The 72,089-nt window shown below is 37.1% G+C and overlaps 2 protein-coding genes across 2 annotated transcripts; both read left to right on the top strand.

Annotated features, from left to right (window-relative positions):
• The first annotated feature begins 16,960 nt into the window (after positions 1–16,960).
• On the top strand, positions 16,961–18,151 carry LOC109012226 (protein FAR1-RELATED SEQUENCE 5-like). Its single transcript, XM_035685790.1, has one exon. It carries the CDS (start codon positions 16,961–16,963, stop codon positions 18,149–18,151), a length of 1,191 nt encoding a protein of 396 aa, XP_035541683.1.
• Positions 18,152–28,428: 10,277 nt separating this feature from the next.
• LOC109012220 (E3 ubiquitin-protein ligase RING1-like) lies at positions 28,429–42,116 on the top strand. Its single transcript, XM_018993753.2, has 2 exons — positions 28,429–29,732; positions 41,763–42,116. Exon 1 carries the CDS (start codon positions 28,557–28,559, stop codon positions 29,700–29,702), a length of 1,146 nt encoding a protein of 381 aa, XP_018849298.1. The 5' UTR covers positions 28,429–28,556; the 3' UTR covers positions 29,703–29,732; positions 41,763–42,116.
• Positions 42,117–72,089: the final 29,973 nt, after the last annotated feature.

Here is a 72,089-nt window from a genome sequence, read left to right as displayed (position 1 = left end):
GGTGATTTTTATGTTAAGTTGGGCTTAGTTTTTAAATTAAATAAAGATATTAGCCTAGAAACTCTATTTTTACAGAATACATGTTATAATTATTAAATTAAGATTTGATTATAGTAATGGTGTGACACCCCCAGATTCCGCTTGGGATCGGACGGACATCTGAAGCGTCGAGACATGCAACACAAGGTTACTTGCCCCCGTTCATGACATATAAAATGCAATGTTCTTAACATGCATCTAGCATTATGCAATATTCGCAGCGGATAATAAATTTCTTTCTTTCTTTAGCAATACTATGCACCAAATTGAAATATCTCAAATACTTAAAATATACTTCATACTTAATGACATGTTAAATAACTAAGATCACAACAATAGTTCATATGGTTGTGATCAAAAGAGTGCTGGAGATTGAACTCCACAAATACAAGTAGTAATTTGAGGTAACTACTGTACTACCATCTACGTCACACCGTCACTTAGTCGACCGTTTCCAGTTGGTCGATTCCCGGTTCTCCTTCAGATCCTATAACAAAATCTACCATTCGGGGGAATGGTAATTGGGACTACCATAGTGAGATTTGATTACAAATCTCAACAAGTTAATAGAAAACTTCCACACAGATTAATGATGCATGCATGGCAGTAAAAGCATGAATGCATAATCAAATCATAAGTAATCATAGCATAACTTGACATACAACATAACATAACTGGCATAACTTAAACTGAAACTGAAGCTTAGCATGTACGTGACTTGAAACATAACATGGACTTGAAACATAGCATGAATGTGAACTTAAAATATAACATGGACTTGAAACATAACATGAACGTGAACATGCATAATTTGAATATGAACTTGAGCATGACATAACATAAATGTGAACTTGGAACATAACGTGAACGTGAACATAACATAACATGAACTTGAAACATATTCTTGTCTCATGGGATTACCATGATTGCGTGAACGTAAACTTGAACATAACATAACGTGAACTTGAAACATGGCTTGAACGTGAAATACATGAACTTGAAATCTTATTCAATAGACTTAATCATTAAAGTGACCATATGGGTGCTACACAGGTCCCCTTGAGCCGTGTGTCCCTGCCGATTACCGCATCACATCACAGGTTTCTATACCAGCTGTGAGTGCGTTAATAAGTACTCCACAGTTGTTGTGGCCCCACGTATTCTACGTGTCACAATTGCTGTGTCTCACGTAGTGTATGCTCCACAGTTATTGTGGCCCCATACTTCATGCTCCACAGTTGTTGTGGCCCCATGACTTATTTGTTTGTGCCATACTTGCTGTGGACACACGTAACATAATGTGTGGCACCATCGGTGTTAGTGCCTGGCGCGCTCCGATGACCAGCTAATTAGGCCCCATTCGCAACCTGTTGACTGTACTTCGTCAACCCAGGGAATTTCACACCTATTTAGACACTCCAGCGTGAACAAAGGAGTTCCACTAGGATATTACCCCATCCTAGCGCTTAGGGTCGTGATTGACATGAATAACTTAACTGGCATACATGACATTTCGTAACGTGACGTAACATGAAAAGACAAAAGTCCTGACGTAGCATAACGTGACATGAACGTAAGATGACAGACATGACATACTTCAAGACATAAATGTAACAAAGTACATTTCATAACATGGCATACATGTAACATGCAACATTTCGTAACATGGCATACCATATAACATACAACATTTCTTAACATGGTGTAACATGTGACAGTGAATATTACGTGACATGAAATACATGTAACAGATGGCATACTTAACTTAACATGACATACTTGCAATGTATAGGAATACGTGACAGAATATCTTGTGTAACAGATGAATAATTCATGACAGAATAAATTCTGTGTAACAGATAAATATGTAATGACTTGGCATGGCACATATGATAACATATACATACAATTTAGTTCCCTTACTTATGACTCATACACATTAAACTGATAGTAAGTTAAAAGCTAACTTACCTCGATCGTCGCATTCTACTAGAATAAAGTGCGAAACACGAGGAACTGTAAGAGGATATTCTAAAAGTTAGAAATTAATTACTAACAATTAGAAATGTGAAAAGAGACAACTTAGAGTAAAATTACCATTTTACCCTCTACATGTGGGCAAATGACCATTTTACCCCTAACTTAAGGATTTGATATCCTAATTCCAAAAATTACCAAAATTTACATTCCTCATGTAAATTTTGTCCCAAACTCAAACATCAACTCAGAAAAATTTAAAACCAATCACAACTATGAAAAACTCACTATGGCCGAAACTTACATAGACCATTTCTCTTGATTTTGGTTGCAATTTCTTCCATATTCAAAACCCATGATTAAACCAAAATTTTGTAACAAGGTCTTCCTATCCTAAGTTTAAAAATACACTTAAAATATCTATTAAGAAAAGCTAATCATCAACACCAAACTTTTTGTAAAAAGATCCAAACTTTTTAACAAAAAGTAAACCCTTAAATCACAAGTTTTGACCTTAATAAAAACATCTCCAAGAATTCCAAAACAGCAAATCTTACTTCTAACATATTCATAACATCATCCTAAGATCAACCATGCTTTAAATCATCAAACAAAACTCACCAAAAATCACAAAACAACACTTGGAGTTTTTGGTTTTAAACTTAGTCCAAAACAGAAACTGTTTTTCCCAACTAACTTTGATCAATCTCTTGATCCATGGCTTAAAGACATGTGATCTTCAAACTAACACATCACATGGTTTAAAAATGTGTCCTAAAGAAGATCCAACCATCAAACTTAAAATCACATGGCTAAAATTTAATAAAACATGGATCTAACTCAAAAACATCAAATTTTAGGCCTAACCGAAATCCTCTTGCATAGAAAATCATATATTTAAAACTAATACTAAATATCTTCGAAATAACATCCTAACATGTATATAAGAGGCTTAGGATCATCATATAAAAATATCAAAGCCTTTGGAATAAGATCAAACCACGAAATATTCCAACTTTCACAAAACAGAAACTGTTTTTCCACTTCCAGTTTTCAAGTTTCTAACTCTAAGAAAATCTAACATCAAAAGCTTTATTCATGCAACAAAACCTCAATGAACATTCATAAACACATGTTAACAACACTCCATAAAATTTTCGGACCAAGATATGTCCATTAGCTTGGTCAAAACTTCCAAAACATAACATACTCTCCAGTTTCACGCCCGGAATGACCTTTCCATGGTTAAAAATACTTTTGACTAATCAAATCAGGATGGAATGAGACTAATAAGATATCCACAGAAATTAGACTAAAATACGAACAACTTTTATGAAGGAGTCATTGTGAGATAATACTTACAAATGATCGAAAATGGCCACGCAACAAGACCCATAAATCTGTCCGAGAGAGCTCTTTTGGGTTTCTCTCTAAGAACGGGAGAAAGAAGTGATAAAATGAAATGAAAAGTGCCTTGCACGACTATAGACTCCTGGAGGGGGAAGTTGTGGGCTGGAATGACCCTTGATTGGAGGTGGCTATGTGACATAAAGTGGAGAATAGTGAGGGGCAAAGACTGCCTGCAGCAGTTGTGAAAGATGGAGGTTGATGGAGTGGATTTCTCCTTCACATCAAGGCACTATTGGGTGCAGCCAATGGCAGTGGGTGGTCTGCCATGTGGAGGAGGAAACTTCTCCAAGAAGCTTTGCCAAGGTGGCCAATTTCGTGGGCCTTGGTGGGCCCCAACAAGTGGGCTTCAATTTGGGGTTTAAAGGGGGTTTGGTTAGGGTTTGAGATGCTATCAAGCCCAAAATCAATTTTTCTTGGCCCAATCACATTTCGAAGGTTTAAAAGGTTGGATAATGATGTCATAACAAGGATTTGATTAATTAATAGCATGTGGAAGTGATTTAATCAAGTGATTAAACATAATGCTAGAAATCGGGTTAAAAAGGGTTTGGAGACCAACTTTAGGGTTTGGGGAAACCGTTTAGGATTTCGGTTTCAACCAAGCTTTTGGGGTTTCAATTGGATTCCAGCCATTTAGGATTTTGCTAGGGTTGAAATCCTCTTTGGTCTGGCACAATTTAGTTGATCAGATGAAACAAAGCTTTGCTTAGGTGATATGATCTCACACCTTGACTTCCTTCACAAATCCATCTAATGGTTCCTCTTTGTATCAAATCTCTAATATTATTCACTATGTGTGGCTAAGATATTTCCAAGTGTCCAAATAAAACTCCTCCAACCTAATTTGGACATTTCACACTGTGATTTTAAAAACACTGTACTGGATGCGCTTATCGAGGTTACTATTCACTCCAAAAAAATACATAATAAAATTAGTACTGAAAAATTCTAAATATTTATATTAACCTATAGTGAAAATCGTTTACCGAAATTCAACCCCGAAGTGCCTCTAAAAATAATTTCATAATTTCTAACAGACGTTTCGTCCAGAACTATGAAAAATAGTTATTGCACCATAAAATCCTAAATAATCCACTGAGTCTAATGGCGCAGATCATAACGCATTCTGACACTTCTAACTACCTCAAATAATTAAACTCACAAATCTAGCACCATAGTGAGTTATAACACTGATTATGACGATAGACTAAAACCTGAGCGATTGGTCGATTCGTAAAAACTTATGGGTTTTTCAAAAGATTCCTAAAATCAATAGAAATTCTACCAATGAATTTCTAGCGGGCTGTTACAAATGGCCTACAAGAATTTTAATATTAAGTATTATGAAGTCTATTTTATGACTCAAACATTTTCACTGTTATTTTATAGAATAGATAAAATATATCTCATACTAAATTATATTTGAAGGACTAGATAGGAAATTATTATTTTACTAATTATATGATATTAGTAATTATTAAATTCAATATATAGCTAAAGATCTTATTAGATTAAAGTTTATGATATGTGTTCAATGGGGTAGAATGCTACGACATGTTTTCTAGAAGTTTAGTAACGTCTAGTACCTCGTATAGGTCATGAGTTACGAAATAAGATTGTGGAAGCAACGCCAAGAGATAAGTAGTATGATGATACCTTTATGTGTGCTGTAAATATTCTGATTTTGCATGAAAATGTGATGTTTACTGACGCTATGCTAGGAGCCAAGTCAAGGTTAGGCCCATTTTCACGAATCTTGATGAATTACAATGATATGCTTATGATGCTATTCTGGTATGGATTGTTAGATGGATGAGATATTATGAAAATCACATGTATGCTATGTAATATTCATGTAATATTTAGATAATATATGCCATGTAATATTCATGTAATGTTTAGATCATATTATGCCATGCCTATGTTATGCTATGTGGTGTAAAACTCATATTAATATGTCATGTATAATGTTATACCATGTACAAGAGTATATTATGCCATATAAATTCATTAAGTCAAACATGTTCTCATGCATTATGAAAGTTAGTAAGAAAGGACATGAATGATGAGAAAACTTTAAATTGGTCTTATGTTATGGGTGGATGTGTAAGCTACGGACTCAAGTGTGGTCCACCACAAGAAAGATATAATGTTTTAAGGTGACACAGACCCAAGCGTGCTTCACCACATGTTATGTTATGCGGTGCCACAGCCTCAAGCATGGTTCACCAGATATTAAGTGATAATACGGATCCAAGTATGTTTCACTACATGTTATGATACATTATGGGGTGCCACATACTCAAGTGTGATTCACCATATGATATGTGATAACACAAATCCAAGCTTGTTTCACTACATGTTATGATACGTTATGGGGTGCCACAACTCAACCGTGGTTCACCATATGATCTGTGATAACACGGACATAAGCGTGTTTCACCACATGTTATGATACGTTACTCGGTGCCACGGACTCAAGTGTGGTTCACTAGATGTTAAGTGATAACACGGACCCAAGCGTAATTCACTACATGTTATGAAATGTTATATACGGTCAATGAGAACTAGATCGATGTACACATGTAATGATTGCCACTAATTAAGTGAAAGACAAGATGCCAAGTCATGTATGATTGTTAGGAAATGCATAGAGTCAGTCATTCATGCATCCATGTTACATGTATTGCCATGATTATGTATAATTTTGCTTATGTTACTAATGAATGATATATATGTTATGTGAATGTGTGATGATATATGTAATTTTTTAAAATTAAGCCTAATGTTAAACTAAATTAAGTTTACAATATGTTGTGCTATTACTGAGTCTTCGACTCATTTGTTTGTTTCTCTATTTTTATGTTTTTATGTCCCAGATGATGATTTCGTAGATACAGAGTAGGAGTGCCAGGAGTAGAATAAATTTCCAGAGACTTAGTGAATGATTTAGCATTTAAGCAGTGTTGGTTTCACATAGAACTAGCTTATGTCAGTTCTTTTATTTTTTAGCTTTTATGTTATGAAAAATTGTTATGCTAGACAAGTTGTATGATCCAATAGATGAGGTATTTTATGAGATGGAATCTCTTTACCAGACATTATGTTATGAATGTACATAACATTTCAGACCTATGGGGAAGGGATGTTATAGGTCTGAAATGTTATAAAACCCCTTTCTTGTATTTGGAAGATTTTTAACAAGTACACTTTTGAGAGTTACATTATATTGGTACCATGCACTAATTGCTCAAATTTTTACTTAGGATCAAACTTTTTCCACTACGATTATTGCATAATGCTAGTGACATATTAGGTGCATTGCATATTATCTATCATGAACCTGGGTATGTAGCCTTGAGTTACATGTACTGACATTTCAATCTCTGTCCAATCCCAAGCAGGGTCTGAGGGCGTCACACATTCATATTAAAAACAAATAATAAGGAAATACCAGTGATGACACCAGCTTCTTCAGTCTCTAATGCATCAATATCGATATCACTTGGGGTTATAGCATACGTGCGCACTGGGACGCATGGCCGTGGCCTGTTATCACCAGCTCCACTACCTTGTGCGACGTTGGGACAATCTCTGATCATGTGTCCGAGTTTCCCGCATAAAAAACAGATTCCATATCCATAGCGACACTCTCCAGGGTGTTGTTGTCCACACTTTGGGCACTACGAGTGGAAATATGGTGGCTGCCTTCCTGTTGCTATTCTCTTGTCTTTAGCCAGGCTGGGAAATGATCTCCTCTTCTCGACACTACCCCTTGCAGTAAACGACATGGTCCTCTTTCGTTTGTAATTGATTTGGATCGCATACCTCTTTATTCAGCTTCTGCTATCACAGCTAAGTTTACCAACTCTTGGTAAGTTTCTATTCGGTGACAAGCCACTTGGCTTCGAAACATAGGTTGAAGTCCCCATTGAAACTTATGCACCTGCATCCTTTATGTAGAGATCAAATGAGGTGAGAACCTCTCCAAAGCCATGAACTTGGCGGCGTACTGCTCCACGGTTAAAATGCCCTAAGTTAAAGATGCAAACTCTTACGCATTTTGTTGTTTGACAGAATTTAGGAAGAATCTATTATCAAACTCTTCTTTGAATCTCTCCCATGTTAAAGCAGTGAGGGTTCCTAGTTCCCTTATCATAAGCTCCATTCGGGTATTCCACCAAATTCCAGTTTCTCATTGGAATAAAGATCCAGCATATAGAACCTTTTGGTCCTCAGTGCATCCGCATATCTCGTATGTCCTTATGAGATATATAATCCATTTTTCTACCCTCAGAGGTCTTTCATTACTGGAAAAATTCAAGTTACGGTGGATCAAAAATTTCTCATAAGAAAAACTCTTAACTTCAAGTCTAGGTGCGTGCATTTGCTACTGTTGCTGATGTCTAAGCACGTCAATCAGTAGACGTATTACTTTAGTAAATCCTTGTTCTTTACCCATTGCGAGATTTTGATTCTCTTGATTGGTATCTCCACCAGGGTTCCAAGGTATCCTACCGTGAGTCATGTATCACTTCTTGAAACACACGGCCACACATATCAAAATCACGTATTAGCTCTTATACTTCAAGAAATTCAAGCCTAAAAAAGACTAAAATTCCAATCCTAACATTTGGTGCAATTACTAAGGACATGTGGATTTAAAAAAAAGAAAATCTAAAGACGTATTGCTCTGATACCACCTTGTGAAGCCCCCAAATTGTGCTTGAGGTTGGACGAACATCTAAAACGTCGAGACATACAACACAAGATTACCTGCTCCCATTAATGATAATTAAAGATGCAATGCACCTAACATGCATATAATAATATGCAATATTCGTATCGGAGAATTTATTTTTAAGCAATACTATGCATCAAACTAAAAGTATCCCAAATAACTATGAAACGTATTACATAAACATGAAAGTGATAAATATCCACGATTACAGCATAAGTCCAAAATGTCTGTAATCTCAAAGGTACGGGAGACAGAACTCTATAAGTACATGCATAAAATAAAAGTATTGGGATAGTCCGTCGAGTAACTCACGTAACTCGACTAAGGATACCAAAATACTATCTATAAATCTGATCATGGTGGCTACGAGCTCCATGTTGTGTCTGCATCACCTAATTGGTTGTCTCCAGTCGGTCAGAGTCTGTTGCATTTTCTAATCCTGGCACATCGTCTACCATTCGAGAGGAATAGTAGTTGAGACTACCACAAATAGGTATAACATGCAATTGAAATGTGGTTGGCACCATCGGCACTAGTGCCTGCTATGCTCCGGTGACCAGTTAATTATGCCTCATTCGTAACTTGTTGATCTTTACCTTGTCAACCCAGGGGATTCCACACTAATTTAGACACTCCAGCATGAATAAATGAGTTCTACTAGGATATTACTTCATCCTAGCACTTAAAGTCGTGATAAACGTAAACAATCTTGACTTGGAAAATTGTTCTCAAGATACAAAAACTGTACTTGAGACAAAATGTGACATGAAACAAAGGAAAGATGACCTGACGTACTGTAACATGACATGTACGTGAGCTACATGACATGACTTAACATAAAACATACAAACATTTTGGGATAGGGCATAACATGTAACCAAACAAATGTTTCGTGACATGGCATAACTTATAACATATAAACATTACGTGACATGGCATAACATATAACAGATAAACATTACATGACAGAATATATTGTGTAACAAATAAATATTGCGTGATAGAATATATTTTGTGATAGATAAATATTTTGTGACAGAATATAGTATGTAACAGGTATACATGTAGAGATGTGGCATAGCATGACATATGATAACATAAGTAAATAACCACTAATTCCCTTACCAATATACATACATAATAATCTGATAGTAAGTTAGAAGATAACTTACAGTGACTGTCGCTAATAGTTTAGAAACTATAAGTAGGGATTTTTAAACATTAGGAATTTCATCACCAATAGTTTAGAAACAAAATACTATCTTTGAATAAAATTACTATTTTACCCCTAACTTAACAATTTTATATCTTAACTTCAAAACTCACCAAAATTTACATTCATTATATAAATTTTTTCCTAAATCCAAATATCTAATTAGAAAAAAATTAAAACACAACACAACCATAACAAACTCATCAAGGCCGAAGCACATGCCATTTTTCTTATTTTTGTTACAATTCTATCAAACATCATTTCTCATGCTTAAACCAAAACATTGCAACATAGAAAATCATACCTATGGACAAATAGCACACTAACAAAAAAAAAATCCACTTCACAAAATCACAATCTTTTTTAATAAGAAAATGTCAAGCTTTTTAACTAAAAACACAACCCTTGGTTCTCAAGATTTTATCTTTTTCCAAAACATCTCAAAAAAGCCCAAAAGTTCAAAACTTTCTTCCAATATGTTCATAACACACTCTTAAAAACTAACATGCTTTGAATCATCAAGTAAAAATCACAAAAGTTACAAAAATCAACTTCTAAACTTTCAACTTCAACACCTTCTCACAAACCGATTTCCTCAAGGTTTGGTTTTGATCAAACCACTTAATCTATAACATTTCATGAAAATAATCATAAACCAACAATATCATATGGTTTAAAATCGTGTCTTAGAGTAAATCCAAGCATTAAACTCAAGAACACATGCCCAAAATTAAACCAAAACATAGATCTATCCAAAAACCTAAAATCTGTGACCTAACTGAACATTATCATGAATAAAAAATCATATCTTCGAAACCAACACCAAAAAACCTTAAAATAACATCCTAACATGTAGATAAAAGTCTTAGGATCATCATATAAAAATATCAAAGCTATTGGATCATGTTTTCTCATCAAGATTCAAGCTTACACAAAACAGAAACTGTTTTACTCTTTCCAATTTGTAACTTTTTTTCATCTAAGTAAAACTTTCATCAAAAGCTTATAACATGCAACTAATCCTTATCAAAATCTCATATAAGCATGTTATATATACTCCATAAAAAAAATAGACCAAGAGCTTGCCAATAACTTGGTCAAAATCATTAAAATATCATACACTCTCTAGTTTTTCGCCCATACTAACCTTTACATGCTTAAACCAACTTTTGATCAGTCAAATGACCACGAAAATCATAATAACACATATCCAAGAAACTAGACTAAAAGTGGAACAACTTTTTGGAGGAGACTTTGTGAGAAAATATTACAACTGTTTCAAAAAGGTCACACTTTGAGCCAGAAGCTCAGCCTAAGAGTCTCTCTAGTTTGTTCTCTATGAAAAGAGTTGGAAAGTGATGAAATGAAGTGGGAAGCGACTTGAACACCTTTTTAAACTTCTGAAGGGTGATGGGAGGCTGTGAATGACACTTGCAATGATGGTTGTGTCAGCCAAAACAATGGGCGAAACCAGCCCATGATTTTCTGCCATGGACTATCAAGTGAGAGGGAGGAGTGAGGTGGCCTTTTGCCTTCACATCATGTACTATTTGGGGTTACTTTGGATAATGTTTGGTCAGCCATGGTAGGGGGAAAATTCCTACATAAGTCTTGCCAAGGTTGCTCAATTTCGTGAGCCTTAGGGCAGGTTTGGGGGGTGATATGAGAATTTTGTGTTTTGTTTTGAAGTTTAAAATATTATATTTTAATATTATTATTGTTTTGGGATTTGAAAAAGTTGAATTGTTTATTATATTTTGTATGGATATTTGAAAAATGTGTAATGATGAAATGAGAATTTTGTGTTTTGTCTTGTGCCCCAAACCTGCCCTTAATCAAATGGGCTCCCATTTAGGGTTTCAATAGGGTTTGGTTGGGGTTTGGGTTGCTATCAAGTCCAAATCTAATTTTTCTTCACCCAATAAAATTTCTAAAATTTAAAACAATAAATAATGATATCATAACATGAATGTTAGTGGTTAATAGCATATAAAAGTAATTTAATCAAGTGATTAAATACTAACTTAAAACCGAGTTCACTTAGGGTTTGAGGAAACTGTTTAGGTTCTCGGTTTCAACCAAATTTTTTGGATTTGAATTGGATTCCAAGTGTTTAGGGTTTCACTATGGTTGAAATCCTTTTTGGTTTTGCATAAATTGAATGGTTGGATGGAATAGTGTTTTGGTTAGGTGGCATGATCACAAAGCTTGATTTCCTTTACTTTTTCCATCTCATGGTTCCTCTTAGCGCCAAGTGTTCACTGTCCAACACTATTCACCAAGTGTGGCTAAGATCTTATCAAGTTTTCAAATAAAACTTTCCTAACCTAATTTGGACATTCCACATTGTATTTTGAAAACACTGCTCGTAGGTGGTACTATCAAGGTTACTATTTACTCCGAAAAAGTGAAAAATAAATTTTTTCACTGTAAAATACTAAATAATCATACTAACATTAGAGTGAAATCGTTTATTAAAATTTGACTTTGAAGTGCCTCGAAAGAATAAAAGCGCATTTTCGAACAAACATTTCGTCCGAAAATTGAAAGTTATTTTATTGGGCCATAAAATCTTAAATATCCGATGAGTCCAATGGCTCAAATCGTATCTCATTCTGACACTTCTAGGTATTTCAAATAAATAAAATTGCACTTCTAGCACCATAGTGAGTCGCAACACTGACTATGCTAACAGACTAAAACCTATGCGATTGAGTCAATTTGTGAAAACTTTTAGATTTTCACGAGTTTTCTAAAGCCTAAAGAAATTCATCCTTTGAATTTCTGGTGAGCTGTTACAATACCCAAAATATTTATCCCACGTTTCTCAATACTATCTTAAAAGGTTACCTACATCATAGTAGTACACTGACTACAGCGATGCTACATTGCTATTCATTTTTTGTCGCTCTCCTGAAGACTTCGGCTCCAAAAAGACTTGAATACTTAAGCCTCGTTTGGTTACACAGATGAGATGAGATGAGATGGGATGGAATGGAATGAGAAATCTATGAATAGTAGTGAGATAATTTCTGAATAGTAGAGAGATAATTTGTGTTAAGATGTTTTATGGGATTTTGAGAAATGAGAGAAAAGCTGAATAAAAGAACTATAAAGTTAAAAGAGAGTTAGAATATAATTTTTTAATATAATTTTTATTTTGAAATTTGAAAAGGTTGAATTATTTTTTGTGTTTTGTTTGGGTGTTTGGGAAAATTGTAATGATTAGATTAAAAAGTTAAAAATTTGAAATTGAAAAATATTTGTGTTTGAATGGTATTTGGATGTTGAGATGATATGAGATTGTTTGAAATGTTTGTGAAACCAAACCAGGCCTTAAATATCTCAAAAGTGAGATTTTTGCTTTTATCTTAAGCCATTTATAGAATGGAACCGTTAGGTGCCCTTTTGATGTCATTCTGACTTTAGGCATGCTTGAACCGGAGCATTTTGGTCTCGATCGTCGTATTGCAAGATGACAGAGACAGGCTGTTAGGTCAAGGCACACACATCCTTACAGCCTACCTAGGGTTTAATCCATTGTCTCTCCTTGAATGGGGGTCTCCCACGTGGTTTTGGACCATATCTCTGGGTTCAAACGGTATGGTCTGCAATATTGTAGCCTTTTTCATGCAGACTTACTCTAGATGTGACCTTTCAAATGGAGTGTGAGCTTCTGTGTACAAAAAGGTTGCCTTTTAAGCATTTTTGTGTTATCTCGGAAAGCTCGTACCTTCACACAGGTCTTGTCCTTCATCATTGCTTGCCTTGGGCTCGTTCCTCGCCTCTATACCATTGGCGCATTTTCCAAAACTACAAGCCTCTCTAGCTCCTCGTTCCTCATCTGGGTACTTGCACCCTAGGCACGAGGTGAAAATCTTTGTTACACTCTGTGTTGTAGTGTGCTTTCCAGGCTTCTCAGATGGCGTTGCTCGTCCTTCTTGTGGACTAGCTACACTCCGCAGAGCACCGCTACCTCGTTTTCCACCAAACCGATGGAAGATCATATTTGCCTTCCACTCAGCAAGGAAATGCTCTCTTCTTCGCCTTCCCTTTGCTCCTAGAAGGTAGTTTGCCCTCTTTCGCTGATGCGGTCCTCACATAATACATCTCTAAGAATACCAGCAACTATTGATGGAGATAGGCCTCTGATACTATCACTCAGGCGGAGTCAATCATTTTTTGTCGGGAACCTCTTATGAGACTACATCTGCATCAAAGTTTATGGTTCAGATAAATGAAACCATAGGTTGGTTAAATAGTTATGACAAGACTACTAATGAGAGACAATGCAATTGAAGATTCAATGCACTATTTCATGTAAAAGATTCGTGAACACATATATTTATTCGTAGTGAGGAATCACTCTCTGTACAAATCTCAAGTATACATATTTATCTCCTTGATGGGAAACCACCCTCTCTCAAAAACATAAAACTCATCATATAGAACTTCATCACATAAAATACTATGTAGGGAATTCACTCCATCGTTCAACTCTGGGACTCACTCTACGTAGCCAACGTGCAAGCTGATTTGTCGGTTTCAAGTCATCTAACACGAAATTACTTAACCCCCTCACACATATTGAAATACACATGAACAACTTGGGGAATATCTCTACCCAGTCAATCGACTCTAAAACACCACACATGATGCGCCTGGGGAATCTCTCTACCCGTCTATAAAATGAGGCTAACACAAAAGCATTCTATCTCGATCATCATAGGGATTCTCTCTATCAGTACGAAATCCATGGAAAATTGTCGTAAGAATAGCACGAGGACTCTTCTACCTGCCCATGCTAATTGAGACACGTTAAGACTCAAGCACCCAAAAACCCACAACACCATCAATCCTATCCATTCAAACTTGGCATCTCAAAAGCACAATGTAAAGATAATCTATAAATATAATGAAGAAGATGCATATTATTTTCATGAAAGAAAAATGAAAGTTATAAAATATGCAAAGGCAAATCTTACAACATATCCACAACATTTACCTCACATTCCCTATTGTGTTAGAAACTAACCTGTCTCAACAATATTTAAAATACTAAGGTGGCATTGACGATGCTCCTCTCGTCGCTCCCTTTGAAGCCACTTGCTTTCTTTGAAGACTCTAACTCTAAAAAAGCTCAAACACTTACAATCTTAAGAGTGCAATTTTTTCCATTGTATAATCCCTTTTATAGGGTGTGGCCGTCAAGTGCTCTTTTGACGTCATTCTGACTCTTGGCATGCTTGAATATGAGTAATTTTATCTTAGCCGTCCATATGCAGGATGGCAGAGATAGACTGATAAGAAAAGGCGCGTACACTCTTGCAGCTTGCCTTTACTCCAATCCATAGTTCTATCCCAAATAAGGGTCTCCCATGTGGCGCTGGACCACATCATTGAGTTCAGACGATATGATTAGATTCATAATATTTTTTCTATAGACTCACTCTAAATATGACCTTTCAGATAGAGTATGGGCATTTGTGTACAACACAATATGTTGCTCGCCCTTTGCTCGAGCTACCAACCTCTTCAGTTGTCGTTCTCGCCTTCATATGGTTCGCACCTTTTCTCGCTTGACCGATTTTGGGTGAAAGTCATTTGTTCCACCCTGTGTTGAGATGTGTCAACCAAACTTTCTACATAGCGTTGCTCACCCTACTTGGACGAGCTACACTTTGCAGACCTCGTTACCTAATCTTCCACCTTGTCAAGGAAAGATTCTCTTCCCCACCTTCTCTTTGTCCTTAGAAAGTAGTCTATTCCCTTGTGCTGTTGCCATCCTCACAAATTTTTTTTTTTTTGCTTCAAAAACTAGTATTTTTCTTTTTCTTAAATCTACAATAATCTCTTAAATCTTAAATCTACAATAATTAATTCAATGTTTACACGAACAATAATGTTTTTTGCAGATTTTTTTTTTTTCCTTCCATATTTTTTTCTATGCACCAATAATTTCCCTTTTCAACGAAAGGTAGATCTTTTTTAACTTATTAACGCATAAGCTTTCTATCACCGTGGTTATAAAAAAAAATTTATAAGATTTAAGACCTTATTTTATAGAACCATGGTGTTAAAAAAATGAGCTCATAATTATTTCTCTCTCTTTTTATTTTATTAGAAAATTATTTCTCTATTTCATCCATTAAAAAGAGTGTGATATGTATATGTTTTTTTAACAAATAAAATTAGAAAACCGATGAGTGATGAGATATATTAGCTCTCCAATGTTATGGCGAGGGATTAGCAACCGGTCACCAATCCACACTATTGGTGGTTCTAATTTCGTACCGCTATAATTATTTCACAAAAAATGCTACAACCATCGTTATTTGACACCGCTTTTGAGTCCCGCTTGACATGTCCATTCCACTATGGCATTCCTTCCCTTTTTTTTATTTGGAACTTGATTCCCGCGTTTGACTTTCACTATCACTTTTACTTTTCACCTCTATACTTGCATTTTCTTTTTTTATTTTTTATCCCAATCCTCTGCACTTTCCACCCATTTCATTTTCCCCAAACTAGTGCCGACTGCACCCAAACCCCGACACACAAGAGACCCATCTCCAACCGGCACGAGAAACCCATTTTCGGAGTTATTTGCTCTTTATTTCGTCTCATTCACGGTAAATTTCTCCATTTCTACATTTCATCTAGATTTTTTTATTTGAATTTTTTCTGAATCTAATTTCTTTGAATAAAAGACTTCACACTGTCACGTATGTGAACCGACCAACATATTTGTGTTTTTCATAGTAAATTAATAATGAAATATGTTACAGAATGGTAAGATAAAGTTGTTGGGATTTTTAAGCTCGACTTACTCTCTGCGATTGAAATTATATAATTCATGTAAGGAACACCTACCCACTCTACAGGCTCCTTTCACGAAAAAGTTTGATGTTCTGTTTCTATGGTTTGTTTCCAAGAAGCTGATGAAATTGAGTTTTGTTCTTGAAGCTTTGAAGCTTAGTAATTTTGTATGTGTAAATTTGCAACAAAATTTAAGGGTAGGTAGTATCTATGTTATGCTGCTAAATGGTTGCATTTTGCCTATTTACTGGAGAAATGGAAGTACATTCAACATGGTGGCATATCAATGCGTGCAGTATCTTTTAGGAATAGAGAAAAAAAAAAAAAAAAGGCAAAATATTGTTTGATGTTAAAAGTTTTATTTGTTTTTTTTTCTTTTTTTTCTTTTCATTCCTTGTTCTTTCATATACAATGCATCTCCCTCATTCTCAAACATGTTGTATCTTTGTAGACAATTTGAACGTTGCAATGGATGCCGACATAGAATATTCAAATAATGAGTGTGATGAGGTAGAAAATGACAAGGAGATTGGAGGTAGTGAAACTATTGAAGAACCTACAGTTGGAATGAAATTTTCATCTGTAGAAGAAGTGCATGCTTACTATAAGAAGTATGGTAAGAAGAAGGGGTTTGGGGTATCCAAAAGGAATTCTAGACAGGATGATATGGGACGGTGAGATGGTTTTGCTTGACATGCGCGCGAGGAGGCACATCAAGGAGTAGGGCTGCCAATGTTATGAAACCAAGACAAACATAGAAGATGGGGTGTATGACTAGAATTAATGCGATATTCAATGATGAAGGTGGATATACCGTATCTAAAGTGATATTAGATCACACACACGCTTGTAGTCCAGGAAAGGCAAGACATATGAGATGCTTTAAAAAGGTTGATGCTCGTGTGGCTAAAAGGCTTGAAATAAATGACGAGGCAGGAATAAGGTTGTCCAAAAATTTCAAGTCTGTGGTTGTTGAGGCGGGAGGTTACGAGAATGTACCATTTGGGGAGAAGGAGTGTCGAAACTACATTGACAAAGCACGACAACTTCGCCTTGGGGTTGGAGGTGGTGTAGCTCTATGTAACTATTTCGAATATATGCTAAAAAAAAATCCAGAATTTTATTATAAGGTTGACATTGACAATGAGATGCAGTTAAATAATGTCTTTTGGGCAGACACTCGGAGTAGAGCTGCGTATGAATCATTCGGGGATGTGATTACATTTGATACAACATATTTGACTAATGCGTATGAAATGCCTTTTGCACCGTTTGTGGGTGTGAACCACCATGGACAATCAATCTTACTCGGGTGCGGATTGATATCCAATGAAGACGCAAATACATTCCAATGGTTGTTTGAGTCATGGTTGCAGTGTATGAATGACCAACTGCCAAATGCAATCATCACAGACCAAGACAAGGCCATGAAAATTGCAATTTCGAGGGTGTTTCCAACTTCTAGGCATCGTTTCTGCTTGTGGCATATAATGAAAAAGCTTCCTGAGAAGTTTGGATCACATTGTCGATATGGGGAAATCAAGAGTACTTTACATAGGTCTGTTTATGACTCTTTTAGTGAGCATGAATTTGAGGAACATTGGTGCAATATGCTCAATACCTATGATTTGCATGAGAATGCATGGTTGGTATCATTGTATAGTGATCGGCATTTTTGGGTGCCAACTTATGTTAGAGACACATTCTGGGCAGGAATGTCAACTACACAGCTGAGTGAAGGAATGAAAGCATTTTTTGACGACTACGTTCACTCTAGAACAACTCTGAAACAATTTGTTGACCAGTATGATTCAGCCCTTAGAAGGAAGGTAGAGAATGAAGCAATTGCTAACTTCAATTCATTTAACACAGACATTCCTTGCATCAATCGCTATCCTCTTGAGAAGCAATTTCAAAAAGCATATACTCTTGCTAAATTCAAAGAAGTATAAGAAGAATTGCGAGAATTTCTATATTTGACTACCACTCCATTAGGATGTGTGGGTGGTAGATATACGTTCATAGTTGTGGATGAGGTTCAAGTTGGTGATGACTTCTTAAAACGTGTAACATTTACTGTTAATGTTGATCAAGATCCCCTTGATGTGAAATGTAGTTGTAAGTTATTTGAGTTTAGGGGTATATTATGCACGCACGTTCTCCGTATCTTAACTCAGATAGGCCAACATACAATACCATCAAAATACATTTTGGATCGGTGGAGGAAGGATGTTAAGCGAAAATATACATTCGTGAAAAGTAGTTATGACACTAGTAGCATCGATGATGTGCGAAGGTACGACAGGATCCAAAATTGCTTCTATGAACTGTGTTCCAATGCTTCAAAGGCCGAGAGCAGCTGTGTTAAATTGATTAGTCAGATAGAACAGTTGAAGACACAGTACCCGAGTAACCCTGATCATGATACTAGCAACACAGTTGATCTAGCTACTTCCATGGAGGGCACGACAGGTAGAGTTCTTAGTCCGTTAGTAGTTCAGAGTAAGGGAAGACCATCGTCTAAGAGAAAAGTGCACCCATTGAGAAGAGTCTTAAGAAATCTAGTACGAAAAGGCGATTGCACCACAACAAAACTGAGGTTCCTATTTATTAATGTTGTATTCTAAATTTACGGTTCAACATATCATAGACGTGTAGAGCTAATACATTATCTTCATTCTAATGCATAGCAGAGCAGTCACACTCCAGATGAATGCATTGTGAGCGGCACACAACATGAGGCTCCTCAAACCCAAGTAAAAGTTTCCTCTTCAAAACTGCTAGATTTTTTGTGTTTTTTTGGACACACTACTTGGTATTATACTTTTGTTGTTTCTTATTTCATTTATTTATAACTTATACTTTTAACACTAGGATCAACAAAGTCAAGTTTGGACACATGCGCCAGATTGTTTTTCAACTCCTTCGACTACTATGGATTATTTTGGCTTTGGATGGACTGCTCATAACTCACAGGTAATGTAAAACTAAATTATTTTGGTAATATTTTTAGTGATTTGATATCCACTTGTAACATTTTTTTAATGCCCCATAGGACAAAACTGATCAAGTATACACTATGGAGGCTCTTCATCAAGACTTTCCAAGTTGGTAGGCGCCAAGCTCCTCATAGGACTACTTTTTTGTTGATTGGTAGGCGGCTTGAGACAATTTTGTAATCTTAGTTGGTCACAATGACATGTTTAGATCATTAACTAAACATCTTTAATGATCTTGAAGTTGTTTAGATCATTAATTAAATATTTGTAATGATCTTATATTTGCTAATTCCAAACATTACTTATAGTATTGGAATTGGAAAGCAGGTAATTACATCTTCTTACTGATTTAAATATAGCATGCCCCCATTTGAATTAGGAAAAGGAAAATGCTACAGCCAAAATACAGCATGCCCCCATTTGAATTAGGAAAACAGATTTTCTAACACTAGTCGTCCAGATTAAAGTGCCACACAAATGCACAAAGTGTTACATAATTGCAGATAAATTCATTCCAGTCGAAGTTCTCCTCAACGTCATGTTCAAAACCATGAAATGGAATGTGCCATATAAACTTAACGTTCCAAGTAGTATCCAAATATTTCATTTAACAAGGACTGCTTCTTTCTCATCAATGAATGTACAACATCTAAAAGTTTCAATAAAGATAGACATGATCGTTGTACATGTGGGCCATCATGTTTAGAGATTGTAGCATTGCTTCTCTCCTCTTTTGTTGAAGTTGAAGACAGATATTCCACCATTATTCACATCTATTGCTTGGAACTTGAACCATTCAAAGCTTTGTTAGGGTGGACTACCAAAGGAAATTATAGTGCATAAATGTGATACCTTTTTAGTCAGATGGTATTTCATGGTCAATCACAAAGTTACAAAAGTCCTAGCAGGCATTTTGACTCTGATAAAATGGCTATTTACTGATGGGGACTTATTCAGATAACAAGTTAAGAAGTGATAAAAGAATGTGTCATTGGTGCAACAGCTCCATTTAAAATGCACAAAAGACATCACGTCAACCCACTATGGGAAAAAAAAAAAAAAAAAACACAACAGCATTGACAAAACAAAACAACCAAGAGCTAACATTGTCACATCTGACTTGGGTAGTTAAATGTACAAGGCGAATTCACCTATGACCATCAGAATAGGCCGATACCAGCAAAATCATTGTTTAGATTGTAATTATAAAGTAAGAGGATTTTGTTGAATGAATATACCAACTTTAGTGGAATATGAGACACAATTCATGAAGTTCTTGTGTCATTGGTCAAACCTTCACCACTTTTGTATGAATATCCAAACAAATTACAGAATAGTCGAGAAACTTGGTGAACAATCACATAAAAGGTAACTGCCTTTTCCGTTTTGAGAAAATTAGCCGCAAGCATAAATCATAGATGCAGAAAAAAACTACCGTGATGCACAAATTAGCATGCAAGGTCGTTGGGAACAATATTACAACCATAAATCAAGAAATCTACCGTGATGCACAAGAGTGGCCCACCGAAATCATAGATGCAGAAAAAATCCAAATCAAGAAATCAAGACAAGTGATAAACAAGAAAGAAATCAAGAAATCTAGACGAAATGCGGAAATGGAGAAATCTACCATGAAGGAGACGAAATGCAGAGCGAACGATGCGGAAAATGGGTCTCTCGTGCCGGTCGGAGATGGGTCTCCTGTGCGTCGGGGTCTAGGTGCAGTCAATCGGGGGCACTAGTTTGGTCTCTTGTGCGTCGAGGTTTGGGTGCAGTCGGCACTGGTTTGGGGAAAATGAAATGGGTGGAAAGTGCAGAGGATTGGGATAAAAAAAAAATGTGGAAGTGCAGAGGTGAAAAGTGAAAGTGCAAAGGTGACAGTGAAAGTCAAACGCGGGAGCAAGTTTCAAATAAAAAAAAGGGAAGGAATGTCATAGTGGAGTGGACACGTCAAGCGGGACTTAAAAGCGGTGTCAAATAACGGTGATTGTAGCATTTTTCGTCGTCGCTCCCTTAGAAGCCACTTGCTTTATTTGAAGACTCTAACTCTAAAAAAGCTCAAACACTTACGATCTTAAGAGTGCGATTTTTTCCATTGTATAATCACTTTTATAGGGTGTGGCTGTCAAGTGTTCTTTTGACGTCATTCTGACTCTTGGCATGCTTGAATATGAGTCATTTTATCTTAGCCGTCCATATGCAGGATGGCAGAGATAGACTAATAAGATAAGGCGCGTACACTCCTGCGGCTTGCCTTTACTCCAATCCATAGTTCTATCTCAAATAAGGGTCTCCCATGTGGCGCTGGACCACATCATTGAGTTCAGACGATATGATTAGATTCATAATCTTTTTTCTATAGACTCACTCTAAATATGACCTTTCAGATAGAGTATGGGTATTTGTGTACAACACAGTCCGTTGCTCGCCCTTTGCCCTAGCTACCAACCTCTTCAGTTGTCGTTCTCGCCTTCATATGGTTCACACCTTTTCTCGCTTGACCGATTTCGGGTGAAAGTCATTTGTTCCACCCTATGTTGAGATGTGTCAATCAAACTTTCTACATAGCGTTGCTCACTCTACTTGGACGAGCTGCACTTTGCGAACCTCGCTACCTAATCTTCCACCTTGTCAAGGAAAGATTCTCTTCCCCACCTTCTCTTTGTCCTTAGAAAGTAATCTATTCCCTTGTGCTGTTGCCATCCTCACAATTCTTTTTTTTTTTTTTTTTGCTTCAAAAACTAGTATTTTTCTTTTTCTTAAATCTACAATAATCTCTTAAATCTTAAATCTACAATAATTAATTCAATGTTTACATGAACAATAATGTTTTTTGCAGATTTTTTTTTTCCTTCCATATTTTTTTCTATGCACCAATAATTTCCCTTTTCAACGAAAGGTAGATCTTTTTTTAACTTATTAACGCATAAGCTTTCTATCACTGTGGTTATAAAAAAAAATTTATAAGATTTAAGACCTTATTTTATAGAACCATGGTGTTAAAAAAATGAGCTCATAATTATTTCTCTCTCTTTTTATTTTATTAGAAAGGGTTAATTACACTTTAACCCCTTCAACTATCACCCAATTCACAATGTGCCCCCGAAACTATTGATTGCATCAAAGTGGACCCTCTTACTTTTATAACGTCCCAATCCCCCCATTCCGTCTACAATGAGAGTTAAATCAAACGGAAAACTCACCCACATGCTTCTCACATGCTATTCCTTCAATGCAAAGACAAAATCGCCCATCACTCCATCGGTTTCCTTTTCCCCAAACTGAATTTCATAAATGAAAATCCCCAAATCCAAAATTTGAAAACTCTAACTCGGAAACCAGTGACCATCCATCGATTGTTGTTCGCATTGGTGTTCGTTCGTCTTCGTACCAATCTTAGTGGCTTCATAAAATATTTCCGTTCATCTTCATTGAGTTGGTATCTGTCTTCTTCACGCAGTGGGTGTCGCAGAGGTGGTCCATCTCAAAATGACTTCATCTTTGTCTTCATCGAATTTGTATATTTTTCGTGTAAAACTGAGTAATTTGGAATGTCAAAGTGTACTGTTTTTTATTATGTCCCCCTCCAATATTGCACATAGGTGGGTCCAATGTTGTATGCTTCCTAATATGACGCTAGTGCATGGCTGAGTGGCATTAGTTGTCCCAGTTTGAGAACACAATAACATGAGTGTGTTGTTGTTGTCTTTATTGTCGAGTTGTGACAGAGGGACCACAGAGGTGGTCTCTTGCATAGGAAAATGACCAAATTTATCTGTTTGGTCCAATAGTTTACTTTTGTTTACTTTATGGTTGGTCTAATAATTGACTATGGTCTATGACTAATTTAATAGACAATATTTTGTAGGATGGCTATGAGGAATTTGTTATTTCAAGTCCATCATGGTGGGATAATTGATAGGCGACAGAATGAGGAATATGTTGGGGGTAAGACTGGTGTGTACCATGAACCATATGATGAGGATCAGCTATCATGGATTGAGATACAGACGATTATGGCCAAGTATGGTTACTATCCAGGTGACCTAGTCTACTATAGACACCCTAGCTTGGAGATGCACAATGGTCTTAAATTGCTTACATCTGACCATGATGTGCTGTCTATGGTGGCTTCGCTTCAGGATTAACAAGTGGCTCATTTGTATCTTGTGTCTCATTCTCGAACTTCAGTGCACCAGTCTTCTTTGCATGATGATCATGTCAAGGAAGATGTGAGTGAGGATGAGGAGGAAGCAGAAGCATGTCGCCTTGGACTTAATGATCCATTTTGGAAAGAAGTGTTGAGTAGTGAGGATGAGTTGTATAACATTGATGTCAACATAGTGGGAACATCGAGGTCAAAGCCTACACAACCAAGGAGTAAATGTGTTGAGTCTCAAGTGACAGTTGATGATAAAGAGCCACAATCTTCCTCAGATGCTGAGGATGAGGAGGATGAAGGGAGGAATCAAGACAGAAGTGGTCCAAGGTGGCCAGAGGAGGATTACATAGGTATAAAATACTCTTCTATTTTCTTGTTTATTATTTTAGTATTCATTTTTCAGAACTTGCTAAACAATGTTTGCTTTCACAATTAGCAGGTAATTGTTCTGATATGACACCAAGTGACGTCTTTCATTCTCCTGTCCATAGTGGTGATGAAGGACATCGTGATTTTAAGTTTCCCGAATTTCAAGTTGTTGACTTGGAGAAGCCAAAATTATCTGTTGGAATGAAGTTTGGATCTACAGCACAGTTTAGAGAGACAATAAGGAGGTTGAACCTAAATATAGGTAAGTCGATAAAATTTGCAAAGAATGATGGGGATATGGTTACTGTTGTCTGCAATACCCCTAAATGTCCTTACCGGGTTTATGGGTCTTGGATTAGAGCGCAACAAACTTTCCAGATAAAGTCTATGAACCCAAAACATGACTGTAGCAGGAGTTATAAGAACTCCATTGTCACATCATCTTTGATTGCAGATAAGATGATGCCACTATTTATAAGCCAACCTAATATGCCTATCAAAGCACTTGCTGATGAGATTAAGAGAAAGTGGGGAGTGGAAGTTCCTAAAATGAAGTTGTATCGTGCTCGAGCGAAGGCTCAGTTTACCATATTTGGCAGCTATAGAGAACAGTATGCCAAGGCATGGGACTATTGTGAGACCCTGAAACAAAGGAACCAAGATAGTTGTTTGTTAGTTAGGGTGGAACGAATAGCTCCTGAGTTACCTCCTATTTTTCAAAGGATGTACGTAGGATTGGCAGCCTGTAGAGAGGGTTTTAAGGCTAGTTGTAGACCATTGAATGGTTTGGACGGTTGTTTCTTAAAATGACCATTTAAAGGGCAGCTCCTATGTGCTGTTGATAGGGATGCAAATGATAACATGTATCCAATTGCAATGGCCATTGTGGAGGCAGAGTTAAAGGATAGTTGGGATGGTTTATTGAGACATTTATATCCGATCTTGGACAGCAACCTGAAGGCGGGTGGACATTTATCAGTGACAGACAAAAGGTAATTTTGTAAATATTTCAATATATTCTATTAACTAAAACCTATTGAATGAGCCACTCATTGAATATTTTTTGTAGGGTTTAAAGCCAGCAATGGAGGAGTTGGTGCCTTACAATGACAGTCGTATTTGTGTCAGGCATTTATATGCCAATTTTCGAGATGCTGGCCACATGGGTGTGGCTTTAAAAGAGAAATTGTGGCAAGCAGCCACAGCATACACGAAGAGGGACTTTGAGAGAGCTATGGAGGAACTGAAAGCCCTCAGTCAGCCTGCATATGACTACCTAAAGGTTATAGACCCATCACAATGGTCTAGAGCATGGTTTAAGACATTTTCAAAATCTGACTTGGTAGTGAATAATCTTAGTGAATATTTCAACGCGTATATTCTACAAGCATGAGATAAGCCAATTGTGACTATGGTAGAGACCATACGGAAGAAACTGATGGGACGATATCAGTTGAAAAGGGAAGCAATTGGTAAATGGGAGAATACAATCACGCCTCGGATAGTTGCGAAGCTTGAACTTATGCATGACCTGTCCATCTATTGTACTCCAACGTATGCAGGATGTGGTCAGTTTGAAGTTAACAATGATGTTAGGCAATATGTGGTTGATTTGAAAAAGAGGACCTGTTCATGTTTGAGATGGGACATCACAGGTATTCCATGCCCGCATGCATACACATGTATTGTGTATTCTGACCAAGATCCCAAGGGATATGTGCATCATTACTATAGTGTGGAGATGTGGAGGGCAGCATACAAGCCTTTAATTTACCCTATGCCAAGTGAGGATCAGTGGCTCACTACCACATACGAGAAGCCCACTGCTCCTGAGGTTAGGAAACAACCCGGGAGGCCAAAGAAACATCAAAGAAGAAATGAGGACGATCGACAAGGAGCAAACAAGTTGAGGAAAACTGGTGTGCATATTACCTGTTCGAGATGTAATCAAGTTGGTCACAACAGAAGAAAATGTCCGTGTGGGAACGCAGGCACACCCTCCTTCACTTCTGCAGCAGAATTTCAAGCTCCTTCATTTCCAGATGAACAAGTTAGTGGCTACTTCTTCCTTATTTACTATACGGTATTCATTTACATATTACTTGAAAATGTTGAGAATGTTAATTTACATTTAAATGTGGTACTAGGTCATTTCACAACCTCCAATGTCAGAGCCTTCACAGCCAACAACCCAATCTATGCAAACTGGGAACGCTCTACCTTCGTCGCCTTCGCAGGCAGCATGACAAACAAGTCCAACAGTGCAGACTCCCTTGTCAAAGACTTCACAGGCAGGCCAAAGTAATCAACTGCAAGTCAATGTGGGTCGTGTAAAGATGTTGGCCAAACGACCACCCAGGAGGCGATCTACAAGACTTGGGGGCCACCACTCACAGACTAGTACACGTAGACCTGTGTTTGTGGACTTAGACGTTGATACAAGCAATCCAGCACAAGGAAGACTGTGTTCTTGGGGCAATCCTGGAAGGGGAGGCATGCAATTCAGAGTTGGTCAACTGCCACCCAACACCCAAGTGCCTCCTGCCAAGGCTAATGCATCAGTGCCACCCAACACCCAAGTGCCTCCTGCCAAGACTAATGCATCAGTGCAAAAAGGGAAGGATGTAGAGTCATCTTCACGTGTGGAGAGGATGAATGAAGATAAAAAGGGGAAACAGAAGCGACCAAATTGGCAATATTGACTTGCTGTTGTAATGATGTAGTTAGGGCTTAATGACATTACTGTTATTGGAAAACTTTTGTTGTAATGGTCTATAGTAGGGTGACATTATTAGGGTGACATTATTTGTTGGCAATATTGATTTCTTGTTCCAATTGAGGGATTTTGATACGTAGGGTGATATTATTATTAATCATTATCAACACAGTAAGTTATTGTCACAAAATTCACTCCATAACCAAATTACATACAACAAGTGATGTTCAATACAACAATCAAATTCAAAACAACAACCACAGTCAATACACATTCAAAAAATTACATTAACCAATCCTACGCTATCATCAAGTAATGACGACCTTCATCAGCATAATGAGACATTTTCATGTAGATAACAACAACAACTAGAACAATTACAATGACACCACACCATATGCAATTATTGTATTTCTTATGCAAATATTTAGATTTTTCCTTCTCCTTATACAAAAAATGTTGGATATGTTTCATGCGCTCCCTCTCCATCACTAACTTAGCCTCCAATTCCGTAGATTTTTCCTTCAACTTATTGTATAACTCTTGGATATGCTCCCTACGCTCCCTCTCCATCACTAAGTTAGCCTCCAATTCGGATTTCTCAATCTTGAACTCACGACTCCGTATCCGGAGTCTATCTCATAGCTGGCCAACAACATCTCCGCATGTGGAGCAAAAATATCATCTACCCAATAAAAAAATGTACAAAACCTGTCTCCACCCCCATGTTGACAACCAGGAGTCCAATATGGGCATCTCCAGAACTTCCTTTTGTAGTTATCATCCGTAGTTGACACTCTTAGACGTGCTCGCAGATTGCAATGGCAAAATAGGCCATCTAGTGGTGCTTTACCACCCCAGCTTGTGCTAGATGAACCAGTAGATATCTTTCATAACCTGCTGAAATATATCAGGATTATGAGTGTAGAAAAGAAACAGTCAAAAGAAAGGTTGATGAGCCAAAAAATTTCTACTCTATAGAATTGAATCAATATTATTCTTTACAGACTACTGTAGCTTTATACAAAAGGAGAAAAAAATCCTAACAAACTAAACTAGAACATTATCTAAGCATGGTATCGAATCAATATTATGGCAAATAAACTGGAACATTGTTGAGTTACAATGTACAATCATTTATAGCATTCTTGAGCTATAATAAACTCGAATCATTTTTTCACCTTACAACGTACAGTCATTAATAGCATTCTTGAGCTACATCAAGGCGGAATATTTATTATCAATATTAACAATCACTGAGGTACCTGCAATGGAGAAAGCAATTTGAATGAGAGCTTTACAAAAAAACTCCTCTGCAATGGAGTCACTGACAGCTCGAAGGGGATGCCGACGTCGTGGTCGGCAACTCACACCGTGATCGGCAACTTTGTTAGGGTTCGTCATCGCCCACCTTCTTTGCAGTCTACCCCAGCTTATTTCTCCATCGCTCCTAATGGCTTCAAGTCAGACGTTCTTCACTTTGAAACAAAACCCTTTTTTGGCATTAATAAAACAAGTCATTTTGGCCATGGATTTGGAGATTTTCGGATATGAAGTTCAGTTTAGGAAAATGGAAGCCGATGGAGTGAGGGGTGATTTTATCTTTGCATTGAAGGATTAGCATGTGAGAAGCACGTGGGTGAGTTTTTCGTTTGATTTAACTCTCATTGTAGATGGAAATAGGGGATTGGGACGTTATAAAAGTAAGAGAGTCCACTTTAATGCAATCAATTGTTTCAGGAGTACATTGTAAATTGGGTGATAGTTGGAGAGGATAAAATGTACTTAACCCTATTAAAAAATTATTTCTCTATTTCATCCATTAAAAAGAGTGTGATATGTATATGTTTTTTTAACAAATAAAATTAAAAAATCGATGAGTGATGAGATATATTAGCTCTCCAATGTTACGGCGAGGGATTAGCGACCGGTCACCAATCCACGCTATTGGTGGTTCTAATTTCGTACCGCTATAATTATTTTACACGACCCCTCTCTTTCGGTGTTTCCCATATCTCTTACATCCTACATCCATACTGCTTCTTCCTACTCCGTTGAAAGAAAAGTCATCTCTCTCTCTCTCTCTCTCTCTGTGTTGAGTGGTTTTCGTAATGTCTTTTTCCGGCGGAAATCCCGGTGCTGGTGGTGGTGGCGCAGCGGGCAGCGCTGCAGCTGTGTCTCAGCTTTACTTCTGCCACCAATGTCACGGTATGGTGACCCTAACCCCATCTCCTGCCTTCGATCTTGCCTGTCCCAATTGCCATGGCGAGTTCCTCGAAGAACTCGAAACCCCTAACCCTAACTCTGAGCCCAACTCCAATCCCTTCTTTACTTCCTCCGATCTCCCCCTTCTCTTCTCCTCGGCCACCTCTGCCTCCTCCACCCCCTCTAATGCCGTCCCCCCCATATTCAACGATCTTTCCTCCCTCTTCGGCGTCCCCCGAACTTCCCCCTTCCAAGACCCCGAAGCCTTCAACCCATTTCTTTTCCTGCAGAACTACCTTCAAAACCTGGGCGGCAACGTTGAGGTCGTTATCAATTCTGGCGGCGACCCGGGGTTCCGTGGCGGTGTCGTTGGGCCCAATTTAAATCTTGGCGACTATTTCTTTGGCCCTGGACTCGAGCAATTGATCCAACAGCTTGCCGAGAACGATCCTAATCGATACGGCACGCCTCCGGCATCAAAATCAGCGGTCCAGGAATTACCGAACATCACGATTTCAGAGGATTTGTTGGCCTCGGATTCGTGGCAGTGCGCGGTGTGCAAGGACACGTTCGAGCTGGGCGAGGAGGCCAAGCAGATGCCGTGCAAGCACATTTACCATTCCGATTGTATTCTTCCCTGGTTGGAACTGCATAATTCTTGTCCTGTTTGTCGGCATGAGCTGCCAACCGATGATCCCGACTACGAGCAGAGGACTCTCAGTAGGTCATTATCCTCGGGGGCTGGGAATCAGAGTCAGACTTGGCCGGCTTCCGCTGTTTCTGGTGGCAGTGGTGGTGCTGGAGATATTGGGACTGCGAATCAGAGTGAGACTGTGGGTGCTGGAGAGAATCCACTGACTCCGGGGACGGTGGAGCGGAGGGTCAGGATCTCGTTGCCATTTCCATGGCCATTTAGGGCATTCGGATCACCTGCTGAGACCAGCAATAGTGGGAGTGGTAATAACAACGCAAGCAATGATGCGGAAGGGAATTCGGGGAACAGGGGGACTCAGAACTTCCAGTCGGAGACCAGACAGGAAGATCTGGATTGAGGACCAAATCGCATTGCTCTTGCTTTTGGTGTAAGCCACAAAACCTATCCCCTTCTTCTTAAACTTCTTTCCGGTTCCGCCTTTTCAACTAATAGCTTTTGCTTGTAAATACGAAGCATCGGTGAGTTGGATGGCACCCCAAGATACCTTGTGTTGCATCGGTTGTCTATTATGCGTAGCATGTGATTCTCTAATGTGAATGGTGGGGTTGAGGGTGTTAGATAAGCTTGAATTGTGAGACTTCTTGTTTTGTAAGTTCGTGTGATATTAGTCTGTTAAGGCAAACTATTTTGTGTAACCGTTTGTTTTTGCCTGATTTTGGTGTATTTGGAAATGATAATTTCAATTGTTCAAGATCAATGTGGTTCTGTTGACAACCTAATTGCAATATTCAGTGAGATAGTTTACATAAATATCATAGCTTACCATTAAGATCACATGTAGAACCAAAATGATAGATAAAACTCGAGCTTCATTGTCTTTTGAATTGCCTTTTTTTTATAAGTAATCGAAGATTTGATTAATAAATGCAAAGAGCGTAGGCCAAGTTCACAAGAAGTATACAAGAGGAACACCTAACCAGATATAGAAAAAGAGATGAGAAAATCATGAAAACACAGTCCATTAAAATATATAGAAGCTTCTCAAAGGAATAGAGTATTGAAAAATAGATTTTTATGCCCCTCTAGCCATCCAACTTCCACTCACGATCCACAAAAACTCACTCATTCCTTTCCCTACGATTAAACTATACTAGACAAGTAGGAACTATCTTCCGTTGCTACAAATTATTTCAATCTGTGGTCTGCCATATAATTCTCTAATTGGCAAAGAGGTCTACTACCCTTCTATATTTAATCCAAGCCAACTCAGCTTTACCAAAAATGTCATTCACATGGTGCAATGTAGTAAAAGGTGGTCTATATATTGAGTCCGCATCAACCTCCCCATGTTTTTTAAAACAATGAGATTTTAGCTGATTATTTCTTCAAAAGGGATGGTAAGTCCGAATATCTTTTTCTGAACCATTCACCAATCTGAACTTAACACCCAACAGGACTACACTTAACACCCAACAGAACTTGACATCTAAGCCTCATGTGGAGCAAAATGGAGCACTTTTAGTAAGGTTTAACGTATCATTGTAGTTTTGGGTTTTCGTTGTGGGTTGGTATAGATGGGGTGTTGCAATGAAGTTTTCATCGATCAGAAGCTTTTCCAGTTCAAAAAGGAAAATGATAGGTGGTGGAAAATTATAGAAAGTAGTCACCGTGGTTGGAAATATATAACTTTAGATAATGAAACTATGGGGTGGCTGGGTTCGATGGTAAGGGAATGTGCAATGTTTAGGGGTGCTCATGAGTTTTTGAGAACCTGTAGAAAAGGAGACACGGTGCTAATGGTGCGGAAGGGACATAATCACAATGGAAGTTTTATTTCTCTTTCAGAGTTTGGTCGTGATAAGAGGAGAGGTTTGATTGTTGTGCCGGAAGGGAGGAAGAGGGAGGGGTGGAAAAATTTCGGTGATGTTTTAATGGAACTCCATGCATCCTCTGCTTCGGGGAAGAGAACCAGGGCGTTTCCTGTAGTCCAAACAGGTAACTGGAGGAGGAACAGAGAAGATGGTGGTGTTGCTCCATTGTCGAAGGTAGGAGGTGAAAGATCGTACAGTGAGGTGCTGAAGGCAGTGCCTCGAGCCGTGTCAGACGTGCCCACCTCAGAGGCTATACAGAGTCATGCGGGAGATGGTAGTGGGATGTTGGAATTGAATGAGGAAAGTATTCTGTGCATGCTGGTTGGACTAGAGGAAAAAGTGGGTGCAGTATTAGAGGAAATCGTGTATTTGAAACGGTGCGTAAAAGGTAAGGCAGAGATGCAGCCTGTTCTGGGTCGGGTTACGAGCCATAATAATGGACCGAGAAACGCGGGTTCGTGGGGCCCAGGTTTGGGCCGGGGTGCGGGTCAAACTAAGGCTTGGCGAGCCTTATCTCGGGTTTCCTCCGAAATACCTGGACAGGGACCGAAACAGATTTCGGGGGAGCCGATTCATAGTCTGCCGGCACCACTACCGGCACAGAAAGTTGCACCGGCCTTCGTCGACCACCTTGGTGTGCCGGTTGAGCTATCCCGATGGGAGGGTTTGGAGGAAGGAGAGATCGAGCTGGAGATTGACGCGGTGAAGACTTCGTGTGAGGTGGATCCGCCGCTGTCTCTTGAAGTGGGACTGGGAAGTGACCAGCTTGAGCCGTGTGTGGAGGAAGGCCAAGATGCCATGCCGGTGCAGGCTATTTTGCCTGGTTTGGGATTGTCGAGTATGGAGGATTCGGAAATGCAGATGGAAGTGTCTCTTGGGCAAAAGTCAGGGGAAGATTGTTTCTTGGGAAATGAGGTTTCTAGAAATGAACCAAGCTATGGGGGGGATCGGAACTGTCGTTGCCTCCTAAGGACAGTGTAGGTGAGGAGGGGGCAGTTACTCCACTTTGTACACTTCCTCCTAGTAACCACGGGAGTTGCTCGTCTAATTGGATTTTTAAGAAGGTAGAAGAGCTTCAAGATATTTTTGGGGTTTCTTTTGGAGGCTTTGAAGAGCAATTTATGGCACTGGTTGTGGCTATTGAAGCTAGCCGATCGAAATCCGCCACAAAACAGGATAGGGAACTCAAACGTTTAATGTGTTCCATCAATTATGACGTTAAGGAAGGAAGTAGTGGAAGGGATAGGACGAAAGGGAGGGGCAAGTTAAGTTTTTTATGAAGCCCAAGATTTTATCCTGGAACATACGGGGACTTAATGATAGTAATAAACGTCTTCGTATCAAAACTTTATTGAGGATGTGGAAGGGTGATGTGGTATGTCTACAAGAAACAAAGCTGAGTCTTATAGATAGAAATATTGTGCGTAGCTTATGGGGATGTTCGCATGTGGGTTGGTCTTATTTGGCATCATTGGGAGCTTCAGGTGGAGTTTTATTAATGTGGGATAGAAGAGTGGTCGAGGTGATCGAGGAGTGTGTTGGTGAGTTCTCTGTTTCGACTTTATTTAAAAATGTGTGTGATGGATGGGAATGGGCTTTTGTAGGGTGTTATGGTCCAAACAGGAACTGTGATAGGAGAAGGTTGTGGGAGGAACTGACGGGTATATACTCATTATGGGATGTGCCGTGGTGTATGGGAAGTGATTTCAACATTACCCGTTTTCCTAGTGAACGGTCAGGGCATCATCGACATTCTAGGGCCATGGAGGATTTTTCTGAGTTCATTTTTGATCTGGATCTTATGGACCTGCCTTTGGTGGGGGGTGAATACACATGGTCTAACGGCGTGGCTTGGTCGAAGTTGGATAGATTCCTTGTCTCTCCGTCATGGGAAGCGCACTATCCAGAAGTAAGCCAAAAAAGATTAGCTCGAGTCAGCTCAGACCATTTTCCCATTATTCTAGATTGCGGGGGCATACATAGGGGTCGTCAGTACTTCAAGTTTGAGAACATGTGGCTAAATGCGAATGGTTTTGTAGACACGGTGCGTGCTTGGTGGATATCGTATCAGTTTAGTGGCACGCCAAGCTTCATTTTAGCAGCCAAGCTCAAGGCTCTAAAACAAGATCTGAAAAAATGGAACTTGGAAGTTTTTGGGCACACAGACAACCGGAAGTCTCATTTGTTGGAGGAATTGCAGGAGATAGAGGGTAGAGAACTATTGGGAGATGCATCGGAGGAGGTACTAGTGAGGAAGGGCACGGTGGTGGCAGAGTTGGAGAGGGTTTTATTGTCAGAGGAGATATCATGGCGGCAAAAATCCAGGGCTCTTTGGTTGAAAGAAGGAGATAGGTGCACAAAGTTTTTTCACAAAGTGGCTAATTCACATCGTCGAAACAATAACATTGAGTCGCTTATTTCTGGTACTCAGGTGTTATCCTCCTTTCTAGAATTAGAAAGTCATATTGTACAGTATTATGAGAATCTTCTCACCGAATCGGCAGATTGGAGGCCGAAGCTCAATGCTTTGTCCTTTGAAACAATTGATCCGCAATTTGTGAGTGTTATGGAGAGACTGTTTGATGATGAAGAGATTTTCAAAGTCATCACTGGTATGGCTAAGGATAAAGCGCAAGGACCGGATGGTTTTTCAATGGGTTTCTTCCAAACCTATTGGGATGTTGTGAAAGGGGATGTCCTGCAGGTGTTCAGTGAATTCCACACTTATCAGAAGTTTGAAAAATCCCTCAATGCGACCTTTATTACCCTCATCCCCAAGAAACATGGGGCTTCACTCATTGAGGATTTTCGTCCAATAAGTTTGGTGAGCAGTGTGTACAAAATTATTTCAAAGGTTCTTGCTAACCGGCTTAGTCCAGTGTTGGAAAAGATTATATCCAAGCCACAGAACGCTTTTATTCGTGGGAGACATATACTTGATTCGGCGCTCATAGCAAATGAGAGCCTAGATGCTAGATTGCAGGAGGGAAGTCCAGGTATTCTATGCAAGTTGGATATGGAGAAGGTTTATGATCATGTAAATTGGGAATTCCTCTTATACTTGCTTGAGAGGTGTGGCTTTGGAAATAGGTGGATTTCATGGATGAAGCATTGTATTTCAACTGCTAGATACTCAGTTTTAGTCAATGGTACTCTTGCTGGTTTTTTTGATAGCTTGAGGGGTTTGCGACAGGGAGATCCGTTATCTCCTCTCTTATTTGTCATTGTTATGGAGGCATTGAGTAGGATGGTGCAGGCTACGGTTGATGGGGGTTTTTTATCTGGGTTTAAGGTGGGAAATGGCTTGGGTGGTCCTTTTATTATCTCACATCTTCTTTTTGCAGACGACACTCTGGTATTTTGCGAAGCGGATAGTGGTCAGGTCCAAACTCTAAGAGCATTGTTACTTTGTTTTGAAGCAGTGTCAGGGCTTAAGGTGAACCTTAGCAAATCTGAGATGTTACCGGTGGGTGAGGTTCATAATATAAGAAGTCTTGCCAGTCTTTTGGATTGCAGGGTGTCCTCTTTTCCTATGAAATATTTGGGCCTTCCGTTAGGAGCATCATTCAAGAATAGAGCTATTTGGGATGAAATGGTGGAGAAGATAGAGAAAAGGCTGGCGGGATGGAAAAGGGTGTACTTATCAAAAGGGGGGCGTCTTACTCTTATGAAGAGCACACTCTCTAACATACCCACTTATTTCTTATCTCTTTTTCCTATGCCTGTAGGGGTAGCAAATAAGATTGAGAAAATTTTTAGGGCATTCTTATGGGGAGGCTTAGGGGAGGAGAAGAAATTCCACCTTGTTAGTTGGAAGACGGTTTGTGCCCCAATTGTGAATGGTGGTTTGGGTGTTTGCAACTTGCGAACCTTTAATAAAGCACTATTGGGGAAATGGCTTTGGAGATATCATCGGGAGGGGGGAGCATTGTGGAAGGAAACTGTAGATGCGAGATATGGTGTTGCATGGGGAGGGTGGGTATCCAACGAAGTGAGGGGGGGTATGGAGTGGGGTTATGGAAGTATATAAGGAACGGGTGGAAAAGTTTTAAAAAACATATTCGCTTTGAAGCCGGTGAGGGTAACCGAATCCGTTTTTGGCAGGATTTGTGGTGTGGAAATCAGATTTTGGAAAGAGTTTTTCCAGCTTTATATCGTATTGCAGCGAATAGGGAGGTTTCAGTGGTTGATGTGCGGTTATTTTCTCATGGTTCGCATCAGTGGAATATTCTATTTTATAGGGATTTTCATGATTGGGAACTAGACATGGTTACTGAATTTTTCAGCGTATTACATTCCTCGGGAACTGTTAGGTTTCAACAGGATAGTATGAAGTGGAGGTCTAAGGATCATAAGTTATGTACTGTTAAGGCGTACTATAACCTTTTGATTACTCATGACCATACTCCATTCCCTTGGAAGAACATTTGGAGATCTCGGGTGCCTTCTAAATTTGCTTTCTTTGTTTGGAACGCCGCCCTAGGGAAGATCTTGACCATCGACAATTTGAGGAAGAGAGGATGTGTGGTGATGGATTGGTGTTACATGTGCAAAAAGTATGGAGAATCGGTGGATCATCTCTTACTACATTGTGAGGTAACAAGGGTGTTGTGGGATGAGATCTTTAGGAGGGTTGATGTCGCTTGGGTAATGCCTTCGAGGGTGGTGGAATTGATGGGCTGTTGGAGGAATTTGCAGGGCTGTCGTCAAGTGGCAGCCGTATGGAAGATGATTCCGCTGTGTATCATGTGGTGTACTTGGATGGAAAGGAATGCGCGCTGTTTTGAAGACAAGGAACGCACAGTGGCGGAGCTGAAGAATTTCTTCTTTAATACTTTACTGCTTTGGTTTTCTGCTATTGTTTTAGTGGGGGATAATATTCATGACTTTTTGTCTCTAGTTCATCGCTTTTAGAATGTATTTAGGTGTTCTGTGGTATACTTCCTTTGTACATGGTTTTGGCCTTTTTCATTAATAAAATTTATCTCTTACATATCAAAAAAAAAAAAAGTCCGAATATCTTTTTCATCAAGCTCAAAGCTTTCTTGGGTGAAAGCTCTTTCTTTTGCAAAAGAAAATCCAAACCAAATGCCTCTAACTACTTTTTCATGGTTATCCACTCTACTATAGCCAAAATTACACCAAAGTTGCATTAAGATCTTTTTCGCAATCCTTTGCTCTTTCATCCTACAAATTAAGAAATCCTTGGACATCTTGCCTACAATGGAAGAATTTAGCCCTCTTGCTCTCTGCTCAATACTCTGATACACTGGCTTCCCTTCAAGAATTATGATGATGTTGGTTGGATTTGGTGGCATGGTAGGGACGCGTGCAATAAGTGAGATGTTGAACAATTTTTGGTAAGCTCTTAGCCCTCCAATTTCAATGCAAAACATCTTTGTGCAGATTTGAAAAAACCCAAAACCACACAGTTCAATGCAAAATTTAAATTTATTTGATCGGTAAATAAAATTTTTATTGATGAGAACCAGGCATAGCCCAAGTACATGGGACATATCCAAACTTTGAAAATTCGACACCCAAATGCTTTCAATTCTCACATCAATCGAGAGTCACTTGTGTTTTTGGTATCTTTGTAGAATTTGGCTCCATGTATACCACAACAATTTCAAACCTTTTGAAACTACACCCAACACATTTAAAGAAACACTCAGTTATGATCGTATACAGACAAGCCATCTAATTTAACACCTAAGTCTGACTAGTTCTCACCATAGTTTGGCAAGATTTCAACACCCAATTTCTACATACAACTTATTGTTTCAAAATTTTTTGTTTGACAAGTATTGTTTCAGAAGTTGGAAATGGAGATGTAGCCATGAAAAAGGAGAGAGTCAGAATGGATGGTAGCCATTTAGGGTACAAAGTTTTTAGAAGCAAAACCAAGACATTTGAAATTGCAATGATCGGGCTTTATCTATTTTGAAAATGGGGAACAATGGCATGAAACTCAGATTTATAAGAAAAATAGAGAGGTTAACTCCCATTGGAGGGTGTAATACCATTGTAGACTGGGCTGACTCTTTTTGCACACAACATCAATTTTCCAAAATGACATGATATTTCATGAAGTTATCCGTGATAAGAATCTTCCGTAACTAAGGAGGTTGTCAAAGCAAAAAAAAAAAAAAAAAAAAGAATGAAAGAAAGAAAAATGCTCTGAGAGTTATCTCAGTCTGCCAAATGTTCTATGAGAAGGGCTATCTTGAGATATGAGGACCTTATGAAAAGCTTGAACAATCAACGTCCCTGGCTTGGAAGGAGCCCCAAGAATATTATCTAGACCTTCAAGATATAATCTAGTAAAGGGATCAAAGAACTCAGTGAAGGTCTTCACCTCTTTGTCAGGAGATGCATTAAAAAAACTAGCATTCCATTGAGGGGAGTTGTAGGAGAAATCCAATAGTAAATTGACCATTGAAGCATTATGCGCAAGCGCCTTATGCATTTTTGTTAAAGTTTCCTTTGAGAACCCTTCTACCACATTACATCATGCCATAATCTAGTCCTAGAGCTATCACTCACCACAAGTCTAGTGAGTAGAATAAACAACCCATCCTTTGTTGATGGTTTTCCCAAACTCAATCTCATATTACCCATGTACCTCACTAAAACACCACCCACCTCGAAAGAAAATTTAGAATCCATTGTGGCTTTTCACTAGAAGTTTCCTCATGTTAATAAGCCAATGCCACTTTCTAGGTGGGCAAGATTAAAGTTTTGAACTCCCAAGCCCTCAGAAATTAGAGAACACATTGATCCAATTTACTAGGTGAAATTTGAGTTCTCCAGATAGATTGCTCCATATAAAAAGTCATGCCGTAGCTTTTCCATTCGACTGGCCATGCTAGTAGGAAGAAAAATAGGGTCAGGAAGTTCCTAAGCAAATTAGATAGTGTATTTTTAATCAAGACGATCCTATCATCTATAGAAAAATACATCCTCAGCCAACCAATTCTCAATCTTCTCAATCATACCATCCAAAATAGACATGGCCTTGAAAGAGGCTCCCAAAAGGAGGCCAAGATATTTCATAGGCATAGAGATACCATGCACACCAATATGCTAGCTAGACGATTCACGTTAGAACATTACCCACAGATTCAGTTTTGATTTAACCAATTTCACTTTCAACTCAAAACACTATCGAAGCATAGAAGGACCATCAGATCGGAGGTGGCTTGGGTTCAAGGTATCTTTATGTACACTAAGGGCCCGTTTGGATACAGAGGTGAGATGAAGTCATTTCACCTCATCTCATCTCATCTAATTTCGACTAATAATCTCATTACTATTCACAAACCATCTCATCTCATCTTATCTCACTATCCAAACGGGCCTTAAGGGGATGTTTGGGGAATAAGATGAGATGAAAATTTTGTAAATAGTAGTAAGATGGTTTGTGAGTAGTAATGAGATAGTTTGAGTTAAGTATTTATTGGATTTTGGGAAATGAGAAAAAAAAAATTGAATAAAAAATATTATAAAGTTAAAATATTGTTAGAATATAATTTTTGTTTTGGAATTTAAAAAGTTGAATTATTTTGTTTTATGTTTGAAAGTTTGGGACAGTTTTTTTTTTTTTTTTTTGATAAGTAAAAATATTGTATATATCAAAAGGAGAAACCAGTTACACTGAGTGTAAACAAGAAAACACCTTACCCAAAATGACCCAACAAGCCCCTAATGACCCAACAAGCCCATAAAAAACTAACCCAAAGTACATCAGACCCGACCCCAAACCTTGTTTCCCGTAGAACTAAAACTCTACCCGAACACCAACCCCAACACCTTGATACCTGTCTTCACAATACCCTCCCTTTAGACTTCCCTCTAGTTGACAGTTATAATGATTAGTTTGAAAAAGTTGTAATGATTAATTTGAAAGTGTTTGTGTTTGAATGATGTTGGGGAAGAAAATGAGATGAGATGAGAAGAAATTTTTTTCTAAACATTCCCTAAGATTACTGCTCCCAAAGAAAAGCCAGAGAGACATTTGCACTTAACCATCCTACATAGGGCTTGATGGAGTTATCTGCCGATGGACCGCCAAATGGAATAAATTGCTTAAGGATGGTTTTGTTGAATTTTTTTTTTGGTTACAAAAAGTAATGCTTTTGTATGAGGATCAGGAGAGTAATTTACTGCAAATGGCTTCTCATGTTTACAACTAGTCACCGGCTAGCTAAAGCTTTTATTTTGAACCATGTTAAGGGCTGGTTTGGACTTAGAGATGAGATGGTTTTAGATGAAATATGAAAGTTGAAAAATATATTGTTATAATATTATTTTTTAATATTATTATTATTTTGAGATTTGAAAAAGTTGAATTGGGATTTGAAAAAGTTTAGTTGTTTATTATATTTTGTGTGAGAATTTGGGAAAGTAGTAATGATGAGATGAGATGAGAGGAAACACTTTCTGAATCCAAACGAGGCCTAAATCTGGAAGGAATTTTTACTAGATGCTAGCTTCCACTTTTTTCTGAAGTAAACTTGTAGGCGTTCTTATTCTTAATTTTTTGTGAATTCTATTGAGACCTACTCGTACCATGACAAGTCTTATGTTAGCATTATTTTGTTATGGGCTTCCTTTTAAAGCTCTGAAACTGATTGCGATACATCGAGTGTGTAACATGTGTACTCTGCTTCAGTAGTTACACAGGAAGTAGTTCTATTGCTTAGCTCAATGGATTGAAAAATCCAGTTGATTGTTATAGACAGAAAACTTTGAATCTGTGTGACGGGCTCATATTAAGAAGTAGAAGTTAGTTAAATGTGACTGAGTTTAGTGGAATATTGTGCAGATGAGCTTAATGAGCACAACTTGTAGAAGTAGCATCTAGTTGATACCTTCCTGACATCTTTTATTGATGAAATACCTTCCTGACATCTAATGCAGATTCTTTTGTGCTGCCATAATTCTAAATGAATCTTAGATGAAGTGTGGTTGAAGTTGTGTAGTTAGTATAAACTTCTGGTTTGCATGATCTAAATGTTCATGAGCGGGTTATTTACATATTCCCATTTTCTATTACGTAATCAGGCTGATTTAATGAATTTAAAAACATGAGGTTGGTACACTTGTTTGAAAAATCTAGTGGTTGTGCATGATTGTTTGTGATTTTCTGGGCCACTAACTTTGTATGGGTGACTATCAGTGATTCTTGATTGTTTTTATATTCTAAAGGATTTGGCACATCTTCTCATGCTATATATTTACCTGACAGAAGTGAAAGACTTCACACTTTGTCTTGGTGTCTGCCATGTAAGACCGTTGGTTAAATGATTATGACCTGGATCAAAAGCAAAATGGTATTTTTGAACAGATGAGAATCGATTATCTAGTTGGACTCCACCCCCTGCCTTAAGGCATGAAGATTTTGTTGCATTGTTAAATAGTGCAATATATCATTGAGTAATTTAGTCATAGGATTGACAGAACTGATTTCTTCATCTTCACCTTTAATGTTCAAACTAGTTATTTCTTAGTTGTCATCATCCTCGTGGCTTTCATGAGATTAACGGGTTCTTTTATTGTGTCCCTCAAGCTGGTTCATATGTTTAAACTAAACAAATGGGGTGTTCTCATTAAATGAACTAGCGTCACCCTGCACATCTCAGTAGCTTGGCTAGAGTGATAATTGTGAATAAGATCTTTTACATATTTCTTACTTGGGCTAATGTTATAGAGTTTGAGGAGTATGACCAATTTATGTGAAGTGCTCTGTGGACATATCTGAATAACCAAACATGAGTGGTGTGGGCCCAAAAAGTCTTGAAAACAATATTAATCTTGGGAGTTTCCTTTGTAGAAACAATACCACCTTTTAGGGCTATAGTGGTGTTGCTTCAGGTTATTGGGTGGCCTATTATAAAATGCTAATGACTGGTATTGGTAATGGCTAACAATGTAAGCAATGAAAAATGCTTCAGGTCACATTTAAATTGTTGTGAAGATTTTAAGGCCGGACTACAAATCTTGTCAAATGAAATCATATTGTGACTTCCTTGGGGTTTACTCTGCAGGGGTGGGTCCGAAGGGCCCTGCCTTGGAGAGGTTCCTCGACAAAAAAAAAAAAGAAAAATCATATTGTGTCCTGATATTTGATTACAAGACTACTCCCATGAATGCAATGTTGCCACCATTTACATCAAATGTATTGTTTGGACTTGATGCAATGTTCATATGATCGGGAAATGTTTACTTCAGTATTGGATGATAGTGGCGCAGAGGGTCAATTTATTCTAATTTAATTTTGTACAGATCTGGGTCTGTGCATGTATTTGTCTGCAATCTTTTTTACTATCTTTGGGGCAATCTGATAGACTTGATTGGTTTGAATGATGATAGCAGTCTCTTTGCTCAATTTTTTTTGTTTTTTGTTTTCTTTTTGCTCAAGTTGTTGTATGTTGCTTTTCTAGTGTTGTTACCTTTTACTTTTATAGTTCTGCTGTTGAGCAAGACTTTCATGGCTTTTAATGCGTGTTTAGTACACGTTGCTGTGTTGCAATAATCTAGTGAGTTCTCAATTAAAAGGGTTTCATCTTTGTTCCTTTTGGCAGGTATCAAAACTGGTCTTGAACTCTGAATCTGCAAGCATTGCTGAACATAAAAAGGATCTTACATTTTAATGATTAGTGACAGCTGCATTTTAAGTAATTGTTTTGCCACAATAATCATAGGTAAATGCCAATCTCTCCAATGTTCAGAGTTCCTTACAGATTTCATAAATTTACAACAAGATGTTTATGTTCAGCGATGTTTGCATGTTGTATACTTCATAGCATTTTCGGATCGATCCATACTTTTTCGAATGTTATTTTGCCATGGAATGTTTTTATACCAAGAGAATCAACCTCTATATGATGTTTTGCAATGTCGTGTGGAATTCAGAAATATGGTATTTTGTTTTGTCCTATGTTGCTTTTGTACGCACGAGCAGAGTCATGACCATGGTCAATGCTGGAGCATTGATCTAAGATCGGGGTGATTTGAGCTGGCTAGGAACATTGTCTACGAGGACAGCATTTTTAGTGGAATATGCCTTGTTTAAATTCAATAATCAAGAAGTTCTAATTGGCACATTCGGGATGCCAACATGTATTTGAGCCCTCTATTGAGGGCATGTTTGGATGTTTAAAGTATCTTAAAATTTTGTGAATAGTAATGAAATGATTTGAGTGAAGATGTTTTATTGAATTTTAGGAAATGAGAGTGCAAAAGTTGAATAAAAATATTTTTTTAAATAAGTATTGTATTGGAGTTTGTAAGAGTGAATAGATAAAGTTAAAAAGTTGTTTAAATATTTTTTTTATTGTGAAATTTGTAAAAATTGTATTGAAGTTGGTAAAAGTTGTATTGATCTTTGTGTTTAGGTAATGATTAGGTGATGATTAAATAAAAAGTTAAAAATTTGAAATAGAGAAGTATCTTGTGTTTGAGTGATGTTTGCAAATAATGTGTTGATAAATTTTGAGAATGTTTGGTGTTTTGGTACCCCCAGTACATCTTACATGCATATAGTATCACTAAATGAAAGATTTTGTATGTCCAATTTGAACTGATCTCAACGGATCCCTCGTTACTGCCAGAGGAGAAGAATAGGTAGGAATGATAGGATTGGAACTCGAAGTTGTGCTACATCCTTGCCCTGTTTAGAGAATCCTTATTAGGATTGTTCATCCTTTTCTCGGCCCGATCGAGAACTCGGAAAACTTGATTCTGGTTCCGGATTGTAAAACCTGGGCATACCCAGTCTGGGTACTAGGTTTACAACTCAGTACCTGTTTTTTTTTTTTTTCAACCACTTTTAGAAACAGAACGGAATTATTGTCCTACCTTGGGCAACCGATTACTGTACTATACTGACCTCTTTGTCCTCTGATTAATGGGCAAACGAGGATGGTAAACATGACCATTCAGGGCTCACCATAATGTCGTTAGCTTTATGCGGCACGTGTCGAGCTTCAATTGGTCAACACAAGACGATGTCTGTCTTTGAGGGTAGATGAAAAGTAATGCGGATTTCAGGAAGAGGGTTTGTCCTGTTATTAACAGGCAGGATTAGAGGGAGACGGAAGGGAATAGCTTGGGAAGTTGAGATTTTAATAAAGAAGAGAGTATTTTATAAAGTCACTTGGTTGGTAGATCACCCGCCAATAAAAATCTCAGCTCTTGCTTGGAAAATAAGTGAGAAGATTGCCTGTCACTTATTCTCTCTTTGTTCGAAGGTGATTAGGTTAGGGACTTCATATATATTGACTTAGAGCCTACGACTAGCTGATAACACGGCTTCAAACTCATTTAAAAAAAAACCGTTCGTTCTAGATATACTTGAATTCTCGGACCGGAACTCGGATGAATAGTCATAATCCTTGCCTTGTTTTCACTTTCGGTTCCTCCATTGATATAAAATTTCTCGTTTCCTTTTGGTCTTTATTGATTGTTTTAATGGTGGATTTTACTTTTTTTTCAAAAAAATTACAGAGGATTTATACATTCTAAAATTGTAAATATCATTTATCTATTTGATTTAATTTCAATTGAAACTAACATTTTTCTTCTAAAATAAAAGGAAATGTTCGAAGCGAGAATCCATCATATTATATAAGAAAACCATTTTTTGCTTGCACCCATTTAATCTTGCAACCAGATGTGCTGTAAATGAGGTTTTTACATTCTGACCCTTTCATCATGACTAAAATCCATTCATCGTGACTAAAATGTATTCATCCATACATAATTAAAAAGATTTACAAAAAAATTAAATGAGATTCTTACACTGCTTAGAAAAAAAAAAAAAAAAATCTTACACCCCTTAGTATATGAGGTTCCAAAGATAATTTATGGAGAGAGATGGGACTAGCTAGAATCTTTCTTATAAAATTATTGATCTTTTCAGAGGTGGATTAGGGTTGGCCATGTGAGCATTTATTAGTCTATAACATCATGTTTCTTTTGGGCCTAACATGAATTTCTTATCAGATTAAACACTTCACGTCGTAGAGCTAGGGAAAAAAAAAAAAAAGATGGGCTCTCATTCCAAAAGAGTTTATTAAGGAGATTAAACTCTTACCTAGGCCCTTGTTTATTTTTACAGATGAAATTATATAAATTGATATTAAAGTTAAAAATTAAATAAAATATTATAAATTTTTTTTTTAATATTATTTTTATTTTGAGATTTAAAAACGTTGAATTGTTTATTTTATTTTGTATGGAAATTTAAAAAGGTTGTAATTATTAGATAAGATGAGATGATCAGTTGAGAAGAATTGTAAAAACAAACGAGGCCTTGACTCTAAATACAGCTAACTTGATTGTATACTCGATGCTAAAGCAAGGTTAGAGGCACTATCCTAAAATCACAAAATACTCATTCTATTATTTTCCTTCATTTCCCTCCCATACAAACAATTTTTTCTTTTTTAGAAAGCCAATCAAATCCACCTCTTTAAAAACTAGCTTGTACAGAAATAAGAAAAAATCTTGGGAGAAGCTACTGTTTGGCTGCATCCATTGCACACATGATGTGGCATCATCCAAACTACACATCTCCCACACATCATCCAAACTGGGCTGAGAGATAGAGAGAGAGAGAGAGAGAGAGAGAGAGAGCTAATGGGGCTAGAATCGGGCGAGACAGAGAGACCGAGAGAGAGGTGGAGGGCTTGGCTGGTTTGGAGGTGCTTGGGGAGGAGTCGCGGTGGTTAGGGGAGCTGCTCGGTGGGGCTAGAACTGACGCACGGCGGCGATATGGCCGTCAATGGCCCCGATCTCGTGTGAAACCCATTTTATGGGTAGTTTGCATGTGTGCGACGGAGAGGGAGAGGGAGGTGCGTGGTGGCTGGGTCTACGAGAGGTGGTCGCCGATGTGAGGTGGTGGAGGTGCGGTGGCCGCGTATGGCAACGCAAGTGGAGAGAAATGGGTGAAACCCATTTCGGTTGGGTTACTGCAGGAGAGAGAGCTACGCGTGGGAGAGATCGGTGGTACCTGGTTTGGTCGCCGGCGTGAGGGGGAGTCGTCGATGAGGCTAGACGGCGCAAGGCGGCGCCGGGCTGGGCTGGGCTAAAGGTGAATCGGGCATGGGGAGAATCGGGCCAGAGGAGAGAGAGAGAGAGAGAGAGAGAGAGAGAGAGAGAGAGAGAGAGAGAGAGAGAGAGAGAGAGAGAGAGAGAGAGAGAGAGAGAAACAAAAAAAAAACAGAAGTAGCCACGTAGTGTGTGCAATGTGTGCACAGCTACAGTAACTGCTCTATAGTACTACTCTAGAAATAATAAGAGAAGAGATCGTAAACCCATGTTTGGATGCAATAGTTTCCCTTTAATAGGGTATATTTTGATCTATAATAAAAGTTTTTCTTCATCTTCATTCCAAACATACAAAACTCCTCGTCTCACTATATTTCATATATTAATTAAAAAAATTATTATTTTAGTAAAACTATTATCTCAATATATTATATAAATTTTATAAATATTATTATTTAAACTTGTTTTTAAGGTGTGACCACATTTATACAAAAACCTATAAAACTCTCTATTTCATCTATAAAACCTCTATACCACACACCATCCATATGGCATAATTTGATTTGAAAGATAAATTTTAAAAACTTTAAAATAAAGTTTTTTTTTTTTTTACTATATATTTTCACTATTTATGAAAAACTTCCCAACTTTTCTCATCCAAACATGAGGTGTGCATATGGATCAGCTTTTATATGGTCTAGATTGGAAATCCAAGAATCTTGATAACCAATACACTTTAAGTAGAAGGATAATCGGATCCGGGTATCTGCCCTACAATTAGACGGATACCGAATTCGGTTAACAGATAAACAAAATAAGCTAAATATGTATTTAAAAATGAAAAGAATTTGATTACCGTACATACTAAAGAAAAGGTAACTCTAAAATAATGATCGTTCCATTTGAGGAGTTTTTCACCTTTCTCTTTTCGGATTATGATCACTCTCCATAGGAATTAACGGCTTCGAAGCATATGTAATGACCTGAAAAAAACTCAACAGAAGGAATTTTTTTAGACCTTAGAAACGCCATGAAATCATAGGATGGTTTCATGAATCGAGCGATCGATTAGGTTTTAGTCCATTAGCATAGTCGAATTATGATTCGCTATGGCGACAAATTGCCTTTTTGGTTTATTTGAGGCACTTGGGAGTTGAAAAAATAAATTGCACAATTAGACTCATATGAGGTTTTAAGATTTTATGGTGTAATAGAAAGCTTCAAATTTTTTGGATGAAAATTAGGCCAACCGGAGAGCGGCATGTGGCACCTAGACCAAACAACCATCACATTGCCATGTAGAATGTCCAAATCAGCCTATGATCACTAGGAAATCTTTTTGCACACAGGGGACCATCACAACCCTCTATTTAAAGCACATTTTACACTTTTCTAGAGGAATACAAAGGTGTAAGGTGGATGGAGTGAAAACCAATCAAACACACATGGCTACTTACACATTTCACTATTCCAACCACTCAAGTACAACCATGGCTAGCCAACAAGTGGGTTTGAAACCCGAATGAAATGCCAAAATTTTGTGAGGGAACCGAAACCCAAATCCTTGAAGGGTAACGAAATCCCCAAAATTTTCCAAACCCTATTAGCTACTCAATTTTGACTTTGTTTCTTTCATTGGTTTAAACCATTTCTACAAGCAACCATCCACTCATGTACTTTCTCTTACACCCTCATCCACTCCCTTACACCATGATACACTCATTTGATCAACCCAATTAGGTGTGGACTTGAAACCCTAAGTGAAACCCTAACTAAACTCGAAATCATGCCAATCAAATTGGTGGCTTTTTCTTCCAACTGAAAGACCCTCACCCCCTTGGCTCTTCACACAAACTGTAACAGCCTGCCAGAAATTCAATGGATGAATTTCTTTAGGCTTTAGGAACTTTGTGAAAATTCTAAAAATGTTTCATAAATCGCACAGGTTTTAGTCTATCAACATAGTTAGTTTTACTACTCACTATGGTACCAAAACGCGATTTTATTTATTTGAGGTACTTGAGAGTATAAGAATGAGAAACGGTCTGTGCCAATAGTCTCAGATGAATATTTAGGAATCAAGTTTTATGATCATACCACCTAAGCTAAACACTATTCCATCCAACCATCCAATTTGTACCAAACCAAAGAGGGTTTCGACCCTAGAAAAATCCTAAATATTTGGAATCCAATTGAAACCAAAAAATCTTAGTAAAAACTGAAACCCCAAATGGTCTCCCCAAACCCCAAAAGTTTGCCTCCAAACCCTGATTGAAATCGGTTGTAGCCTAGTGTTGAATCACTTGATTAAATCACTTCGACATGCTACTAACCACTCAAATTTATGTTATTACATCTTTATTTATTATTTTATAACTTGGTGATTTTATTGGGCTAAGATGGGCTTGTTAGAAACCCAAACTACAAACCAAACCCTATTGAAATCCCAAAGTAGGCCCATTCGGTTTAGGCCCACGAAATTGCACCACCAAGGCAAGGCTTGTGGAGTAAGTTTCCCCTGTCATGGGTGTCTTTTCACTATCCAAGTCAATCCCAAATAGTGGTTGATGGGAAGGCCAAAAGCTACCTCACCACCACCTTTCACATGGAAGTTACCTTGGTTGAAAACCATGCAATGTTGCCCACTGTGTTTACCCACAGTTTTGGCTAACACTACATCCAAAGTGTCTTTTACACATCTCCTATCACCACTCTAGATGAATAAGTTTTGTCCTTATCCATTTCACTAGCTTTTGATCACTTTTGAGACCTTTCCTTGGAGAGGAAATCAGAGGAGCTCTCGAACAATTTTTCTGGCCTACCTTGCTCGACTTTTTCAAAATTTTTTTTAAGTGTTCTCTCATGAAGTACCCTTTACATAAGTTGTTTCTCTATGAATCTAGTTTCTATTGGTATGTTTTGTGTAAATGTTCATGGTCATTTGATGGTGAAAAGTTTGTTTAAGAATAAAGAGGTCATTTGGGGTGACAAACTGGATAGTGTGTGACTTTTTGATTTTTTTTATGGTGTCCTTGACAAGATCTTGGTCTGATCTTTTTATGGTTTATATTTAAAACACTAATATACAAGTTTGATGAAAATTCATTGCATGTTATAAGTTTTTTATGGGAGTTTTGCATAGGTCTAAAAAGTTGAAAATTGGGAGTAGGTTCTGTTTCTGATAAGCTTAGGTCTTTTGTTGTGAAAACAAGCTCCAATGGCTTTGATATTCACATATGATATTCCTAGGACTTCGAACTACATGTTAGAATGTTATTGTGAGGATGTTTGGTGTTGATTTTAATGATATGAATATTTATGCGTGGAAAGGTCCGAATAGGTCTTGTTTTTAAGGTTCACAGGTAGATCTATATTTTTATGCAAGTTTATCCATGTGATCTTAGGTTTGATATTTAGATCTTTTCCAGGACTTGATTATTAAGAATATTATGTTGTTCATTTATGATTTATTTCATGAGAGGTTTCAGATCTAAAGGTTTGACCAAAACCAAACCACATAGCATTCGATTTTAATGAAACGGTGAAAACTGATTATGTTAAGTTTGATTTTGTGACTTTTTGTGGTTTTGGATTGATGACTCAAAGCACGATGGTTCTTAGGAATGTGATATGAATGTATTGAGAGTATGCTATTGAAATTTCGGATTCCTTGTGGTTGTTTTGAAAAGAGATAAACCTTGAACATCAATGGTTGTTCTTAAGGTTAAATACTTGAAGTTTTATATTGAAGAATTTGTGATTTTTGTGATGTAAGTTTTGTTGATTGTTCTAGTGTGTATTTTTATATGTTGCATATTTCGGCTTTAGCATGAAATATAGGGTTTGAAAGAATTGCAACAAAAATCAAGAGTTTTAGCCTATACATGTTTCACCCTATGTATGTTTGACCTAGTTGTGTTATGTTTTAAATTTTGTAATTAGATATTTGGATTTATGATAAAATTTACATGTTCTCGTGTAAAATTTGATGAGTTTTGGAGTTAGGATGTGAAATCCTTAAGTTATAGATAAAATTGTCATTTTCTCATATGTAAAGGGGTAAAATGATAATTTTACTCTAAGTCAGTATTTTTATATTTCTAAGTTGCTAGTGAGGAGTTTCTATTTTTTAGAAATCTCTTCTTACAATTTTTCGGTTATTCATGCTTTAATTCGTCACGCTACGCGCATTGTAAGTTTCTAACTTACTGTCATAATAATTGTGTATATGTTGGTAAGAGTACAGTTGTTCCTGTTCTTATGTTTTTAAATGTGTCATGCTATACCATGTCACTACATGTATGTTTATTACATATTTTATCATGTCATGAAACGTATCTATGTTACACACTTTACTATGTCACGAAATGTATATCTATTATACATTATATTATGTCATGAAATGTATATCTGTTACACATTATTCTATGTCACAAAATTTTTATCTGTTATACATTATACTATGTCACAAAATTTTTATCTATTACACATTATATCATGTCACGAAATGTCTATCTGTTATATGTTATGTTATGTCACGAAATGTTATCTATTGCATGTTGCTGCATGTCACAAAATGTTCATTTGTTTTACATTATGCCATGTCATTCATTTTACATACCTATCACGTTACATTATATCAGGTCTCTGTCCTATCTTTACATATCACGTCATATCTCGAGTACAAAGTGTGTCTCAAAAACAATTTTCACATCACGTCATGTCTTAAGTATCTCATTGATAATTCACACACGGTATTTCAAGCGTAATCATTCTGATTGTTCGAATATGTCTACTCAAATTCTTATGGCGTAATCATTCTGATTGTCATATTATTATTAGGTACTATTGGTATAATCATTTTGATTGTTAGGGTATCACATTTAAAATACTCATGGCGTAATCATTCTGATTGTTACGTAATTATTCTAATTGTTAGGATATCTCATTTAAAATACTTTTGGTGTAATCATTCTAATTGTTAGGGTATTTCATTTAAATACTCCTGGAGTAATCATTTTGATTATGAGAATTTCATGTTCAGTTTCAATTTAGTTCATGTTCAGTTTCAGTTCACGTTTAGTTCAAGTTCAATTCGTAGTATAGTTCACGTTCAGTTAAAGTTCCATTCATGTTCAGTTTCACGTCTAACCTTTTGTCATGTTTATTCCACATGAGTTCAGTTCATTTCATGTCAGTTCAAGTCATGTCAGTACATACCATGCTATTTGTCAAGTCATGTCATGTTACTCATGTTCACGTTTTGCATTCATGTTTTTATTGTCATCCATGCATCTTTAAACTGTCAGTTTAAGTTGTTTGTCTCACCATGGTAGTCCCAACTACTATTTCCCTCGGAATGATAAACCATGTGTCAGGATTAGGAGGCCCACTAGAGAGGTTGATCGATTGGAGACTGTCGATTATACAGCGATGGCATGATGCAGAGCTCATGGCCTCAATGCTTCAATTTATCGTTAATTTTATGACATCCTTGACTGACTTGCATGAGCTACACAATAGATTAGCCTAATAGACACTTTAGTTTCTACTTGTACTTTTGGAGCTCGATCTCCAGTACCCTTATGATTACAGACCTTTTGGACTTATGTTGTAATTTTGAACGTCTACACATTCAGTTTATGAATTATGTTTTAATGTTTTGGGACATGTCATATTTGATGCATAGTATTGCTTAAAGAAAAAAATTTATCCGCTGCGTATATTGCATATTACTAGATACATGCTAGGTGCATTGCATCTTTATTTATCATTAGCGGAGGCAAGTAACCTTGTGTTGCATGTTTCGACGCTTCGGAGTCCATCCGATCTCAAGTGGAATTTGGGGAAGCCTTGGAATTGCACCAAATTATAGTATTGAAATTTTAGTCTTTATTAATCTTGAATTTCTTTAGTATAAGAGCTAGTACATTATTTTGATACGTGTGCCCATATGTTTTAAGAAGTAACACATGACGCGCGATACGATACCTTGGAACCCTGGTATAGATATCAAGCAAGAAAATTAGAATCCCCCAATGATTGGAGGGCAAGGATTAGCTAAAGATATACGTCTGCTGACTAATGTGCTTAGATATTAGCAACAACAGCAAGTGCATACACCTAGACCTAAAGTTAAGGGTTGTTCCTATTTGAAATTTTTTATCCACCGTTGCCCGAACTTTTCTAGTAATGAGGGGCCTCTAAGGGCAGAGAAGTGGATTATTGATCTCGAATGGATGTACGAGTTATGTGGATGCACTGAAGACCAGAAGTTTTTATACGCTGGATAACAATTCCAAGTAGAAGCTGGAATTTTGTGGGATACGCAAAGGTAGCTTCTAGTGAGGGAACTAGGAACCCTAACTACTTTGACATGAGGAAGGTATAAAGAAGAGTTTGATAACAGACTCTTTCCAGATTTTGTGAAACAACAGAATGCGCAGAAGTTCGCGTCTTTGACTTAGGGTAGTTTGACTGGAGAAGTATGCTGCCAAGTTTATGGCATTGGGGAGGTTCGCACCTCACTTGATTTCTACAGAGAGAATGCAGGTGCAGAAGTTTCAAGGAGGACTTCAGCCTAAGATTCATAGCCAAGTGGCTTGTCTCAGAATAGAGAATTAACATAAGTTAGTAAACGTGGTTGCGATAACAGAAGCTGAGTAGAGAGGTATGATTGTCCATATCAATTCTAAATAGAAGAGGACCATGCCGTTTGTTACAAGCTGTAGTGCCGAGAAGTGGAGATCTTTTCCCAACTTGACTAAAGGCAAAGGATTAGCAACAAGAATATAGACACTATCTTTCAACCTGCAATGCCCAAAGTAACATGCTGGATAATGGTATTATGGATATGGAGTCTATTTCAGATGCAGAAAGCCTAGACACTTGATAAGAGAATGCCCCAACGCCGCACGGAGTAGTGGAGTTGGTTTGAACAGTGATAACAAACCAAGGCCCCACATCCCAACGCGCGTTTATGCTGTAACCCCATGTGATATTGATGTTGATGCAACAGAGACGGAGGAAACTAGCGTTATCGATGGTATATCCTATTATCTTGTGCATTATTTTAATATGAATGATAGGATTGATACTAATAGTAGTATCACCTTATATTATTATTAGAAAACATCAACTTGTTAAGGTTCATGGCTTGTGCACTATTCGATTTGAGCGCGTCGTAATCCTTTGTGTCTGCAACATTTGCAGGGATTTGTAGTTTGTGAACCGAGCTATTACCTCGAAAGGTTGTAGTGACAATTCCTAATAGGAATACGGTAGCTTGTATCTGTTTAGTTAGGGACTGTCCCATAGAGTGAGAAGGAAGGATGTTGAAGGCTGACTCATTAGTGTTCAGTTAGATGGAGTTCGACCTAATCTTAGGAATGGATTGGGTATTCAAGCACTATGCTAAGATAGACTGTCGGAAGCGAGAAGTTGTGTTTGAACCCCTAAGTGAAGACAAGATGATTTACACAGGAGCGTCAGTTAAGGCCACGCCTCCAGTGATTTCAACATCGCAAGCCAGAAAGTGCATCGAGGATGGTGCCTCAGTATTTCTATTAATGACTATGGAGGAAAATGTCAAGAGTAAATAAGTCCATGGGACACCAATAGTTAAAGACTTTCTTGAAGTTTTCACTAATGAATTACCCGAATTACCACCGAATAGAGAAACAGAATTCGGAATAGAGCTGGAACCTGAAACGGCTCCGACGCACAAGGTGCCTTATCGTATGGCCCCTACTGAATTGAAGGAGCTCAAGGTGTAGTTGGAGGAACTATTAGAAAATAGATTTATTCGTCCCAATTATTCACCTTGGGGTGCACCTATACTATTTGTGAAAAAGAAATATGGTTCCATAAGGATGTGCATAGACTACAGAGAGCTGAACAAAGTGACGATCAAGAACAAGTATTTGTTACCAAGGATCAACAATTTATTGGATCAACTGCAAGGAGAAGCAGTATTTTCAAAGATGAATCTACGATATGGATATCAACAGTTGAAAGTCAAGGAACAGGATGTGCTGAAAGCTGCCTTTAAGACAAGGCACGACCACTATGAGTTTTTTATGATGCATTTTGGGTTAACCAATGCTCCAGCCGCATTTATGGATATGATGAACAGAATATTCAGACCTTATTTGGATAGTTTTATTGTCATATTCATTGATGACATCTCAATCTACTCTAAGAGCGAGGAAGACTGCATAAATCATCTAGAAGTTGTATGCCAAGCTCAGTAAGTGTGAGTTCTGACTTCATGAAGTGAAGTTTCGTGAAGATGAAAGATGGTTCCATGAGGATGTGCATAGACTACAGAGAGCTGAACAAAGTGATGATCAAGAACAAGTATTTGTTACCATGGATCAACAATTTACTGGATCAACTGCAAGGAGAAGCAGTATTTTCAAAGATGAGTATGCAATATAGATATCATCAGTTAAAAGTTAAGGAACAGGATGTGCCGAAAGCTATCTTTAGGACAAGGTACGATCATTATGAGTTTTTGATGATGCATTTTGGGATAACCAATGCTCCAGCCGCATTTAAGGACATAATGAACAGAATATTCAAACCTTATTTGGATAGTTTTATTGTCGTATTCATTGATGACATCTCAATCTACTTTAAGAACGAGGAGGACCACATAAATCATCTAGAAGTTGTATGCCAAGCTCAGTAAGTGTGAATTCTGACTTCGTGAATTGAAGTTTCTAGGCCACGTGATTTCCAGTGGAGGAGTAGCAGCAGACCTCAGCAAGATTGAAGCAGTAATGAACTGGTAGAGACCGACCAGTGTGTACGAGATTCGCAATTTCTTAGGACTGGCTGGTTATTATAGGAGGTTCATGTAATGATTCTCTAGTTTGTCTGGCCCACTTACTACCTTAACTAAGAAGAACGTGAAGTTTGTTTGGAGTGACAACTGTGAAATGAGTTTTGTAATAGCCTACCAGAAATTTGATGGAAGAATTACTCTAGGATTTCGAAACCTCGTGAAAACTTGAAAATTCTTACGAATCGACCAATTGCGTAGATTTTAGTATGTCAATATAGTTAGTGTTACCACTCCTTCTTGTGCCAAAAATGTGATTTTATTTATTTGAGATACTTGTAAGTGTTAGAATAATAAAATGTCTGCGCCATTAAACTCAAAGAAATACTTAGGATTTTATAGCGCAATAAAAAGAATTTTTGATTTCTAGAAGAACGCTTGTTCGAAAATGAGTTTTGATTATTTCGAGGCACTTCAGAGTTGAATTTTGATAAATGATTTGCACTTTGAGGTTAGTATGATTATTTAGAATTTTATAGTGTTAAGTTTATTTTTCACTTTTTTGGAGTGAATAATAACTAGGGGTGTAACCGGTCCGGTCTGGTCTGGTTTTGGATAAAATATAGGACCGAACCGGTATGTACCGATTTTGTATTTTTCAAAATCGATTAAGCACCGATTACCCTCCTAAACCGGTACTTCCAATTTTACCGGTTTTCGGTCCGGTCTGGTCCGGTTTTCCAGTTTTTTTAAAATGTAAGTTTCACAATTTGTCATTATAAATTTGTTTATTAAAAAAAAAACTAATTTAAAAAATATTGTTTTATACTTTTATTATAAGTTATATATTAGTATTAGTTATAAACTATATATTTAATATTAGTATTAGTTAAAAACTTTTAGTGATTTAGTATTAACATTTTATGTAATAATTTATAAATTATAATAAGAAATTATTTCATATATAAATATATATAATTATATATAAAACTTTCACATAAAAAATTATAATTATACATAATATATAAAACTTATATATATTAATATATATATTATGGGTGTAACCGGTCCGGTCCGGTCCAGTTTTGGACAAAATTTAGGACATAACCGGTATGTACCGGTTTTATATTTTTCAAAACCGATTACGCACGGGTTACCCTCCTAAATCGGTACTTCCGGTTTTACCGGTTTCGGGTCCGGTTTTCCGGTTTTTTTAAAATATAAGTTCACAATTTGTCATTATAAATTTGTTTATAAAAAAAAAAAAAAAAAAAAAAACTAATTTAAAAAATATTGTTTTATACTTTTATTATAAGTTATATATTAATATTAGTTATAAACTATATATTTAATATTAGTATTAGTCGGGGTGTAACCAATCCGGTCCGGTCCGGTTTTGGATAAAATTTAGGACCGAACTGGTATGTACCGATTTTGTATTTTTCAAAACCGATTACGCACCGGTTACCCTCCTAAACCGGTACTTCCAATTTTACCAGTTTCTGATCCGGTCCGGTCCCGTTTTTCAATTTTTTTAAAATGTAAATTTCACAATTTGTCATTAAAAATTTGTTTAAAAAAAAAAGAAAAATTGATTTAAAAAAAACTGTTTTATAGTTTTATTAATATATTAGACTATATAATAGTATTAATATTAGACCATTGGTATAGTTATAAGTTATATATTAGTATTAATTATAAACTTTTAGTGATTTAGTATTAACATTTTATGTAATAATTTATAAATTATAATAATAAATTATTTCATATATGAATATATATATGTTATATATAAAATTTCACATAAAAATTTATAATTATACATTATATATAAAACTTATATATATTAATATTTAATATATATAAAATATTTTGTATAAAACTTATATATAAAAATATTATTTTTTATTTTTTTTAATCAACCGGTCCGGTCCGGTTTGGTCCGGTCCAAAAAATCCCGGAACCGGAACCAGCCAGTTTTTACGTTTTAAAAACCGGTTCCGGACCGGTCCGGTTCGGTCCGGTCCGGTTCGGTTTTCCGATTTGAATTTACACCCCTAATATATATATATATAATATTTTGTATAAAACTTATATATATAATAATATAAATATTTTTTTATATATATTTTTTTATCAATCGGTCCGGTCCGGTCTGAAAAATCCTAAAACCGGAACCAGACCTGAACCGACCGGTTTTCACATTCTAAGAATCGGTCTCGGACCGGACCGGACCGGTTTTCCGGTTTCAACTTACACCCCTAATAATAACCTTGATATTAACACCCAGATCAGTATTTTCAAAATCACAGTGTGAAACGTTCAAATTAGGTTAGAGAAATCTTATTTGGACACTTAGCAAGATCTTAGCCACACTTGGATAATAGTATTAGACGCATGGCACCAAGAGGAACCATGAGATGAAAAATATGAAGGAAATCAAGTTTTGTGAGCATGCCACATAAACAAAACCTTATTCCATCCAATCATCCAGTTTGTGTCAAATCAAAGAGGATTTCAACTCTATAGAAACCCTAAATATTGGGGTGTATATGGAGATTGGTTTTGGAGCTGAAAAGGTGTTTGCTGAAAGTTCGCTTAACAGTGCGCTCGAGCGAAGTTCGCTCAACATACTGCTCGAGAGGAGTTAGAGTCCGAGAGTTCGCTTGAGTCCCGCTTGAGCTAATGTTGATTTGGCTATTCACTCGAGGCGTGCTTAACACACCGCTCGAGCGAAGTACGCATATTTTGCTAATTAGGGTTTGCAGCGCCGTTTACTATAAATATATCATATTAGACATGTCTTGTACGACCAGAAAAAGTATATTTTGAGAGAGAAAATTGTTTAGTGAGTGCATATTGCATGAGAGAGCAAAAATTCCTAGAGAGAGTGAGTTGAAATTGAGTGATTGTAATCTTCTCTGTGAATATGATTTTTGCAGCTCTGTGGACGTAGGCAATTTGCCGACCCACGTATATTGTGCATCATGTGCTTGATTGTGATTGCTTTTATTTTGTTTGTCATCGTTGGTGTATGTACTTTGCACAACATTTCACAACACTAAGTACTTGGAATCCAATTGGAACGCCAAAATCTTGGAAAAAACAGAAACCTCAAATGGTTTCCCCAAACTCCAAAGTTTGCCTCCAAACCCTAATTGAATCTGATTTTAGCTTTTTGTTTAATCACTTGATTTAATTACTTTCACATACTATTAATCACTTAAATTTATGTTATTATATCCTTATTTATTCTTTTAAACCTTGGTAATTTTATTGTTCCTAGAAAAATTTTATTTGGGCTTGATAGGAACCCAAACCCCATTGAAATCCTAAATGGAAGCCCATTTGGTTAAGGCCCACTTAGGCCCATGAAAGGGTCTTTCACACACCTCCTATCACCCATCCATATTTAAGACTTGTCCATGTCCATTCCCCATGCATTTAGTCACTTTTCAAATATTTTCTTGGAGAGAAAACCCAAAGAGCTCTAGGACAATTTTTCTGGCTTACTTTCTTGACTTTTTTGAAACTGTTTAAGTGTTTTATCACGAAGCACCCTTACATAAGTTGTTTCTCTTTGAGTCTAGTTTCTTTTTTTGTTAATTTTAATGGTCATTTGATGGGTGAAGAGTGGGTTAAAGAATGAAGAGGTCATTCTGCGCGATAGTCGGGACAGTGTGTGATATTTTGTTGATTTTGACAAAGTTATTAGCAAGATCATGGTTTGATTTTTTTATGGATTATATTTAGCATGATAATATATAATTTTTATAAATAGGCATAGCATGTTATACGTTTCTGATGAGAGTTTTACTAAGATCTAAAAAGTTGAAAATTGAGAAATTTAAAATAGATTTTGTTTTGACTAAGCCTGAATGTTTTGTTGTGAAAGCATGCTCCAATGAATTTAATATTTACATATGATATTCCTAGGACCTTTATTTAGATGTTAAGATGTTAGTTTGAGAATTTATGGTACTGGTTTTAAATATATGAATTTTTATACATGATAAGGTTCTGATGGGTCTTATATTTGAGATTTTCGGATAGATCTATGTTTTGATGCACATTTTGCCACATGATCTTAGGTTTGAATCTTAGATATATTCTAGAACTTGATTATTAACCATATGATGTTGTTCATTTGTGATTTATTTGATTAAATGTTTCAGATCTAATAGTTTGATCAAAACCAAACCACATAGATTTTGGTTTTGGTGAAAGTGTGATAGCCAAATGTTTTAAGTTGGATTTTGTGACTTTTTATGGCTTTGGCTTGATGATTCAAAGCATTATATTTTTTAGGAATATGTTAAGAATTTATGGATAGTATGTTATTAAACTTTTAGAGTTCTTGAAGTTGTTTTAAAAAGAGATAAAACCATGAAGATCAAGGGTTCTGTTTAAGGTTAAAAACTTAAAAGTTTTGTATTGAAGAAATTTGTGGTTTTTGTGAGGAAAGTTTTGTTGGTTGTTTTAGTATGTTATTTGAGCATAGAATATAATTTTGTATGTTGCAATATTTCATTTTAAGCATGAGAAATGAGGTTTGATAGAATTGCAACAAAAATTAAGGGTTTTGGCCTATGTTTCGACTTATGCATGTTTGACCTAGTTGTGATGTGTTTAAAATTTTTCTAATTTGATATTTAAATTTAGGACAAAATTTGCATGAGGAATGTAAATTTTAGGGGGTTTTGGAGTTAGGATGTGAAATCCTTAAGTTAAGGGTAAAATAATATTTGTTCACATGTAGAGGGGTAAAATGGTCATTTTCTCACATGTAGATGGGTAAAATGGTAATTATTTTGTTCACGCTGGAGTGTCTAAACTAGTCTGAAATTTCTTAGGTTGACAGGGTAAAGATCAATAGGCTTCGAATAGAGCCTAATTAACTGGTCACCAGAACGAAGTCAGACACTAACGCCGATGGTGCCTCCCACACTTTCAATATCATGTTATAAGTACTCATGCTAGAGCAGATACCTGTCATGGGATACATACTTTTTCATAGCAGGTGCTTATACTTGTGAACTGATATGTATGTTAACACACTCACAGCTGTTGCAGATTCCTGTATTATGATGCAATAATCGGCAAAGACACACGACTCAAGGGGAATCATGTAGCACCCATATGGTCACTTTTATTAATCATGCTTAATTACGAAACAAGATTTCAAGTTCATGTATTTCACGTTCACGTTCATGTTATTTAACGTTCAGTTCAGTCATGTTCAGTCTCAGTTTAGTTCAAGTTCAATTCATGTATAGTTTCACGTTCAGCTTTGTGTCATGTTTGTTTCACGTCAATTCAGTTTTTTTATGTCAGTTCACGTCACGTCAGCACATATCATGTTATTTTTCAGTCACATCATACTTATTTATGATCACGTTTTGCATTTATGCTATTAATGTCATGCATGCATCGTTAAACTGTCGGTTTAAGTTATTTTTTAACTTGCTGAGATTTGTAATTAAGTCTCACAATGGTAGTCCCAATTACCAGGCTAAGTCCCAACTATCACAGTAGGTACTGTGATAGGGATCAATAGAACCAAACTAGACTAGGCTAAGGTTAGCATGGCTAGAACTGAGTATTATTGATTTTACTATAGGCGATCGCTTCCGACTGACTGATTTTACTAAGGCCAACCCTTGTGTGACGCCCTAGGTTCCGCTTGGCATTGGAAGAACTCTGAAACGTTGGAACATGCAACACAATGTCACTTACTCCCATTCATGACAAATAAAGATGTAATGCACCTAACATGCATATAGGAATATGCAATATTCTTAGCGGATAATTTTTTTCTTTAAGCAATACTATGCACAAAATAAGATATATCTCAAAACATTGAAACATAATTCATTAACCGAATGTGATAGATGTTCAAGATTACAACAGAAGTCCAAAATGTCTGTAATTATAAGAGTACTGAAGACTAATTAAGTACAAGTAGGAACTAAAGTGACTACTAGGTTAATCCATTGAGTAATATGCACAACTCAGTCAATGATGTCATAATATTAACGATAAATCGAAGCATTAAGGCTATGAGCTCCACATCATGCCGTCGCTCAGTCGATCAACCTTTGGTGCACCTTCTGATCCTGACATATAGTCTACTATTCTAGGGAAAATGACAGTTGGAACTACCACAATAAGATTTGATTACAATCTTAGCAAGTTAACAAAATAATTAAATTGAAAATTTGAAAATATATGCATGATAGTAAAAGCATAATGAAAAACGTAACATGAGTAACTTCACTTGACTTGAAAATAGCATGACATGTACTGACATGATTTGAACTGACATGAACTCACGTGGAATAAACATGATATAAAGCTGAACGTGAAACTGAATATGAATTGAACTAAATGTTAATTGAACTGAAGTTAAACATGAACTGAACTGAAACCAAACATGAATTGAATTGAAACTGAACGTGAATTGAACGTGAATTGAACTGAAACTCTAAAAATCAGAATGATTACTCCAGGAATATTTTAAATGGGATAGTCTAACAATCAAAATTATTACATCAGGAGTATTTTAAATGAAATACCCTAATAATAAGAATGATTACGCCAGGAGTATTTTAAATGAGATACCCTAATAATCAAAATGATTACGCCAGGAGTACCTAATAATACTCTGACAATAAGAATAATTACATCATAAGCATTTGAGTAGAGGTATTTGAATGACCAGAATGGTTACGCTAGAAGTACCTTGCGTGAATTATCAATGGAGATACACGAGACATGACGTGGCATCAAAAACTGGTTTCGAGACACATTTTGTACTTGAGACATGACTTGACATGAAATGAAAGGACAAATGACCTGATGTAATGTAACATGACATGTACGTAAAATGAATGACATGATATAACATGAAACATATGAACATTTCGTAACATGGAATAATGTGTAATAGATAAAAATTCCATGACATAGTATAATGTGTAACAGATAAACATTTCATGTAATATAATGTGTAACATATATACATTTTGTGCCAGAGTAAAGTGTGTAATGTATAATAGAGATACGTTTCGTGACATGATAAAGTATGTAACAGATATACATGTAGTGACATGATGTAGCATGACATACATCAGAACATAAGAACATGAACAATTGTTCTTACCAACACATATACACAATATTCTGACAGTAAGTTAGAAGCTAAAATTTAAGGATTTCACATCTTAATTCTAAAACTCACCAAAATCTACATTGCTTATGTAAATTTTGTCATAAATTCAAATATCTAATTAGAAAAATTTAAAACATAACACAATTAGGTCAAACATGCATAGGGCGAAACATGTATATGCTAAAAGTCTTGATTTTTTTTGCAATTCTTTCAAACCCTATCTTTCATGCTAAATCCGAAATATGCAGCATAAAAAAATATCACATCCTATGCTCAAATAACACACTAGAACAACCAACTAAACTTACATCACAAAAATCACAAATTCTTCAATATAAAATCTCAAGTATTCAACTTTAAGAACAACCCATGATGTTCATGTAATACCCCGCTCATTTCTTCTTACGTACGCTTCTTCCTTCTTACATATACTTCTCTCTTTATGACGTACGTTCATTCTTTATGATGTAAGCAAACTCCGAGGGCAGAAATTATGTGAATTGTCTGCCCCGTCTATCTGGCGGTTGTGAGCCTCGTCATGCGTGTAGAACTCGATGGCGTGTCTTCAAAGATATCTTGTAACTTCTAGGGCATGCCCAGTGTTTTAAATATGCCGGAAATATTTATAAGGAGTATTTCCAATGTTATTAAATTAAGTTTGATTTTAAATACGACAATTATAATATTCTTGAAGAGCTCCAAAAATATTATAATTGCCGAAAATCATTTTAATATTATTATTAAAATGATTTCAACTATTTTAGATATTATGAGATTTAAATTATGTTGAAAGTTTTAATTAATTAAATAGTTTTATTCTCTTAAATATGTTAAGTAAGACTTCATCATTTATTAATGATGAATGAATATTATTTTATAAACTAAAGTTAGTTTAAATAATATTCTATTCTTATTACTTTTAATACTTTTAATTAAGTTAATGTTCATGCATTTTAAATCAGTGTTTGAGATCCATCGTTAGATCGTTACGTGGATCACCAGAAGAAGGGACTGAGTTAAATACCCAGCTCCTCTTCCTTCTCCCTCACTTTTCCCCAGCCCTCTCTCTCTCTCCTCCCTTTCTCCTTCGGCTTGCACTGCACGACACTCTCTCTCTCGCCGATGCTCCACTGCCCAGCCCGGCCCGGCGCCAGTGAGCCTCACCTTCGCCACCACTGGCACCACCTCACGCCGGTGAGCTCCCATCAGCAAACTCAGTTCCCACCTTACAGCTGTCCTCCCCCACTTATGCACGCAACCTCTCATGCATGGTTTCATTGTGCTCAGCCTTTCCACCGTCGTATGAGGCCACCCAGGCACCACACCGCCACCAATGGCCTCCTCTCTTACCAGTGAATCTCCTCCATGGAACCCCAAGCCATGGGAAGCTCCCTCTCCCCCTCCGTCGCACGCACGCACGAGCTCCTCCATGCCAGCCAAGTACTCCCCCTCTCCCAAGCTCTCTCACAGACTCTCCCTCCTCCCCAAGCCCGATCCGTTGCCGTAGGCCACCATGGCGCCACCCCAGTGCCACCACGAGCTCCACTAGCACCCCCTCAGCTCCTCTATGGCCAGCCATGACCAACCAAGACTTCCTCTCCCATTTCCATGCTTTGAGGCACAAGGGTTCCTCTTGGAAACCCACGGCTCCGTCATGCTCTGCCACCTCAGTCGCCATGAGACCACCAACAACCTCCCTTGACCCTCCTTAGCCGAACCCTAGGTCCAAACCACCACTTTATGTGGTGGGTAGCCATTGCACGTGATGGACAACCACTGTACACGGCTAGATCTGTCGTGTTACACTCCTTGCTACCATTACAAGGCCCACATGAGCCATTCCAAGACCACACCTAGCTATCCAAACGCCCAAACAGTCACTGTATGTGGGTTAGCTGCCACGTACGACCCTTCCGACATCATCGGCCGTGATGATCAGCGAGAAACGCACGAGTTATCCCGTCGATAGTGTAAGCATCTATCCCTCGTTAATTATGTTAGATATTTATTAGTTGATTAGGTTGTGGACTGTACTGTTAGTATTTGTGGAGTTCGTTGTGTTGGGATATTCTGTGTAGTGAAGTGTTGGGCATTCTGTGCAGTGAAGTGGTGGGCATATCTGTGCAGTGTGGAGATGTGATATGTTGTGTAGCGAAGTGTTGGGCTTATCTGTGTAGTGCGCTGTTAAGTGTTGTAGACTGTGCTGTGTAGTGTGGTCGTGGAGTATGTGTTGTGTTAGTGACGTGGCATGTGGAATGGAAACAGTACACGCTTAGTGTACTTTGTGTGTGGCGTAGCATGGGATAAGGAGAGTATATGTAAAATATACCCTCCTGGCGTATTGTGAAATGAGAAGAGTACACGTGGAGTGTACTCTATGTCGTGGAGTGATGCATCATACGGCGAGTATGCCAAAATGGTGATGTGGCGTGGTGTGTATGAGGGGAGTACAGGTGGAATGTACTCCATATGGTGGAGCGATGCATCATATGGTGGGAATACAATAATGGTGATGTGGCATAGTGCGTGTGAAGAAAGTACACGTGGAGTGTATTCTATGTGGTGGAGTGATGCACCATATGCCGGGTATGCCATAATGGTGATGTGGCGTAGTGTGTATGAAGGGAGTATATGTGGAATGTACTCCATGTAGTGGAGTGATGCACCATATGGCAGGTATGCCATAATGGTGATGTGGCATAGTGCGTGTGTAGAGAGTACACGTGGAGTGTACTCTATGTAGTAGAGTGATGCACCATGTGGTGGATATGCCATAACGGTGATGTGGCGTGGCGAGTGTGAAGGGAGTACACGTGGAGTGTACTCTATGTGGTGGAGTGATGCACCATATGGCGGGTATGCCATAGTGGTAATGTGGCATAGTATGTGTGAAGGGAGTACACATGGAATGTACTCCATGTGGTGGAGTGATGCACCATATGGCAGATATGCCATAAAGGTGATGTGGCGTTGTATGTGTGAAGGGAGTACATGCGGAGTGTACTCCATGTGGTGTAGTGATGCACCATATGGTAGGTATGCCATAGTGGTGATGTGGCATAGTATGTATGAAGGGAGTACACGTATAGTATACTCCATGTGGTGGAGTGATGTACCATATGGCGAGTATGCTATAATGGTGATGTGGCGTAGTGTGTATGAAGGGAGTGTACTCCATGTGGTGGAGTGATGCACCATATGGCGGGTATGTCATAGTGGTGATGTGGTGTAGTGTGTATGAAAGGAGTACACGAGGAGTGTACTCCACGTGGTAGCGACACTCCATGTGGTGTGTCATAGAGATAATGATGGTTATGTGATAGATGGGCGTAAAGTATGGTGAGTAGTGTCGGGAACTATGGAACAGTGTCCCGAAATAATCATGGTGTAGCCTGTAGTCCAAGGTGACGGGTGTCACCGTACTTGACTTGTGGCTGGGAGTATGTGTGAAGTAGCGAAACAAGTATAAGAGTGCGCAGCGGAAGCATGACTGAGGAATGTCACGAAATGACATGACTATTGACAGTCGTGCTGGTGATGGGTGAAGTAGTGGAACAAGTGTGAGAGTACGCAGCAGAAGCATGACTGGGCAACGTCACGAAGTGACATGGTTACTGGCAGTCATGCTTATGATGGGTGAAGCGTTAGAGTGTGAATGACGTAAATGGGAACGTGACTAAATGTCACGATGTCACGGGAGTACGTGAGGAATCGTACTCTCGTTGAGGTAGGAGTTGACATAGCAGGATGTCAGGTGACATGACAAGGTCACGGTGTAACTTGAGAGTAGTCCCAAGCTATATGACGTGACATAAGGCATAGTTGTGAATGAAGTCCTGTTATGTCAAGTGTTGTGATGAACTGCCAAAAGGGACGGGTAGCATGAAAAGTCATGCTAGTCGAGTTAAGAGAAGGTTGGTATCGGAGTATGGCCCTTGTCCTTACGAGCAGGTGATCAACATGTTATATGTTGGACTCAGGTGATAAAGAAGGTACATGTGTAATCTGGGTAGACACATGTGTCGGATGGATTCACCATATGTAATGGGTAATTTGTCATGAGCATAGTTGCACGGTGCTTAAGCCTCAGAGTTGGCTTAGAGCCGTGTGGCTTGTATGGATGGGAATGAGGATTAGTATGGGCTAAGGTGCATGAAGATAGTGACAGACGTATTATCTAGGATTGGGATGCGTGATTTCATCGGTCGGAATCATGCGTCGGAATGTGGTTGTAAGAAGAGTAAGACAGAAGTCCTAGTATCTTAATCCTAATGTGAATCATGGGTTCATTTTAGTGGATGAGCACTCAAGACAAAACTTTGAGTTGGAAGATGTGGTGACCGTAATGGGTCCCCGAAGGTCTTGTCATAGTAAGGGACACGTAAGAGCACAGGATAGAAGGAGAGTGTTCCAAGTGAAGCATAGTTCTATTTCTAGTTTAAGTTACTTATGCATTAAATAGAGAATGACGTTAAGGTTATGTGTATGCATGTAGGTTGCCATCTGACACGCACATAAATGGACTGCATGATATGCAAGTAGCATGGAGTCCAGGTAAGTGTTACGTTCATACTCTTCTAGAGTTTTCTTAAATTAAAGAAATGAAAACGACAGTTTTTTTTTTTTTAAGAAATGAAAGACGCTTTACGAAAGAAAATACTTGTTCAAAGGTATAAGTATGTACGGCCCCTCCTTGACAACCCCTGTTTACGCACCCAAAATATTAATTGTACACATGTGAATGGATGACTATACGCTGTATCTATTGCATGTATTTTCTAAAAAAATCCATAAACTGATGAAAATGCATAAAAGGCATGAAAACGGATGCTTTCATGTGCGCCATGAGGTGATGCTTATAGACGCCATGAAAGACAATGTTTAAGGTGATGCTTATGGATGCCATGAAAGCTGATGTTTAAGCTCATGTATGTTCTTAAATGACATTTTCCATGAACGAACTGTTAAAGTAAGGATAGAGCAGAGATGAACTGAAAAAGGAAATACGATTTTCGGGCTTACGCCCCAAACGATGTTTTTCTCATGAAAATAAATGCTTTCTCATGAAAATGAATGTTTTCTCATGAAAGGACAGTTAAAAGAAAGAAGGAACTGAATGACAGCTCCAGCTCTTCCAAGCTGACATGAATGAATGAATGAATGAAAAGTAAGAAAGACATGAAAGTATGAAATGTATGAAGATACGTAACGGCCACATGAATGAATGAAAAGGGTACCAATGAATGGGCAGATTGCAATGCCGGGTAAGTAGTACTGGTAGTGCACCCAGTGCTGCCCCCTGACTGAAAAGGGATTCCGAACCCGTGGCCACGGGTGGAGTCCAGGTCCAAAAGAAAACCGCTAACCCCAACACACAGGGCGTAACAGTGTGTACTGGCCTATGAAAATGATAAGAAGAATGTATAAATGCATATATGTATGAACGCACGAATGCACGTACCTTTAAGAAATGAAGGCACTAACGGGGGAAACATTTACAAGAAAGGAAAGCCCATTTAAAAGAAAACCCCATCCAGTTATGTTTTCAAATGAATGCACGTATGCACGCACGTATGTATAGTATGTATGAATGACGAATGCATGAATGAAAATCTATGTTGCTATATTTTAACTGTATGAAGTAATGCTTACGAGTCTTCGACTCATTTTAGTTTTTATGCATGTCCCTCCCCCACAGGAACTGCATGATAAGGACGGACACGACTCATGGGGAAGAGCATGGAAGTCTAGGCACGAGTTTTAAATGTACTAGAGGCATTTTATTGTAAAACTTAATGTTTTCCACTGTAAACCTCTTTTATCCTAAAACACATTTTATTTTATAAACATAAAGTCTTGCACCTTGGATATGCAAGTAAAAATTTTTAAATCGAACGGTAATTCCCATCGTCATTTCTAAAAATATTTTATAAAAAATCTCACCACAAAGACAGGTGTTACAGTTCAAGATTTTATCTCTTTTCAAAACAACTCCAAGAACTCCAAAAGTCCAATAAAATACTCTCAATACATTCATAAAAAAATTCTAAGAACTTTCATGCTTTGAATTATCAAGCCAAAACCATAAAAAGTCACAAAATCTAACTTAACACATTCAGTTTTCACCCTTTTCTCCAAAATCGAGCACTAAGAGATTAGGTTGTGATCAAACCATTAGACCCAAAACTTCCATAAAGTAAATCATCAATAAATAACATCACGTAGTTCATATTCAAGTCCTAAAATAGATCTAAGGATCAAACCTAAGGTCGCATGGAAAAAAATTGCATAAAAACATAGATCCATCCGAAAACCTCAAATATAAGACCTATTCGGACCTTTACACGCATACAAATTCATATTTTTTAAGATCAACACCATAAATCCTCAAAATAACATTCTAACATGTAGATTAAAGCTCTAAAAGCATCATATGTTGATATCAATGCCATTGGAGCATGTTTTCACAACTTAATGACATCAAAGCCATTTGATGTCATTAAGTTTTGTTTTTTCATAAGCAAGTCTATGTCCATTAAGCATACATGTCATGTTTACTGTCATTCATGCTTAATTATATTGTTGGTAGTTTAGGAGCATAACTTGTTGAGATATGCAAAAATCTCACTGTAGTAGCCCTAACTACTATTCCCCTCGAAATGGTAGAAGTTGTAACAGAGACCAATGGAACTAGACTAGACAAGGGTGAAATTGGCACTGACCGAATGGCCTAAGTTGAGTGAAACTGAGTTCACGGTGGGGAATCGTTTTCAACTAATAGAGCTCTATATGGGGATTATTAGGCAAACGGTTAAAGGTATCGAATGAGTTCTAGGGGGGAATCTTGAGTAAGGGCAGGTTTGGGGTACAAGACAAAACACAAAATTCTCATATCATCTTATCTTATCATTACACATTTTTCAAATCCCTATACAAAATATAATAAACAATTCAACTTTTTCAAATCCCAATACACCTTTTTTCAAATCCCAAAATAATACTAATATTAAAACATAATATTTTACACTTCAAAACAAAATACAAAATTTTCATCCCACCTCCCAAACCTGCCCTTAGTGGATGCCAATATGTGAAGAGTTTCTCACACTTGAGAATTGTTTTGTTCTAGCCAACCATTTTATGGAAGTCAACTTGAAATTATTGGACAAGATCATATAAATTTTGGGAGGTACAGGATGAGAATTAGGACCTTGTACTGTACTACGTGCTTCTATTTTGAGGTTTAAAGAGGGTCCATGTTTTGGGACCCTACTTTTGTTATATGGATTATTTAATGTAATATTTTAAATGAATGATGATTTGTTATATATAAATGAAGTGTAAGAATATTTGTAGATTAGTATTCTGGTACAATGTTGTTGATAAAAAAAATCATCCGCTACGCTTACTGCATATTGTTAGAAGCATGCTAAATGCATTGCATCTTAACTATCATGAATGTGGGTATGTAACCTTAAGTTGCATGTCTCAATATTTCATTCTCCGTCAAATCCGAAGTGGAGTTTAGGGGCGTCACAACATAGATGGAGAAGGGAATCAGGACCATAAAGCCTGCAAAGTGATTGTTGAAAGTCGTGAAGTCAAGGGCCTTCCCTTTTCCAACATTTTTTTCTACAAGTGTACGAGTCTTCCAAGGGCAAAGCAGCAAAGCTCACTATGTTCATTGATATCCCATGGGTGTTGAGCCCTCTAAAAGAAAGGACATTTCCTGGAGTAATATAAGAACTGAAGATGCTTCAATGCATTACCTTCTCTGGTGAAGGCATCGAAGAACAAGTTATTTGAAGTCGAGACTCGAAAAAACAATTTGATTCTGGTCGATTCAGTATCTTCAAACTCAATCGGTTAGAAATCGAACCGATTTTAGTGAAATTTTTTAATCGTTCACTGAATGGTTTCAATCAGTCGATTTAGGCCAATTCAAACCAATTATAGCCAATTCTAGACCGATTCTAACTAATTCAAAACTATATTTATTTTTTAAGTCGTCTTGTAACTGAGTTTTGTTTTTAATATCTTGTACAAAAATAGATAGAACTAAATATATATTAACTTTTCATCATTATATTTAATAAGAGTGGAAGAAAAATTGAAACATAAGACATATAGTTAATATTTTCTACCGTTGAACAAACAAAATTTGGAGATAAATGAGTATTTTATATTAAATATGTGGTTCTAAGTAAAATACTACCTTTGCCACATGCTTATAACTTAGTTGTCTTTATTTTTATATACGAGGCAAAATGGACAACTGAGATTAAATACATGAATTATATGTTTATTGAAACTATTTAGATTCTTATCATATGCTGCAATTGTATTATATATGATTTTTAATACTTTTTTAAGAACATTAAAATAATCAATTCAAAATTGTTATGAATTGGCCGATTTATTAAATCAATCCTTATCCGATTTTGATTTTTCGACCTAGAAGGAAGGGAAAGAAAAGCAATAAGAAGATAGGGAACACATATAGGCCTTTTGGATTTCATAAATAAAGGTTTTTTTGAAGATAATGCTGGGATACTTCATGTTAGGGATAAATAGGCACAATCGGCGAAGGAAGAGAAGGCCACAATCACGTGAAACTTATATGACTATGGGCGGGCAAAGGATTGTGTTACGTGCCCTACAGGTGCGGTGATAAAGCCAACCTAACCACTTGACTTGCATCCCTCAACTATCGGGTAGGTCCATTAAGATAAATTCAGGGAAGGTGTTCTACTTTTCAATATGAATACTTAGTTGTCGGGGAGTAATCGGTCCGGTCTAATTCGGTTTTAGATAAAATCTAGGATCGAACCGGTATGTACCAATTTTGTATTTTTCAAAACCGATTACACTCCGGTTATCCTCATAAACCGGTACCTCCGATTTTATCGATTTCCGATCCAGTCCTGTCCGATTTTTTGATTTTTTGAAAATGTAAAAAAATAATAATAAAGTGTTACTTCTTATAATAAAATGTTATTAATAATTTAATATATATATATATATATATATTATGTTTAAAACATATGATCAATTAAATTTTCATTTTTAAATTAAACTTTTATTTTATAAATTATAATAACATTATCTTATATATAATTATATTAATAACATATGATCAAATAAATTACAAATATTCATATTTAAGATTAACATTTTATGTTATAATTTATAAATTATAATATGAAATTATTTCATATGTATATATAATTATATATTATATATAAAAATTTAATATATAATTATATATTATAAATTATATATAAAACTTATATATATAAATATTTTGTATAATATATAAAATTAATTTTTATATATATATTTTTTCCAACCGGTCCGGTCTGGTCTCGGAAACTACGGAACCGAAACCAGACCGGATCCGACCAGTTTTTATAATATAGGAACCGGTTCCGGACCAGATCGGTTCAAAACCGGACCAACCGGTCCGGTTCGGTTTAGTCCAAACCGATTTTCCGGTTTACCGGTTAAAATTTACACTCCTACTTAGTTGACAAAGACAAGTGGTTTGATTGACATAATTTTCAGCCTCCAAAATGAAGGTTTGGATTTCGAAATTCCCCTCTCCCAAATATATAAAAAATAATAATATGAACACCTAGCTAACCATGCTATCAATGAGATATAAATTTGTAGAAAGCAATCTAAGCGAGATACTCATACCGGATGGATAATATTAACAGTCGATTCATACTGAAAAATATAACTTATTGAAATCAGCCACCAAGAGTCGTGTTCGTAGAAAAGCCCTACCATAACGGGGCACCTCGACCCATAAAATACTTGGACAGGTTTATACCATAGGAGATTGGATTCATTACTAGTTAAGAAAGATAACTCATTTCTAAACTTAAGCATTGGAGCTACTCTCCGCTAGATCTTTGAGCCTTTCCTTTTGGTTGCAGGTCGATAGGACTTGTCTCAAGCATACTGAAAAATGCATCAACAACTTGGCACCTCCTATGAGATCTTTTTTTTTTTTTTATCTTCTTATCATAGAGTGTTTTCTGTATGTCTGCGACAACACGTTCTCAAACTATCCATGATCAGGAAACAACAACAATGAAAGAGCAAGCAAATGAAAGTATGGAGATGAGGTTAAAAAAATATATATAAAACTAAAATCAGAGTACAAACTAACAAACACTGTTAGATCGAGGCAAATCAATAAATAGAAAATACTTTGTACACCCACAAAGTGTATTAAAAAAGTGTACCGATCAATATTTTTTTCGTTTTAAGCATTTGTATGTTTTTTTTTTTAATTCTTTTTAAAAAAAATAAAAACACATATACTTTAAAAAAGGCACTGCTCGATACACATTTGGATACTCATCTTCACTGCCCCTAGTAGGATCCTAAATGATTATATAAAGACAAGAATGATGGACTCTCTCGAAGTACCATATTCGCCATGAATTTTGAATAGATTCAAAGGAAGTCTTGGCGGTGAGGTAAGCACTAAGCCCCACGCGTTTGCCAGCTGCACGATTTCCTTTGACTGGCACTGCCGCCCCAAAAAAAAGTGGTCGAAGAAGTGATCTAAATAGTATATTTTATTATTTTATTTATATATTATTTTAATTATTATAAATATTTTTTAAAATAATAAAAAATATTTATAATATCATTAAAAAAATATTTTTTTAATTATTAAATAAAAAAATCTATTTAAGACACAAATTTGAGATTCAAATTCGTGACTTAAAATATTTCTCATTTTCTTTTGTATGATATGATACAAAATATTTAATTTTGAAATATATAGTAGAATAATTTTAGAGCCTAATTAATCTTCGTGGGATCTTTAGGTTCTATTTGAATTAAAAATTCACATCAATTTATCTGATCTTATCATTATAATTT

This window comes from Juglans regia, chromosome 15 (assembly GCF_001411555.2).
Source record: "Juglans regia cultivar Chandler chromosome 15, Walnut 2.0, whole genome shotgun sequence".
Classification (NCBI taxonomy): domain Eukaryota; kingdom Viridiplantae; phylum Streptophyta; class Magnoliopsida; order Fagales; family Juglandaceae; genus Juglans; species Juglans regia.
This window is presented reverse-complemented; position numbering and strand designations above follow the sequence as displayed.

What these genes read in the sequence shown, in the direction of transcription:
- LOC109012220 (XM_018993753.2), top strand. Translation starts at nt 28,557, where the DNA reads ATGTCTTTTTCCGGCGGAAATCCCGGTGCTGGTGGTGGTGGCGCAGCG.
- LOC109012226 (XM_035685790.1), top strand. Translation starts at nt 16,961, where the DNA reads ATGGGGTGTATGACTAGAATTAATGCGATATTCAATGATGAAGGTGGA.